Here is a 72089-nt window from a genome sequence, read left to right as displayed (position 1 = left end):
CCAAAAGAAAGTTGGGGTGGCAGTCCTTATATCAGACAAATTAGATTTTAAAACAAAGACTGTAATAAGAGATGAGGAAGGACACCATCTCCTACATAGAGGGTCTATCCAACAAGAAGATCTAACAATTGTAAATATCTATGCCACGAACATGGGAGCAGCCAAATATATAAGTCAATTAATAACTAAAGCAAAGAAACACATTGACAACAATACAATTATAGTGGGGGACTTTAACACCCCCCTGACTGAAATGGACAGATCATCTAAGCAAAAGATCGACAAGGAAATAAAGACTTTAAATGACACACTGGACCAAATGGACTTCACAGACATATTCAGAACATTCAATCCCAAAGAAACGGAATACACATTCTTCTCTAGTGCCCATGGAACATTCTCCAGAATGGATCACATCCTAGGTCACAAATCAGGTCTCAACTGGTACCAAAAGATTGGGATTATTCCCTGCATATTTTCAGACCACAATGCTTTGAAACTAGTACTCAATCACAAGAGGAAAGGTCGGAAAGAACTCAAATACATGGAGGCTAAAGAGCAGCCTACTAAAGAATGAATGGGTCAACCAGGAAATTAAAGAAGAAATAAAAAAATTCATGGAAAACAATGAAAATGAAAACACAACTGTTCAAAATCTTTGGGATGCAGCAAAGGCAGTCCTGAAAGGAAAGTATATAGTAATACAAGCCTTTCTCAAGAAACAAGAAAGGTCTCAAATACACAACCTATTCCTACACCTAAAGGAGCTAGAGTAAAAACAGCAAATAAAGCTTAAACCCAGCAGGAGAAGAGAAATAATAATCAGAGCAGAAATCAATGAAATAGAAACCAAAAGAACAGTCTAACAGATCAACGAAACTAGGAGCTGGTTCTTTGAAAGAATTAACAAGATTGATAAACCCCTGGCCAGACTTATCAAAAATAAAAGAGAAATGACCCAAATCAACAAAATCATGAATGAAAGAAGAGAAATCACAACCAACACCAAAGAAATACAAACAAGTATAAGAACATATTATGAGCAACTCTATGCCAGCAAGTTAGATAACCTGGAAGAAATGGATGCATTCCTAGAGATGTATCAATTACCAAAATTGAACCAAGAAGAAATAGAAAACCTGAACAGACCTATAATGACTAAGGAAATTGAAGCAGTCATCAAAAATCTCCCAAGAAACAAAAGCCCAGGGCCAGATGGCTTCCCAGCGGCATTCTACCAAACATTTAAAGACGAATGAATACCTATTCTCCTGAAACTGTTCCAACAAAAAGAAATGGAAGGAAAACATCCAAACTCATTTTATGAGGCGACCATTACCTTGATCCCAAAACCAGACAAAGACCCCATCAAGGAGTATTACAGACCAAAATCCTTGATGAACATGGATGCAAAAATTCTCACCAAAATACTAGCCAACAGGATCCAACAGTACATTAAAAGGATTATTCACCATGATCAAGTGGGATTTATCCCTGGGCTGCAAGGTTTGTTCAACATCCGAAAATCAATCAACTGGTACAATACATTAACAAAAGAAAGAACAAGAATCATATGATCCTCTCAATAGATGCAGAAAATCACTTGACAAAGTACAGCATCTTTTCTTGATCAAAACTCTTCAGAGTGTAGGGATAGAGGCTATATACCTCAATATCATAAAAGCCATCTATGAAAAACCTACAATGAATATCACTCTTAGTGGGGTAAACCTGAGAGCTTTCCCCCTAAGGTCAGGAACACGGCAGGGATGTCCACTATCACCACTGCGATTCAACATACTATTAGAAGTCCTATCCACAGCAATCAGAGAACACACACACACAAAAAAAATCAAAGGCATCCAAATCGGCAAGGAGGAAGTCAAACCCTCACTCTTTGCAGATGATGTGATACTTTATGTGGAAAACACAAAAGACTCCACCCCAAAACTGCTAGAATTCATACAGGAATTCAGTCAAGTGGCAGGATATAAAATCAATGCACATAAATCAGTGGCATTCCTATACACCAACAACAAGACAGAAGAGAGAAATTAAGGAGTCAATCCCATTTACAATTGCACCCAAAACCATAAGATACCTAGGAATAAATTTAACCAAAGAGGCAAAGGATCTGTACTCAGAATAATATAAAATACTCATGAAAGAAATGAGGAAGACACAAAGAAATGGAAAAACATTCCATGCTCATGGATTAGAAGAACAAACATTGTGAAGATGTCAATGCTATCTAGAGCCATCTACACATTCAATGCAATCCCCATCAAAATACCATCCACTTTTTTCAAAGCAATGGAACAAATAATCCTAAAATTTGTATGGAACCAGAAGAGACCCCGAATAGCCAGAGGAATGTTAAAAAAGAAAAGCAAAGCTGGCGGCATCACAATTCCGGACTTCCAGCTCTATTACAAAGCTGTCATCATCAAGACAGTATGGTACTGGCACAAAAAAAGACACATAGATCAATGGAACAGAATAGAGAGCCCAGAAATGAACCCTCAACTCTATGGTCAACTAATCTTTGAGAAAGCAGGAAAGAAAGTCCAATGGAAAAAAGCCAGTCTCTTCAATAAATGGTGTTGAAAAAATTGGACAGCCACATGTAGAAGAATGAAACTGGACCATTTCCTTACACCACACACAAAAATAGACTCCAAATGTTTGAAAGACCTCAATGTGAGACGGGAGTCCATCAAAATCCTAAAGAAGAACATAGGCAGGAACCTTTTCAACCTCAGCTGGAACAACTTCTTCCTAGAAACATCACCAAAGTTAAGGGAAGTAAGGGTAAAAATAAACTATTGGGATTTCATCAAGAGAAAAAGCTTTTGCACAGCAAAAGAAACAGTCCACACAACCAAAAGACAACCAACAAAATGGGAGAACATATTTGCAAATGACATATCAGATAAAGGGCTAGTATCCAAATTCTTTAAAGAACTTATCAATCTCAACACCCAGAGAACAAATAACCCAATCAAGAAATGGGCAGAATACATGAACAGACATTTTTCCAAAGAAGACATCCAAATGGCCAACAGACACATGAAAAAGTGCTCAACATCGCTCGGCATCAGGGAAATCCAAATCAAAACCTCAATGAGATACCACCTCACACCCGTCAGAATGGCTAAAATTAACAAGTCAGGAAATGACATATGTTGGCAAGGATGCAGAGAAAGCAGAACCCTCTTACACTGTTGGTGGGAATGCAAGCTGGCGCAACCACTCTGGAAAACAGTATGGAGGTTCCTCAAACTGTTGAAAATATAGCTACCATACGATCCAGCAATTGCACTACTGGGTATTTACCAGAAAGATACAAATGTAGGGATCCAAATGGTTACGTGTACCCCAATGTTTATAGCAGCAATGTCCACAATAGCCAAACTGTGGAATGAGCCAAGATGTCCATAGACAGATGAATGGATAAAGACGATGTGGTATATATACACAATGGAATATTATGCAGCCATCAAAAGGAATGAGATCTTGCCATTTGCAACGAAATGGATGGAACTGGTGGGTATTATGCTAAGTGAAATAAGTCAATCAGAGAAAGACATGTATCATATGACCTCACTGATATGAGGAATTCTTAATCTCAGGAAACAAACTGAGGCTTGCTGGAGTGGTGGCAGGGTGAGAGGGATGGGTTGGCTGGGTGATAGACGTTGGGGAGGGTATGGGCCATGATGAGCTCTGTGAATTGTGCACGACTGTTGAATCACAGATCTGTACCTCTGAAACAAATAATGCAATATATGTTAAGAAGAAAAAAAAAGAAAAAAGAAGATAGCAGGAAGGGAAGAATGAAGGGGAGTAAATCTGAGGGGAAGATGAACCATGAGAGATGATGGACTCTGAAAAACAAACTGAGGGTTCTAGAGGGGAGGGTGGTGGGGGGATGGGTTGGCCTTGGGATGGGTATAAAAGAGGGCACGTTCTGCGTGGAGCACTGGGTGTTATGCACAATCAATGAATCATGGACCACTACATCAAAACCTAATGATGTAGTGTATGGTGATAAACATAACAATAAAAAAATTTAAAGTAAAAAAAAAGAAGCACACATGCCTTCAGTACACTTAGTTGTGAAAAAGAATGAAAATTGGCTTGATAGAAACATACAAGTGTGTTGAATACATTTCTACATCACAACAATTTCCATAAAGGTGCAGACCCAAAAATAGAGCAATGTCTTGGAAGAGGTGGGATATCAGGTTTCTACTGCATTAATTTTGAATTATATCTAATCTTTTGTAAAAACAAAGAAAATGAAATTTTGAAATATTTCTTCCTCAGCACTGTGACTGCATGTAGGCTATGTAATAAAAATTTTGGTCATTGTTATATATCTTCAAGGGCAGGAGCAGGAGTTCCTCCCACAAGGGTAAGTGGAAAGGATTGAGTATTTCTCTAGAGTTCCAGGAATGTTTGTCTGAAACATTAATTAGAGCAGTGATAGGCAATTCACATGGGAACAATAAAAGTAATCACTGAATGGTGTTACCAAGCAACCAAGAAAGATGGAAGGTCCTTCAGCCAGTGTCTGGGAGCTGTAGATCCACACATAACTCAGTGAAGTTTCTTGGAGCATGAAACATGAGGTATGGAGCACAATTCTATTATTAAAGTTAATCAGAGATTGACCCCTAAAGAGTCTATGTGAAATCCCTGAAAGAGAGAGAGAGGAAATAGCCTGTTTACATCTATTGAAAACATCTGGTGTATCGTAGGCCCTGTAGGGTGAAACAAAATCAAAATAAAACAAAAACAAATAGGAAAACCTCTGCTTCAAGCATCCTTAATCTAATGTAAACAAAAATATTGTACAATGGGTAAGTTCTGCAAAAAATAGTATGCAAAAGGTCCTTTTCTGAACACAAAAAGCACATTATATACACTAACTATACCTTGTTTGTGTACTTAATATATTTTGAAGTTCACTTCAAATCTGTGTCAGTGTTCCTTTTTATTTTATTTCATAGTTTATTTAGCCAGTTTGTTACATAGGTTAGTCAACCCTATTATTGGATTTTGGGGATTTTTTTAAAGATTTTATTTATTTATTCATGAGAGACAGAGAGAGAAAGAGAGAGGGAGGGAAGCAGAGGCAGAGGTGGAGGCAGAGGGAGAAGCAGGCTCCCTACAGAGCAGGGAGCCCAATGTGGGGCTCAATCCCAGAACCCTGGGATCATGACCTGAGCTGAAGGCAGACACTTAACCGACTGAGCCACCCAGTTGCCCTTCAGTTATTTTTTATGCTATAATGCTATAATGAATAACCATAGAAATATGTTGTTTTGTATTTGTTGATGTGAATCCTCAAGTGAGAGTCCCAAAAGTGAGATAGCTGGATAGAAAGGTAAATGCATCTGCAATTTTGTAAGGTTTTGCCAAATTCCCTTCCATTTAGTGCATGATTCTCCATAGCCCTGCCAATAATAGATTGGGTTGTTAACTTTCAGATTTGTGCCAACCTGGTGGGTGAGTAATGGGTATCTCATCCAGTTTCAATGTGCATTACTTTTATTGTGTGTATCTTTGCATGTCCATGTGTTTTGCCCATAGCTTGTGCTAATTTTTTGGTCTTTTCTCAGTTCTTACTTTTTTTATATGTTAAGAAAATAAGTCTCTTTGTCTATGATATGAATTTCAAGTATTTTCTCCAAGATTATTTGTCTTTTGATTATTTCCTTATGATATTTTTGGTCATGCTTTTCTTAATGTAGATAAATTACCAGTCTTCTCAAATCTGAGTTATATTTAAAAGACTTTTCCATTTCTAAATTATACAGGCATGCATCCATGCCTTCTTCTAGTATTTGAATACTTTCACTTTTAGATTTGGATTTCTAATTCATTTGGATTTTATTTTGGTGCATAACATTAGATAAAAAGATGCAGTTATTATTTTCCAAATGGCTATCCAATTTTAACAGTACCTCCGATATCTTCCATTGCTTCCATATTTTATTAATCTGTAAGTGTCTAAGAAACAAACTCCTCTGTTTCTAAAGTATTTTCCTCTCCCCAAGAATCTGTCCCTTCCTGTGATGGCTCCATCTGGAACACCACACTTTCCAGGTCCTTCTGCACTTCCCTCACTGAATCACCTTGTAGAAACTGTTAGTAGAGATCTGGATACAGCTGGTGAAGATTCAGAAGGTAGTAAACAGGGGTGCCTGGGTGGCTCAGTTGGCTAAACATCTGCCTTTGGCTCAGGTCATGATCCCAGGTCCTGGGATCCAGCCCCATGGGAGCCCGCTTCTCGCTCTCCCTCTGCCTGCCACTCCACCTGCTTGTGCTCCCTCTCTCTGTCAAATAAATAAATAAAATCTTAAAAAAGAAGAAGAACAAGGTAGTGAACAATGCATTATTGGAAACTGGAGGAAGGGAAATCCTTGTTATGTAGTGGCAGAAATATTAGCAAAATTTCCATGATGTGGAAAGCAGAATGTATAACTGATGAGCTTGGTTGTAGAGCTTGGTTGTGTTGAATTGCCCCCTGGAGTGAAAGACAATAACCCTTGTGAGCTTGGATTTGTCCTCAACTGTGGGAGAACAGAATGTAGACTGTAGAACACACCTAAAAAATCTGCTTTCAAATAAATCTCTCGTGTTTGTTTGTTTGCCTTCTCCAAATCAATTATCTTGAATCACTTGCACCTGCCAATGCTGAATTTGGCAGGCAGAACCAATATCATCAAATTTTTGTCAGCACTGCAGCTCATATGGGGTAGGAGGGCAAGGTAGAGTGGGGAGGAGTGGACTGTAGTCAGCAATCACATTATTAATACTTTCCCAGAGCACTATTGTTTGACAGCTTTGTGAACAGTGATTCTTTTTCTTTCTTTCTTTCTTTCTTTCTTTCTTTCTTTCTTTCTTTCTTTTCAATTAAATGCAGTCAGCTTTTTATTTCTGGCTTACATCTACATTGTGAAGTTTAACTCCAGAAAATTCACGCAGGATTTTCATTTGTATTTTCTAATAGGTATTTGCCATTCCTGAGCAAATTGCATCAGAGATGGAGATGGCTGAGACCCTCTCCTCTAACTAAATTCCTCAGAGGCCCTAAAATATTTTCTCAGCAGTTTTGAAATATCTAGCCAAGAAAACTTATTCTACATGAGAATTTTTTTAAAGATAAATTCTCAGTAATTGTAAGAAGGGAGAGAGGAAGGGAGGAAAAGAAGGAAGGAAAGGAAAGAAGAGAAGGAAGAAAAATTTCCCAGTGCTTATGTTCCCTGATGTAAGAAGGAATGTTAGGGTTCAAAGTGATGGCCAAGAAAGAATTCTTGAGATTTCTTTGGTGCAAAAAGGTGATTTTATTAAAGCATAGGGGCAGGACCCATGGGCAGAAAGAGCTGCATTGGGGTCACGAGGAGTGGCCCATTATATACTTTCAAGTTGGGAGGGGGTCAGGGTTAACGTAAGTCTCTCTCTAAGGAATCCTGGAAGCAAGGTGTTCAGGACCTTGAGGGGGCTAGGCCTTGTTGGGAAAAGGTCATTTATTACTGTCTAATAAAACCTTAGTCATAAGCCCCTTCAGATGTATATTGATGGGCCATATGCTTGGGGGTAGATTGCCGACATGTTTCTTGGGGGGTGGTTAGGGATAAAGGAAATTTCTAAGGGAATTTTTATATGTTAAAGTAGACTACAGGATCCTGGGTACAGGGAGCAGGGGAGGGGGGGAGGCTAGGATTGCCTTTTGCCCTTAGCAAAATATTAACATCGAGGCAGCTGAGTCCCTAGAGAAATGTTACTCTGCCTGTTTCAAGGACTTGTCAATGGGCTGTAGGTAGAAGGAAATATAATAATTTTTCTTCTGCCTTTGTTTCCCACATCATTCTCAATGAGAATAATTCCCAGTGGAAAGATGTGTGCAAGAAATTTCATATTTCCTGAGAGATGGTAGTTTCTCCAGAGGCAGAGTAATAATCTGGACACTGGTGGGCAATAACAAGAAATGCACTTGAAGATGAGCAATCAGACTTGACTAATTCAAATCTCAGCTCTCTCCTTTTCTAGCTGAAAAATTTTCCTAAGCTTTCTAAATGTTAAGTTTCTCATCTGTAAATCTGGAACAATACCTACTTTAAACATATTAACATTAATTGAATCCTCACACAAGCCAGATTCTGCTCTGAGCACTTCGTTTGCATTTCATGCGTTCCCCTGACAACTAGGTAGCATCACTACCTCCTTTCACACCAAGTTGCTTTGTCTCTTGGTCTTTCCTGATGCCCATTTCAGGGCACTGGTTCTTCCTGTTGATGGGACCAACATATGTCTCAGCTCCAGGCTTCAAATTTCCTTTGCTTTGTTCGTGTAAATATACAAAGATATGAGTTCTCAGGTGATTTAATTTCATATTTTGTTTTTCTTTTCTTTTTTTAAAGATTTTATTTTATTTATCTGACAGAGAGAGAGGGAACACAAGCAGGGGGAGTGGGAGAGGGAGAAGCAAGCCTCCCACAGAGCAGGGAACCTGATGCGGGGCTGGATCCCAGGGCCCTGGGATCACGACCTGAGCCAAAGGCAGATCCTTAATGACTGAGCCACCCAGCACCCCAATATTTTTTTTTCTTTATGAATCTAACATTTTTGAGATATTTTGGTGTTTGGTGTTGAAAAGAATTATCTGTTTAACAAATAGCACCGAGACAAATGGATATCTACATGCAAAAGATTAAAGTTGGACCCCTACCTCTCGGCGGGCACAAAAGTTAATATCCAAAACTATATAATACTCTTAGAAGAAAACACAGAACCACATCTTCACGATCTTGGGCTAGGCCGTGATTTCTTACATAGGACATCAGAAGCACAAGTAATAAAGAGAAGGTTGATATTTGGACTTCATCAAAATTTAGCACTTTTGTGCTAAATTCATGAAGGGAAAAGACAACTGTCAGAATGGAAGAAAATATTTGCAAGTAATACATTTGTCTCCCCTTTCCTACCTCTTTTTTTCCATTTTATTGAGATATAATTGTCATACATCACTGTAGAAGTTCAAGGTACATAGCATAATGATATGACTTATGTATTATGACATGATCACCACAACAAATTTAGTTAGCATCCATCATTTTCATATTATACAAAAAAAGGAAAAGAGAAAATGTTTTTTCCCTTGTGATGGAAACTTCTAGGATCTACCCTCTTAGCAGCTGTCCTGTATGTCATACAGCAGTGTTAGTTACATTCATCATGTGGTATGTGACATCGCCAGTACTTATTTATCTTAGAACAGGATCTTTGTACCTTTTAACCACTTTTATCCAATTCTTTACTACCTCTTTTTGTCATAACCAGACATTCTCTAGAGTACCATTTTAAGACCTCTAATTATGTTTGTATTAAATTTTTTGTGTTACATTCTTAGTGATTATTGTAGGGCTTACCATACACATACATAATTTATCAGAATCTACATTAAATTTATACTAATTAATTATAATAATAAAAACTTTATTTCTGTAAGCTCCATTTACTCCCTTTTTGTGCTATTATTTTATTATTATGACACAAATTACACCCATATACATTACAAACCCAATAATAAATTATTATAATTATTGCTTTATAGAATCTTATGTCCTTTAAAGAAACTAAGAGAACATTTATAGAATTTATTTTATTTTTTTAAAGATTTTATTTGTTTATTTATTTATATTTATTTTTAGAGAGAGAGAGTGTGGGGAGGGTGGGGCACAGAGGGAGAAGGAAAGAGAGAATCCCAGGCAGACTCCATGCTAAGCATGGAGCTTGAGGTGGGGCTTGATCCCACAGCCCTGAGATCATAACCCAAGCTGAAACCAATAGTTGGGCACTTAACCAACTGAGCCACCTAGGTGTCCCAATAGAATTTAAATATATATATATGTATATATATATATATAGTATAATATATGAAGTAAGAGTTATATATTTTTATATAAGTATTTAGCTTCTTACTATTTTTAGTTTGCTTCATTTCTTTCTTGTGGATTCAAGTTACCTTCTGCTGTCATTTAGATACTACAATATAGCTTCATTCCCACCCTATCTCTTATATTGTCATTGTCAAATATATTACATTTTTATATAAGTAAAACAACACAGTTAATGAATGAGGTTTTATGCAATTGATTTTTAAATCAATTAGGGAAGAAAGAAAAAATACATAATTATAGTGTATTTTATTACTACCCACATTAATTATCTTTACCAACACTCTTTGCCTTTTCATGTGCATTTCAAATTATTTTCTGGTGTCACTTTCTTTTAGTCTGAAGAACTTCCTTTAGTATATCTTTTAAGACAGACCTGCTAGCAATGATTTCGCTCAGTTTTTGTTAATGTCTTTATGTCACCTGCATTTTTGAAAGATAGATCTTTTTTTTCCTTCCAACACTTTGTATATTTCCTCCCATTGCCCTCTATCATCCATGGCTTCTGATGAGGAGTCTGTGTTAGTCCTATTGTGGTTCTTTTGTTTATGATGAGTCATGTACATGAATCTTGTACCTAAAGTCATATACATGAGTACCTGCTTTAGGTTTTCTCTTCATCTTTACTTTCAACATTTTGATTCTTATGTGTCTGGGTCAGGATCTCTTTGTTTTTAAAAATAAAATTTCAAACTTGGAGTTCATTCAGCTTCTTGTATGTGTTGACTAGTGTTTTTCATCAAATCCAGAGGGTTTTCAGCCATTATTTCTTTAAATATTTTTTTCTGCTCCTTTCTCTCTCATCTCCTGGTATTTGCCTTACTTTTATGTTGATGTATGTATACTGTCCCACTTTTGTCTAAGGCTCTGTTCATTTTTCCTTTTTTATGTGTTCTTCAATCTACACAATTTCTATTGCTCTAGCTTCAAGTTTGCTGATTCTTCTGCCAACTCAAATCACCAACTGAGCCTCTTTAGTGATTGTTTTCATTTCATTTATTGTATTATTTTTACTCCAACATTTTCACTTGTTTTTCTAAAAATAATTTCTCTCTATTGATATTCTCTATTTGATGAGTTGTTGTTTTGTGTCTGTCTTTAGTCCTTTAAACATGGTTTCCTTTAGTTCTGTCAACATACTTGTAATAACTACTTTTAAATCTTTGTCTGCTAGGTTCAAAATAAGGCCCAGTACTTTCTAATAATCAGTAGCTTACAACCACCCCAGGAGCCTTTAAGGAGACAGTGAGGGCCCAGTGGCCATGACTGAGAAATGTGGGGCAGATGGTGGGCAGAGAGCTCTGAATCAAGGATTCCATTTTTCCTTCAGGATGGTTAAATTCCACACCACAGAAGGGTCTATAGTGGACTCAGAACTCAGGCTTGCAAAGAGAAACTCAAGGGTAAGTGAATAGCTCTGGGGAAATAAAAAGTCAGGAAAATCCCAGAACCTTTGGAACCCATGGCAAGTCTCTCTAAGAGGATTTGTTTAAAGAAGGAAATAAACATGAGGCTAAAAGGAGAATCAGCAGAACAAGCAGTCCCCATCTCAAGCTGCACCAAAAGGGCTGCCTCTCTTCCCCTACCCAGGTGGGGGTGCCCTTGGCTCAGGAGATGATCTCTGTCTTTCCTCTGGTGATCCCTCACTCTGTGCTGCTCCTTTTCCGACTCCTGCAGCAAGCAACCAGCATACTGGAGAGAGTGTGAACATCAGATGGCAGAGCAAGACAGAGAGCTTAAACAATGCTGCCGATCTGCTCTTGGCGCTCTGTTAGCAAACCAGTTTTGCAAGTTGGTAACTTGTTTCAGTATGGGATCATTTAAACAGCATCTTTCTATTGGTTGCTTTGTGGAGAGAAATAGTCATGACCAGGTCCCAGAAAAGAATGACTGGAGACCAGCAGTATTTGGGGAGAAGGTGATCAGACCTGGGAAATGCCTGGTTATGAATGCGTGTGTTGATATGGTTTATTTTTGATTTTTCAAAAATAAAATCCAATTCAAAAAACAGTTTTATCTATTTCTTTTTTGTATACGATTTTAAAATTACCTGTAGGCAGGGATTATATTTTCTTCTGACCCTTTTCCTTCCTTTGTGGATTCCACACCCTCTCAGTCCCTTGAGAAATCCATCAGTAGATAGATTTGTATTATTTGTCATGCACCCTAACATTTTTCTTTATGTCTATATAGTCCCTTCACCTTCACTTATTCTGCAACACTGAACAACACTCAGCACCCTTTGTTAACCAGATGCTTTCTCCCAAACACCATCCTGGGGAACTGGGGAGCCAAAGCAGAATAAAGTCTACCTTTAACTCTAAGTGGGGATGAGCCCAAGGAAGACATCCCACGTATGCAGGACTACAGATGTTAGGTGAAATGCATGTTTGCTGGTTTTGTATCTAAAATATAAGAAACAGAGACTCCACTGTCAGCATCTTTATAAATGACAAGGAACACAGCAACCAGGACTTCAGGAGAAAAAATTGCTGGTCAACACTAGTTCAAGGGTGCTGACAGCCCTGCTTCTCATCGGTGGCACAGTTCATGTCTAACTGATGTGGGGGAAGGAGAATGGACTCTATGAAGCCCTTGGATATATTTGTTACTAGACCAGTTTTCCTCTCCTCCCCCTTTAATTATGAGTTCACTTCTGATAAGCTGGATCAATTGTTTTAGTTTGTTACTTTTGAAAGGGAAAAATAGCCTTTTCCAGTAGCAGCAGTCATGCATTTTATGTATAGCTGAGTGCCCCACAGTATTTTGTAGCAGCTCTATAGAACTGATTTTAAAAAGGGAGGGGAGGGCGCCTGGGTGGCTCAGTCATTAAGTGTCTGCCTTCGGCTCAGGTCATGATCCCAGGGTCCTGGGATCGAGTCCCACATTGGGCTTCCTGCTCAGCGGGAGGCCTGCTTCCCCCCTCTCCCACTCCCCCTGCTTGTGTTCCTGCTCTCGCTATCTCCCTCTCTATCAAATAAATAAATAAAATCTTAAAAAATAAAAAAAATAAAAAATAAAAAGGGAGGGAAGGAGAGTAGATAAATGGCTGAAGAGACCTGGGTTCTCCAGAGCAGATTAGGCCTATTTCAGGTACCAAGGAGTAATGTGATTGTAGTTGGCTTTGTGTTATATCTTCTATGCCCACATGTCAATCGCTTCTCTTATCTCCATTACACTGGACAAGGACCCAATTTGGGAGGCTCAATATTGATTATCCAGCAAGATACAAATGTAGGAAGAACAAGTCAGGAGAAGTTTGTTTGTGGAATTCATTTTCCTGTGTTCTAAGACATGGAAACATCAAAAAGGAGGAAAACAATCATTTAAAAAGAATTTTCCCTAGATAAATTAGTTAACAGGTCAGCTAAAATACAAAGTGGGAAATATCTCTATGTTAGATGCTTGGGAGTTCAGAACGATCTGAATATTAAGAATATTACAATATATAGATTGTAAAGATGCTATTTGTATAATTACAGCCACTATCAAGTGTTACATTGTCTCATTATCTTGTTACGGATAAGGGTTAAAGACTTAAATCATATCAAAAATAAATAAAAATTAAAAATGAAGAGAATTTCCATTGACAAGTCCTCTCTGCTTCTCTAGTATCTTCATAAGCTTGAAACGGAGTAACTTGGGTCCCAGTCCCAACATGGCTCATGGACTGCTCACTATCATCTCTACAAAGCAGAAGTTAACCCTGCTCCTCTTGAAGATTTGCTGTGAAAAAGCAAAAGAGTTCAGGAAGTGAGAGATTCCTGGCATGTAGGCCCATATTCTATGCGGATTATCTCCTCTCTTTTTTATAATTTCCAACACTTTCTAATTCCATGAGCTTGCAGTTAGACCCAGTGTCTGACAGACCAAAATCTTATTTAAAATTGCTACTAGTTATAAAAGTATAATTATAGTATTTCCTTTTGTTTTACCATGCTTGAGTGGGTGACCAGGCCCTGGGGTGGGGACTTGTGTGTGTCTCCATAATTTCTCAAATCCATCTGCCCCTGCTGCTTCAGGTCTTGGGCACCAGGTACTCCTCTCAGCCCTTCTTTCTCTATGGCCTCCAATTTAGAGAAATAAAACAGGATCCTGTTTTGTGTGAAATGATGTGAGGGATCTGACAATAGCAGTTTGTTTTAAAGGCGAAGAATAATTTAACAAGGATGAAAATTATCCCTAAACATGTGCATTAGTCCTTTCCACACTTGGCAACTGAAACACAAGAGTCGTTCAGGAAAGATGAGGGGTATTTGGCAAAGCTGACTGGAAGTAGGCAGGTAGTATTAATGTAATCTTAGAGCAAAGAAACTCAATAAAAATTTTAAAGACTCAAAGAGATTGGTGGTTGCCAGGGCTAGGGGCTGAGGGTGTGTTTGACAACAAAGGGGTAGCATGAGGGGGTTTTCTGGAGGTGATGGACCAGTTCTGTGCTCTGATTATGGTACTGGTTACAGGAATTGACACACGGGCTAAAACTCAGAACTGTACACCCACAAAAACATCCATTTTACTCTATGTAAATTTAAACGTAATCATAATTTTAAAAAACCCTCAAAGATTAAATGTTGAAGGATTCATTTGCACCATCACTAGCCCATGGTGGCAGGTGCCATATATTTGGCATCTTTAACCAGGATGGCAGATTACAGGCCTGAGAGTCAGGAAAACCAGACAGCTTTGCTTCTACCCAGTGCTGGGGCCACAGCTGACCGATTGAGCCCCTCAGGACCTCAGCTTCTTATCTCTCAAAACAGTTGTCCTGGGCAGCACAAGGTCTTTGGACTTTGTCTGTCTTTATTTAATGCAGGCTGTCTTTTCCAGTCCTGCCCAGGGTAAGGTCTCGATCAAAGACTGCAGCCAAAAGAGCCAAGAGCACTTGGTGATTAATATATAAACAGGCCCTTGGTGAGACTGTGTTTCAGGACTTTTCTGTGAATAAGTAATCTGAACATAGAATCAATAATCACAAGGGTTTTCTATTGGTAAGTTGAAAGCATGGAATGAGGGATTTCTTTTTTTTCTTTTTCTTTTAGATAGAAAAGGCTGTGAAGGCTGTTTTCATTAACTGCTCCAATATTCATGCTTACTAGCTTCCAGTATATCAATTTGTACCTAAATGGCTTTTAAACATATCCTTATAAGTGAGGCATTTGCCAGATGTAACCTATACTCTTTGCTTCTTGGAATTCTGAAAACTTTTGTGTGCTGAAATTAAAATGTGCCTCTCAGCTGCATATGAATGAAGAAAAGAGAAAAATTAATTTCAGAATTTGACATATCTGTTTTCCAAAAGCAAAAAATTGAACATTGATTCTGTTCCTGTTACCAGTTGGTAACTGATATATTTAACAATGAGGAAGGAAGCAGCAGAAGCTTTTTACTTTTTTTTTTTTTTTTTTAGATTTTAGTGGAAAATTTCAAACACATATGAAACCAGACTGCACAGAACAATGAACCATCCCACCAGGAACCCATGACACAGCTCCAACAACCATTTCCATTCTGTTCTTCTTATGTTTAGTTTTGCTATTTCATCTTTGATTCTATGTTCTACCACTTTTTCTGGGCAAGGGAAGTGTATTTTAAAAGAAACCCCATTTAATTCCCCTTGTAAATATTTTAGTAGGTGTCTTTATGGGACAACATTTTTTCTTTGTTTAACATAAGCACAACATCATGATCACAACTGACAATATTAACATTAATTCCTCCTTTATCATCTAATACCCAACCCCTGATTGTCTCAACAAAAGGACTTTTAACAATTGATTTAAAAGAGGCAGGCATATTGCCTACACATTGCCTGGGTCTCTTTTCCTCTAGAACATCCCCTCACCACTTTCTGTACCATGTGTTTGCTAAAGAAATTGCATCAGTGGCCCCGAGATTTTTTTCTGGCACTTTGGATTTGACTTATTGCTTCTTCTTCATTTTCTTAAATGAGGTCCCCTACCCCTGCATATTCTGAAACTGATGGTTAGATATACAGAGAAGCCTCCTTAGACTAAAGTTCAGCTTTTTGGTAAAAAAACAACAAAAACAGCAACAAAAAACTTTATAAGTGATGTGAGTGCTTCCTAATGTACCATATCAGAGGCAGGTTGCACCAGCTCATCCCTTGTTCACTAATATTAAGAGTAAGCAACAGGGTTAGTTGGTGTTAGCTTATTTCATCCATCATCAAGTTCTCTCAACCTTTTACTTATCAGCTGTTGATGTTGCCTCGTTCCATTATTTCACTAGAAATTGCAAAATGCGATTTAAGAAACACTATCTTTCCTTCTACTTTTATTAGCTGTCATTCTTTTATAAAGAATAACATTTTCTCATCAAATATAGTCTGCTCAAGACTTTATTTTCTCCCAGTATTTATAAATTTTCAGAAATAATGAACTTGCGCCCTGGCCTCCTCCATGGCAAAGCGAATACTTTGCTTAAGAGTACCATTATTAACTCATGGATTTTATGTATTGGATATATATTTGATATATTTATGTATTTGACTTATTATAGTCATTTATATTTTTATTCTTTGGTGAAGACATCTTTTTTCTTTTGCTTTGTTTTGATTTGCTTTACTTAGAAAATTCTATTATGAAAAATTCCAAACAAAAAGTGGAGGGAATGCTGTAAAGAAGTCCATTTATTCATTGCTTGGCTTTAACAGATATCACCCATGACCAATTTTGATTCACCTATACTCCTCCCTTCTCCATTGCATATTATTCTGATGCAAATTCCAAACATCACAAAATTTTATCTGTAAATATTCATGCCTAAAAATGATGAATGGTAATTCTTTATTATCTTCAAATAGCAGTGTCCACATACCTGATTGTCTCCTTTTTTTATACTTTTTTTTAACAATTGAAAAAAATCTTGTCATTTTTGATGTGTGTTTTAAGTCTCTTTCAATCAATGGGATCCACTTCCTCTGTTCTTCTTTGCAATTTTTTATTGAAGATGAATTTACTTGTCTTGCAGGGTTTCCTATTCTCTGGATCTGTTAGCTCTTTAAAAGTGTTTCTTTCTTCTCCATGTTTCATGGAAATAGGTAGTTAGATCCACAGACTTGATGAGATTCACATTTGACTTTCTTTTCTTTTTTGTCAAAACGACTTCATGAATGGTGGTGTCCTACCAGCTTTAAAGATAATTAGGTGGCTCCATAGCATCTTCCAGATTAGGTATTGTTGTTACGTTGGTGGTCAGAATTGCTAATGTATTAGTATGCACTGATGGGTTTATACAGAGTGGATGCCTTTCAGTCCATTTCCAGTATTATCTCTATCGATGCTCAAATTGTTCCATATTTGGCTTTGAGAGACTCTACATGAAATAGATTTCTATGTTCCAGATTCATATTAGCCATTCCTGTCTGCTGGAATCTGCCATTTCTCCTAGGAGCATCAGTATCCTTTACTGGGAAATGTTACTCAAAGGTCAGAATTTGGATGCCAGAGAGAAATATCACTATTGAGTTGGTCTTTGTTTTTAGACTTTTCAGTGGGCAGAGGTAGGAAATACATATACATTTTTTATTAGTTCATGAAATATTTTGTCTTACAATTCAAATTCAGGCTATACATAATTTATTTTGCACATCTTCATCTTCTTTCTTTCCTGCTAAAAAGCCATGTTCTCAAATACTACAAATAAATTACCCATTTGCTTCATGTCACAACATACAGTCACCACCTCAGAGTAACTACACAAACACAATCAGCAACAACATTATTACTGAAAACATTTTACATTGCTTTACAGTTTCTTCTTCTTTTTTTTTATCCTTGAGAATATTCCCCACATGAACATATAGTCAAATAACTGTATTTTGAAGTCTCTGGTAGTTATGTCACCAATGAGACACAAGTTCATTTATTTCCTTTTGTTTTCAGTGTATAGGCACTGCTTTGTAAATTTGATTTTGATTTCTGTTTAAATATTTTTATGATTACAAAGTTAAATATATAAAATAAAATATAGCATAAGAAGTCTGGTTTGTATCCTTACATCCTTCCCCCATAGCCTTCCTTCTCTTACATGTAATCACTTAAAATATTTTTTTGTTTTTCCTTTCCACTGTTTTCTATATGTATTCTTGTTTCCTTTTCTTAGATAAATGGTAGCACATTATGCTATCATCCTTTTTTTTCTCCATCTTGCTTTTTTTTTTCTTTTTAACTTAATTCTACGTCATGGGTTTGCAAGCTACATGTGGCCTGCAGGCCAAGTCTGGCTTATTGCTTATTTTTATAAATAAAGTTTTATTGGAACACAACTATGCCCATTAATTTACTTATTGTTGACGGCTACAATAGCAGAGTTGAGTCAATGCAACAGAGACTATGTGGCATACAAAGACAAAAATTTAACTATCCGGCCATTTACAGAAAAAGTTTGTCAATATCTGTTTGTATACTGGATAACCAATCAACAGCAGTGTGATCCTCATTTCTGGTTACAACTGTTTATTAATTTCCTGTGGCTGTTGTATCACATTAGAATACACTTGATGGCTTAACACTAGAGAAATTTATTCTCTTGCAATTCTAGAGGCCAAAATTCAGCAATCAGTATCATTGGACCAAAATCAAAATATCATCAGGGCTGCATTCACTCCAGAGGCCCTGGGGGAAGAATCTGTTCCTTTCCTCTTCCAGGTGTTGGTGGCTGTCAGCTTCCTTAACTTGTGGTCACATCATTCCACTCTTCAAATCCTTCTCTCTTCCACCTTCTCATTGCTTTCTCTGCTGTGCCTGTGAAATGCCCGCAGACAACATTCTTATAAGATAACATTCACAGGTTCCAGGGATTAAGATGTGGATGTTGTTTTCTTTCACTCTTTCTCCCTTTCTTTCTTTCCTTTTGTTTTAAGAGGTGATGATTTTCAGGCTTCCATAAACAGTGGTATATACTCCACTATATGAGTATGTCATAGTTTATTCAACCAGTTTCCTTTTGGTGAACATTTTATTATTTCCAGTCTTCAACTTCGTAAATAATGTTGCAGTGAATAGCCTTACACAAAAATCTTTTCATATATTTTTGCCAGTGTATCTTTGAGATAGACTTCTGGAGGTGGGATTGCTAAATTACCTCAAAATGTCCATGGAATTTTTCCAGATATTGGGAAACTCTATTTGCATTCACTAGAGAATCTTGGTGCTCAGATTGTCTCATCTTTGACTGGCATTGGCTCTGCTTCTGTTATCATAGAAATCTATAGTAGTATTTATGTGCTAAACTTCTCTATCTGAATGTTCCGTGAATATACTATTGACACCATCTAGTAATAGATTCATCATATTATTTGGAGGAGATAACCTTGTCCTGATTACACTAATAATTATCAATGCAGTAGAATATCAAATGAACTTGAGTGAGGAGAGGAGCATGCCTATCTAAGAAAGATCAAGCATGCAAGTCTATATTCTACTGACCACTTTTCATAGTCATCTAAAATTGCACCAGCTGGTCCCAACTCCAGCATTAAGTCAGTAGAGAAAAAGACTGGCTGTTACCTGTTATCTGGTATTCAGTTCAAAACACATCTAGATTGCTGTTTCCTAACTCTGAAACTGGCTTCCGAAAACCAAATCTTCCTAAGACTTCTAAGGTGGAATTTTTGAAGTAAATATAGGTCAATGTAGTTCTGCTTTATTTGGGCATAAATATACTTTGTTTTCTAATTCAGGCTTCTTGCATGTTCATACCTATTTCAGCAAAAAGACCACTATAACTGTTTCAACCTTGTCATATGGGGAATAAGTTCTAATTAACTCATTCTGTGGGAATGGGAAAGCTCAGAGAGGTCAGGATTCTGGAAATTTCTGCATTCATTTAATATCTCATTGAGAGGAAACTCCCTAAACTTTTGACAGTGTGAAGAAGGTTTTATGGGTGAATACAGACCACAGATTTCCTTTCTTTTAGTAGGATCACAGTTCCTAGTCCCAATATTCTTCAGGGAAAATGTCACTGTTGAGATTTTCCAGTGCAAAATAAAGTGTCTCTCAACAGGCTGTCATTTGCCTCTCCCAGCCTTCAGCAACTGGGCATCAACTGGCTTAAAAATGGCTGTGCACTTGGTTGCCTCCTGCCCAGTTCCTGGATTCTGCAGTTTTTGAAATGTCATTACTACCTTTCAAATGACTTATTTTTTGCAAAGAATTTCTCCCAGGCCTCCCATTTTTAAGATGACATATTTTCCATTGTTTAGAATTAGTTTATTTGAACCCAATGATGGCAGAGCATACTAGCTGCCCAGTGTCATAACTGGCAGAGGTAAATCTACAGCAGGTCATTTTCTAACAACCCTAACTCTTTATAACAAAATTATTTTTAGTGATATTCATGAAATGAACTACCTGATAATAATGGCCAAAAAGGAAATGCAGACAGTGAAAATGTTTTAATGTTGAATCTTATGTATATAATCTTGTCAGTAAACAAATAAAATTTTTATGTGGGCATCTGGCTGGGTCAGTTGTTAGAGCATGTGACTTTTGATCTCAGAGTCTTGAGTTCAAGCTCTACACTGGGCATAGAACTTACTTAAAAAAAATAAAAAATGCATCTTAATTACATTAGTATATTTTTGAACAAAAGAAAAATATTATCAGGATTTAACAGTAATAAATAAAACATTAGACTTTAATAATAGATAAAAATAACAATGAAAGGTACTAATATTTTTTTATTTTAAGTTATTTAAATTCTAGTTTTTATTTCTTTGCTGTGCAAAAGCTTTTTATTTTGATGTAGTCCCCAAATTAATTTTTGCTTCTGTTTCCCTTGCCTCAGGGGACCTATCTAGAAAAGAGTTGTTATGACCCGTATCAGAGAAATTACTGCCTGTGCTTTCTTCAAGGGCTTTTATGGTTTCAGGTCTCACATTTAGGTCTTTAATCCATTTTGAGTTTATTTTTGTGTATGGGGAAAGAGAATGGTTCACTTTCATTCTTATGCATTTTGCTGTTCAGTTTTACCAACATTTGTTGAAGAAACAGTCTTTTTCCCACTGGATATTCTTTTCTGCTTTTTTGAAGATTAATTGACATATAATTATGGATTCATTTCTAGATTTTCTATTATGTTCTATTGATCTATGTGCCAATACCATACTGTTTTGATTACTACAGCTTTGTAATATAACCTGAAGTCCAGAATTGTGATGCCTCCAGCTTTGCTTTTCCTTTTCAAGATTGCTTTGTCTATTGAGGGTCTTTTGAGGTTCCATACAAATTTTAGGATTATTTGATCTAGCTCTGTGAAAAAAATACTGTTATTATTTTGATAGGGATTACATTAAATGTGTAGATTACTTTGGGTTGTATAGATATTTTAACAGTATTTGTTCTTCCAATCCATGAGCATGGAATGTCTTTCCTTTTCTTTGTGTCATCTTTAATTTCTTTCATCAATGTTTCATAGTTTTCAGAGTACAGGTCTTTTATTTCTTTGGTTAGGTTTATTCTTAGGTATCATCTTATTTTGGGTGCAATTGTGAATGGGATTGTTTTCTTAATTTCCCTTTCTGCTTCTTCATTACTGGTGTATAGAAATGCAAGAGATTTCTGTACACTGATTTTGTGTCCTGCAACTTTACTGAATTCATTTATCAGGTGTATCAGGTTTTTTGGTGGAGTCTTTTGGGTTTTCTACATAATAAATTTCAATTTTAAATTTATTATACAAAATCAATAAAATGTTTCACACATGATATAAAATTTGCACTTAAATGAAATTTGTTTCCTTAAAGTTTTAACTTTCTATCATGAAGAATTATAGAATTGAAATAGCTCAAATTCTGTCTTTTCATCTTATATTCACTGTGCTCTTATTTGTTTTTCCCCCGTCTCATTTATTTATTTACTGGGGGGAGGGGCAGAGGGAGAGGAATAGAGAATCCCAAGTAGGCTCCATGTTCAGCACATGAGCCTGACTCAGAGCTTTATCTCACACAACCCTGAGATCATGACCTGAGCTGAAATCAATAGTCAGGCACTTAACTGACTGAACCACCCAGGATTCCCTCATAACACTTATTTTTGAATCTATTTTTGAAAGCAGGAGTGTGTAGTCCATAGCGGTTGGAGCCAAAGCAAGCTCAAATTATTCTGAATCATTCAAATTTAATTTCAAAAGGGATGCATGTTAAGGCCATGTGTTTGGGCCAACAGCATCATTGGGAGTTTTCCAAATTTACTTCCACAGAAAATATAATGCTCATTGAAGGATAAATTATTCAAATGTGCTAACTTGAATATTTTATAGATAGTATTACAATTCAGCAGTAACTGTAGCAAGTGTTTAGACCATTAGTTCTTCACAGAGTGCAATTTTGGCCCTCAGTGAAGTTTTGGTAACATCTAGACATATATCTGTTGCCACAGTGGAGTGAGGGTTGGTCTCCTGAGAGCGAGTGAGTGGATCCTAGACATCCTACAATGCAGGGGACAGCTGTCCTCCCCTGAAAAGAAAGAATCATCCAGTTCAAAATATCAGTAGTTCCAAGGTTGCGAAACCCTGGTTTAGACAATACATCATCAAAAGATATTTTCAGAGAGGAGTATGTTACTACTGGCATTGTTTAGATTTACTGGCATATGGTTAATAAAAACAAACTTTTAGTCAATTTTATTATTGTTTTCAAGTTATTGCCTGAAGTAGGGATGCTCTTTCCCACTGGCCTGCATCTGACATATCACTGTAGTTGCCTATCCTAATATCCTTAGTAATAAAACTCATCTCTGTAAAGGCACCAGGTAAAAACTACCTCGCCTGGCCCTCCTTGCTTTGTGCCATAGCCAGTAGGCAGCTCTGTGATTGAATTTAGTGATTTAGTTGTATGAGGAAAGGTTGTGTGGCAGCTTCCAAGAAAGCTCCTTAACAGCATCTGGTGAGTACACTTTGCCCCCAGTATTCTGTATATCCCATTTCACAATCTGCTGTGTGGAATACATATGTGATGTCTGGAGCATGATTCACTATTTTGGAGAACTGAAGATGATAGCTTTGCCCAGAGGATAGTGAAACAGTGAGTTAAAAGGAATCTGGGACTCTAATACTATGTATGTCCAGGATTGCTGACCCCAGTTACATTCACATGAAGGAGAAATAGCTTTTTTTTCTTTAATCCAAAATTAATTAGGAGGACTTTTTTTTTTTTACCTGAATCCAGTCTAATCAGATACCATATATAACTATCTCCAACTGCAGAATTTGTTCCATTGCCTTGTTGGAATGGATGTTTGGATCTATTGATCAATTTTTAACTGTCTCTCTAGTTATGGTTCAATATCATCCCTAGAGAAAATTTGCAGCCAGATTCAGTACCTACCAGTCAATACTAATTTCAGCAAACTCCCATAGTCAGGCATTCCATGCAAATAAAACAGTTTATCAGAATTATTTAAGTATCTGCCATAGGAATAGCATAAAATATGGTAACAGATAAATTCTGACTGCTGAGCACTTATGAATCCAGCTGAACTTTTATTCCAAACTTGGAATAAATTGTAAAACCTACCTTTTTAGCTTCCCAAATACCTGGGTTCTTTTATTATTATTATTTATTTAAAACACTCTCAGCTATCTATATATCTATGGTCAATTGATTTTCAACAAGAGTGCCAAAAGGGAAAGAATAGTTTTTCAACAAATGGTGCTGGAAAAACTGGCTAATAAGCAAAGAATGAAGTTGGACCCTTACCTCACACCATATTTAAAGTTGATTGAAAATGAGTTAATGACCAAAATATAAGCGATAAGCTATAAAGCTCTTAATGACTCAGCCACCCAGGCACCCCAGTTATAAAGCTCTTAAAAGAAAATGGGGATAAATCTTTATGACCTTGTTACCTGGCAATTAATTCTTAAATGTACATCAAAAGCACAAAGAACAAAAGAAAAAAATAAATAAACAGGACTTCATCAAAATAGAAGATTTTATGCATCAGAGAACATGATAAAGTAAAGAGACAACCCACAGAAAGGGAGATGGTATTGCAAACCACACATCTGATGAGGTACTTACATTTAGAATATATAAAGAATTCTTATGCCTCAGCAATATAAAGAAAAATAACCCAATTAAAAAGTGAGAAAAAGATCTGAAGAGACATTTCTCCAAGAATGGTATATAAATGGCAAATACACAGATAAAAAAGATGTTTAACATGATTAGTTATCAAAGAAATGCAATGTGATATTACAGTGAGATACCACTCCACACCGACTGGGATGGCTAGGATTTAAAAGTCATATAATAACAAGTGTTGTTGAAGATGTGGAAAAATTTTAACCCTTCTATACTGAGAGTAGGAATGTAAAATGGTAGAGTCACTTTGAAAAATAGTCTAGAAGGGTATGATATTACTCAGCAATTCCATTTCTACATAACCAAGAGAAATGAAAAGATGTTCACATAGAAACTTGTACATGAATGTTTATAGCCTCATTATGTATAAAAGCCAGAAAGTGAAAACAATCCAAATGTCTATTAACTGATGAATAAATAAACAAAAATGGCATATTAATAGCGTGGAGTAATATTCAGGCACAGAAAGGAATGAAGTACTGATACATAGTACAAGTATGGGCCTTGAAATTGTTATCCTCAGTGAAAGAAATAGTCACAAAAGACCACATATTACATGATTGCATTCTTATCAATAGAGAAATCTATAGAAACAGGATGTAGATTAGTGGTTGCTTAGGGCTGAGAGTGGGATTCAGGGGTAGAGACGATTGACAGGTAATAGGCAAAAAATATGGGGTTTCTTCCTGAAGTGATGAAAATGTTCTAAAGTTGACTGTGGTGATGGTTGCACTAAAAACATTGAATTGTACACTTTAAATAGGTGAATTGTATGGTATAAGAATTATAATAATGCTGTTTAAAATATGTGGATGGCAAATAAGTCCATAAAAAGATGCTTACCATCATTAGTCATTAGAGAAATGGAAATTAAAACTACAGTGAGATACCACTGCCCACCAATAAAATATCTAAAACTTGAAAGCCTGATGGCCCAGTGTTGATGAAGATATGAAGGAACTGGAATTCTTATGCACTAACTAACTAAATGAGCAAGAAACATATTGTTCTTGGGCTCTTAGATTACTCTTAAACATTTTTAAAGATATTTATTTATTTATTTATTTATTTATTTATTTATTTATTTATTTGAGATTGAGAGGGAGAGGGAGAGAGGGGGAGCATGAGCAGGGGGAGAAGCAAAGGGAGAGGGACAAGTAGACTCTGCACTGAGTGCAGAGCCCTACACAGGGCTCTATCTCATGACCCTGAGATCACGACCTGAGCCAAAATCCAAAGTTGGATGTTCAACCAGCTGAGCCACCCAGGCGCCCCCTTTTAAACATTTTTTATTCCTGAATTTAATTTTCTTAAGAAAATAGTTTGACAGTGTCTTGACATGTTAAACATACACTTGCCATGTATCCCAGGCATTCCACTCCAGATATTTACCCAAGGGAAAGTGAAGAATATGGCTATGTAAAGACTTGGACACAGATGTTTATAGAAACATTATTTTCAAGCCCCCAAGATGGAAACAACCCAAATATCCACTAACAGGTGAATGGATAAACTGTGATATACAATAAAATACTGCGCATCAATAACAGGTATGCATCACAACATGGATGAATCTTATAGTGGCTACTATACTGAGTGAAAGAAACCAGACAAGAAAGACCACAAAGATTTGATTCCATTTACACAAAATTTTAGAAAGTACAAACTAATTTCTAGTGACAGAAAGCAATTTTCCGGGGACTAGAGGCTTGGGAAAGTCAGATGACGTGTGGTAGGTAGAAAGATTTACAAACGGGAACAAAGATATTTTTGGGCCCAATAAATATATTCACCCTTTTGATTGAGCTGATCATTTTACAGGTATATGCATGTTAAAACTTAAGAAATTTTAAGCTTTAAATAAGTAAAATTTACTGTATGCTATTTATGCCTCAATAAAATTGTTAATTTAAAAAAACAAAAATTACCATAAGCTGATTTTCCTTTTGTATATTCTCCCTCTTCTGGAACGAAATCATGAGATTCTGCTGCAAAGCGAGCTCCCAAGTTCTTTTTTCTCAGCTTGTTGAAGATATTGGCCTTAACTCAAAGCATAAGGTGCCTTTTAAAAAGGCTTATCTGAATCAAGTGATTTCTACTGTTCAACTTAGATATTGTTTGAACACATACACAAAGAAGAAAATGATTAAACAGTTGGACACTGGATTTCTATTTGTCACTACTTTTCATTAAAGTTAACTCATATTGCAATAGGGATTGTTGTATAATAAAGAGCATGCCCTTGTGAGCTGCAGCATAGCATACTGGAAAAATCACAGGGAGAGAAATGAGAAGACTAGATTTCTGGTTAGCACTCCCAGCTTTGAAAACTTGAATAAGACATTAAACCTATTTGCCTCAGCTTCTTCTTTTGTAAAAAGGGGATAAATTATTCTTGTTCTGTTTATCATTTTTGATCAGTTGGAATATCATTTCAACAGAATGAACTATTGTTTTTCCTATATTAATTAATAGATAAGATCTTTAGGGGTTATGCATTAATTATCATGAAATAGGTACAAATACTAACTTTTTAAATATAAACTGGAGCAAATATTCCAACACTAGAATGGTTTCAATTATTCAATTAATATTTAAGGAATTCAGTGTGTGCCATATCTACATTAATTTTTCTTTCTAACTAATCATACTTTCTAACTAATCATATAAGCTTTGTTTCTCCTCCTCTTGAACCTTTCTTTAGCTGTGCAATGTTCCTTTATGCAGTTCTAACAATCATCAGCCAAAGATCTTAAAATAGAACCCAGCTTCAGCACTTTTATCGTTTCCCCTGAAGTGCCATGCAAAGAATTCACTGAATAATTGTTTCAGCACTTGGCACCATGTCACCAGTGGTTATGAATATGCAACTAAATCTTTGCAAAGCTGCAATTAAAAAAACCCTCAAAATCTTACACAGTACATTCAGTACCATTTTATTTTACAAATGGAATAATAAAATTTAAGAGAAAAATAATGCAATTATTGTAGTGTTATATATATAACATGTTATGATTTGTATAGAAGCTTGTATCTCAAAATGTACATAATTACATTTCAGTGCAATATACATATCAATAACACAATTTTTACATGACAATTATCTACTTCTTAAAGTTATTAAAATCTGGAAGGCATTCTTTTATAATTAAGAAAATTAAGCAAATTCTCTCTGGTCTTTAGATAATCACAATTAAAGGGAAGAAAATGTACCAAAAAGGAAGATAAGAATTTTGACAAGGAAGAACATAAATATTGCATTTAACATCAGAGCCCCTCTAGCAACAAGGCTGTTTAATGCTAGGTGTTTAGGGAGGTCTTTTCTGTGTATGATGTCAAGTCCTGCAAAGCTGTGCAGATGTGCTAACCTCAACATGTTGCTGCCCTGAATGACACTTTCCACAGACACACCGATAAGGAAAGACAATAGTCTAAACCTTGTTTCTGTTTTTGCCACGATCATCATGTCAGTCTATGGGCCTGGTGGTATAAAGATGGATTTCAAAGGAGCTTGGTGTACATCTTAATCCCATGTAATGGGCCAGTTCCACACTAGGCCAGATGATTCCCAGGAGTCACTAGATAATATTTTCAGAATTTGGTCATCAAGATTTTCTGTTCTTCAGCTTTCTTTTTCTTCACTCTTCAGATCACACCCATCAGTCACCTTCTCTTCTTGGGAAATCTAATCCAGCATTCTGAGCAGCAGGGTCCATGTGTGAGGAATTGTGGTCAGTAGAATAATGCTCCCCACCTAAGGTGTTCATGTTCTAATCTCCTAAACCTGTAACTATGTAGCTTTTCATGGCAAAAGGGACCTTGCTTGTGCGATTAAGTTAAGGATCTTAAGATGGAGAAATAACCATGGGGGGCCCAATTTAATCACATGAGTTCTCCTTCTCCTTCTCCTCCTTCTCCCCCTCCCTCTTCTTCTTCTTCTTTGTCTTCTTCTTCTTTTTTCTAATAGTTATTTATTTATTTCTTATTTCTTATTTATTTATTTATTTATATTTTACTTGGTTGACATACAGCGCAGTATTGGTTTCTGGAGTAGAATTCGGTGATTCATCACTTACATACAGCACCCAGTGCTCATCACAACAGGTGGCCTCCTTAATATCTATCACCCATCTAGCCCATTCCCCCACCCACCTCCCTCCAACAACCTTCAGTTTGTTCTCTATCATTAAAAGTCTCTTATAGTTTTTTTTTCCTCTCTCCTTTCTCCCCCTCTTCCCATGTGTTCATCTGTTTTCTTTCTTAAATTACACATATGAATGAGATCATATGGCATTTGTCTTTCTCTAGCTGACTTATTTCACTTAGCATAATACACTTTGGCTCCATCCACCTCATTGCTAATGGCAAGATTTCATTCTTTCTGATGGCTGAGTAATATTCCACTATATATATATATATATATATATATATATATATATATATATATATATGTATCTTCTTCATCCATTCATCAGTCAATGGACATTTGGGTTCTCTGCTTACTTTGGCTATTATTGATAATGTTGCTATAAATATCAGGGTGCATGTACCCCCTTCAAATCTGTATTTTTGTATCCTTTGGGTAAATACCAAGTACTGCAATTGCTAGGTCATAGGGTAGCTCTATTTTTAACTTTCCGAGGAAACACCATACTGTTTTCCAGAGTGGCTGCACCAGTTTGCATTCCCACCAGCAGAAATCACATGAGTTCTTAAAAGTAAAGAACTTTTCCTGGCTAGTCAGAGATGAGACAGTGGAAGAAGAGTTGGAAAGATGCTATGTTGCTGGTTTTGTAGAGGAAGGAAGGGCCATGAGCCAAAAAATGAATGGCCTTGGGAAGTTGGAAAAGAAGGAAATCCATTTCCTCACCTTAACTTTAACTGAGACTTTGATTTTGGCCCATGTAAACCATTTGTACCTCTGACCTACAGAACTATAAGACGATAAATTTGTTTAATTACCACATTTGTGGTAATTTCTAATAGCAAAAATAGAAAACATATACAGCAGTTTTCACAGATCCATAGTATGCAAGAACCAACAGAGAAGTAACCTAAGCAATCAACAGATGAATGGATAAAGAAGATATGGTACACACACACACACACACACACACACACACACACACACACTGGAATATTACTCAGCCATAAAAGGAATGAGATCTTGCCATTTGTGACATTGATGGACCTAAAGTGTATTACACTAAGTGAAATAAGCTAGACAGAGGAAGATAAATACCGAATCATTTCATTTATATGTGGAATATAAACACAAAACAAATGAACAAACAAAACATAACTGAAACAGATGCATAGATACAGAAAACAAACTGTTGGATACTGTGGACAGTTGACGGTGGACAGGTGAAATAGAAGAAGAGGACTAAAAAGTGCAAACTTCCAGTTATAGAAACATAGGTCATGGGGTTGTCATGTACAGCATGGGGATTATAGTTAATAATAGTGTTATGGATACAGATGGTTACTAGATTTATTATGGGGATTTCTTCATAATGTTTAAAAATGTCAAATCACTATGATGCATCCCCAAACTAATAGAACAGTGTATGTCAATTACACTTCAATTAAAACAATAGAAGACTGGGGAACAACAAGAAAAGTACAGAGTGCCTCCCCATACTCTAAACTTATTTTCTGTACGTGTTTGTGCATAAATATTATAACAGTAATAAATTGAATGGTTTAATTGTAACTTTTTAAAAAATACCTTCACTTGGCAAAGTAGAAAGCTGATGGTCCAATAACTTTATATTTCTGTGGAAGCTACATTACTGTATACATTTTTTAGAGGAGGGGGAGGGGGAGAAGGAGAGCCATGCTCATAACGACAGATGGCCTCCTTAATACCCATCACCCAACTAACCCATTCCCCCACCCACCTCCCTCCATGCTGGGCATGGAGCCTGATGCAGGGCTTGATCTCACGACCCTGAGATCATGCCCTCAGCCAAAATCAAGAGGCAGACACTTAACCGACTGAGCCACCCAGGCACTCCTAGTGGATACATTTTAGAAGTTTGTAACCCTTGGTATCCTGTTTTAGTCCATAAGACTCAATATTAATTTTTCAATTTTTAATAAGTAATCCTGTCACTTTGCAAATACATATCAATGCTTTGCTTAGCTCTACCTGCACTACTAGGTTGAGACTCCATGGCAGTGTCCTCAAAGGGTTTGTTCTGACAGGGACACAATAGGTAAACCTGTAATTATGCATTTCTTGGAAAAGAAAAATGTAGTGATTCTGCTGGTGAAATGTGGAAAATGCTGACTATGGCCTAGGCAGTCAGGTGACAGGATCAATGGTGACCTGGCTTAGGAGGCCCAAGTCTGCTTGACATGGCCAGTTTTGAGTACCCTCCTGTCTCCTTCAGTTCATGCACTGAACAATGAAGAGGCAGTCCCATTAAGTACAGCAAATGGATGGTGGGAGGAAAATTAAGTAATTAGGAACACAGAAAATAGAACATCTGGTGAATAATATTACAGCAGTGTTCAAGATCTTTCCTTCAGTTAAGATGAAAAAGAACACATACTTGTCTTGATTTCCTTCTTGCCCTGCGTTCTTTCAGATTGTTTAAATTCTAAGCATTTTGACAGCCATTTTTTAGGGTATGCCTGAAAAAACATTTGACTGGGGCACCTGGGTGGCTCAATCAGCTGAGTGTCAAGACTCTTGCTTTTGGCTCAGGCCATGATCTCAGGGTCGTGGGACCAAGCCCGGTGTTGGGCTCTGTGCTCAGCACAGAATCTGCTTGGAATTCTGTCTCCCTCTTCCTCTGCCCAACCCCCTGCTCGTGCATGCACGCTCTCTCTCTCGCAAATAAATAAATAAAATCTTTAAAAAACTTATTCGATTATAATGTGTAAACCCTCATAAATCAAAAAAACTAGCACATATTTTTTAAGAACAGTATCATATCAATTTGTTACTTATGACAATGTGGCAAACCCCTCATAACTTAGATTTTTTTTTTAACCTGGCCGTGATCATAATTATAAGATTTAGGCAACACCTTGCCTCTCTTTCTCTGGGTATAAAAAGAGGAACTGCTAACCAAAGTGAATAAATATAAACCTGCTTTGCAATTCAGTATCAGTAAAAAATATAGTATTTTCTAGTATGATTTCAGTTTGTAGTGCTCCCCGCTACCTACCTACAGGAGTATTTAAGAAACAACAAAAAACAAACTTAGTCTTTAATCTGGACACAAAGTTGCTGCATCTCAGGAAAAAACAGCAAATTTAGAGTCTCCAGTATTCCCAGAATTTGTCAGAGGGCTGATAGAGACATTATCTGATCAGGCCTTTTGGTCCCTCCCCGATTGGCCATCTGGAGTGCGAGTGGAGATCAGTAAATCAAGAGAAAAGTCTCAACAGCCTAGTAAAACACAGTCACTGATCTCCAAAGGTGGTAACAACAACTGTGAAAGAAGATCTCAAAATTAAATTACAGTTAATGCCTGCATTACTGCGGGGATACCGCCGCTGCTCCTTTCAAAAAGAATGCTATTTCTGGAACATGGTCACTTGCATTTCCTAACTCAGAAGAAAATCTGAGGTTGTGTCATGTCCGAAGAGTTCAGCTTTTATGACGCTTTTTGGATTTGTTAGAGTTGTAGAAGAAAACTTGTTTCCTCTGCTCACAACACTTCTGACACCAAACGTGTGTGTGGGGGTGGGGAGGGTCTTCCCATACCCACCAATTCTCCAACTCTCTGGATACCATCTGGGTGTCTTACAACTCAGTTCTGACACTAACTACCTGGAGTTGGTGCAGACCCCACGAGTTAAGAGCTCAGTTTCACCAGACTGTTCCCACTTTAGACTGCAGTCACAAATCTCCTGTGTTTCTGACCAACTGGCTATAAATTGGAGGTTTCCACAACCCCCTCCCCAGGTTTGCTAATTTGTTACAATTGCTTACAAAACTCCAGGGAACATGTACTCATGTTTACTGGTTTATTATAAAGAATGGATGACCAGACAGATGAAGAGGTACACAAAGTGAGGTCCTGATAGATCCCTCATATAGGATCTTCTGTTCCCATGGAGTTGGGGTGGGCCATCCTCCCAGCACACAGATATATTCACCAACCTGAAAGCTCCCCAAATTCTGTAGTAGAGGGATTTTGGGGGGCCTTTATCACATAGACAAAGTCAATTGTTAACTCAGTCTCCAGCCCTTCTCCCCTCTCCAGAGGATGGTGGGGTGGGACTGAATTTTCAAAGCTCCTACTAATCATGGCTTAGTCTTTCTGGTGACCAGCCCTATCTTGAAGCTATCCAGGAGCTCACCTAGAGTCACCTCATTAAAATAAGTATGCTTCTATCTCCCAGGAAATTCTAAGGGATTTTTACATCTTTGTAAGTTGTTGCTATCACCTACCCTCCCCACCCATCACACAGGAAATTACAAGGATTTTAGGAGCTCTGTATCAGGAACTGGGGATAGAGACCAAATATTTATTTCTTATTATGTCACAAGATGTGTATAGTCATTCTCTTTCAATATTTTGCTTTTATGAAGGTATAGTGTGATACTAAAAATAAGGATCCTACTTTTCATATCCTTACAGAGTAAGACATATTCTTTTCTTTCTAAGCTGCCTGGGGTAGACCCTGGCAGACTATCAGGAGACAAAAGGAGATACAAGATCAAGCCAGAGAAGACTGCTTTCCAGTTGCAAACTCTGGACCTCATATTTTACTCTTGATTCTCACTCTACGACTCTGTATAATGACTCTTGATGCCTGTTTCCTCTGTCTTGACATTGAGTTTCCACAGATAGATTTATACACAGAAAATCCAAAATAGACAACCTGATGGGTTCCCTGGGCATATTGCTCTAACAGAAATTCCACTGGAGATGAATCTATGAAATCTCTCTTTTAGGGGGTGATCCTATGTAAGAAATCACCTCTCTGACTCCAACCAGCCTGTGATGGGCCAAGTCTTACCCTGCCTAAGACTTCAGTCTTTCCTTTTTCAATTGGATGAAGTTGAGCTCTCATATTCATTCAGCATAGAAAGACAAACTCATCTTGAACAGAAGCTTTGATGTCCCTAGGTAAAAACTGCTGCTCATTTCCTAGATATTATTATTTTCAAAAGTTGACTCTGTAAATTAAATGCTGACCTTATAAGATGTTTTAATAAATGACAACTGTCCCTGTTTTAAAAGCCAAATAGCCACTTAAGAATATGGTAAAGCAAATATTTTTGTATTGTCCTGAGAAATAGCTGTGTCAGGAAAATAAAAGCTTCCTTTATGTAAAATCAGCACAATTTATTTTTCATTTTTGAAAATGTACCCAACACTGTATTTGCTTAGTTACATCCTGAAATTGCCAAAAATCACCAGTGTATCTATACCTCAGGTTTCACTTCACCAGCTGAGAAAGGAAAATTTTCCACCTCCCTATAATCACATACATTTTTCTTTACTTTTATGTGTGGTTTTATTGAATACATCTCAATTAAAAAAACAACACACACAACAACTTGGAGCAATTACTGGATGAGATGACTATGTGTGTGATTTAAAATATAAAGGCTGCGGTCTCTGTCCTTAAATTACATGTAGTTTAGAGGAGCTGAAGGTCATTTACCTAAGTGAGTCTCATCCATGATAAGCTAGTGGTGTGTTGAGGTAATAAGCAACTCCCAAATCTAGTTGCCTAACCACAAAGTTTTGTTTCTTGCAAATGCTCGCCATCCATCACAGTTGGCAGGGAACTCAGGTGTTTGGTTACTCAGGCCCTCTCTCTCTTAGAGCAACCACCATTGCAAATGCTGCTCAGTGCTGTGCACAGAGTCCTAGAGCATCTCACGTGGGAAATTAAATCTCCCAATCTTTAAGGGATGAAGGAAAAACAATTGTAATCATGGGTCCAAACAGTAGAAAGCTGGAAATGTTTGAACACACATGTTCATGATACTCATGTAACAGGAAGAGTAAAATGAGCAGCGTGTATACTGACCGATGTGGGGCTGTGGGGTGAGGACAGGAGAAGTCCATGTGGGAAGATGATGGCAGTGGCATGGAGGAGGTGCATCTCAGGTGAGTCCTTAGGTGAGAAGACTGTTAAGGGCACTGGCAGTACTCCCAGGAAGAGAGTAACCAGAAAGGAAGATACAAATTATAGGATTAGAGATATATGTTTGGGAGTAATTAACAGTTGAGGGATATTTGAACCTTCATACAAATGAGATTTGTTGAAATATCTTAGGATGAAAGGGTAGAGATTGAGAAATCAGAACTGGAAAGGTTTGGCAAGAAAAAAAATCTAAATAAGGTCAGTAGTAGGTACCCACCATATGGACAATGGGACAATGGATCATGAGGCTGTCACCCTTTACTCCATTAGGCAAAAGCAAGGGTGTCAGGGGGCTCTGTGAACTGTTCACAGCATCCCTCTGGTTGTGAGAATACATTCTTTCTTATTAAATGTGTTCTTAATGTGGGCTATTCTACACATTTGTTTGATTCCGTGATATTTCACATTTAGCTGTATCTCAAAGCAGGCTGCCTATAATGTGGGCTACATAAAAATAGCCTACCAGGAAATAAATGATATTATGAGATGAAAATCAGAATTGTGGCCGGGCTCATAAAGACGGCAAATATTACAAAGGGAAATACCCTGACCTTAAAAATAGGAAATGTTGAGAAGCACTGATGCACTCATCTACACTGAGGTAATTGATTAAAATATCCCTCCCCAACTTCATGCTGCTTAGAGAAACATTCAGGGCACAGTAGAACCATGATGTGAAACAAGGCTCAATGTAATACAGTTTCCTCTGGACCTTGGTTTCTATGCTTGTCAAAACTGATTGATACAATGTAGGAGGTTAACTGGCTTTACTGATATTAATCCCATTTTAAAAAGAGCCAAAGGGAAAAAAAATTACCTCTCTAGCTTCCCTAAAAGGATTATTTTAATGATGCCATGTAATTTTATAAGGTCTATTCTTAATATTTGGTGAGCCAAAAAAAAAAAATTGTATTTCAATTACCCAGAGGAAATAACATTCACAAAAATTTCAGCACACTTTCTTTTTTGTTTACCAGAAGGGGGAACAGACACAAGCCTTGAAACATGGGCACTAGGAAGAAGTTTCATTGCTGCAAGAGTCCCAAGGTAGTAGGAATGCCTTCACTCATTTTATGTACTATGTTCTGGGCACTGTGTTGATCACAAAGTTTAAGATGTGTTAAAGATGAAGAAGAAATGTGGTTGCTGCCCTCATAAAGCTTAAGCAGAATGCAAATAGTAATTACAAACTGGGAGAAATGTACAAATGGAACTAATGGCTAATACACTAAATACAAAGAGGTGAGAGCCTCCTTTTAGATGGGGGGACAGAGAAGGGTTTTAAGCCAAGACTTGAAAGATGACTCAAGGGATACCTGGGTGGCTCAGCTGGTTAAGCGTCTGCCTTTGACTCAGGTCATGATCCAGGGTCCTGGGATCTAGTCCCCCTGAGCAGGGAGCCTGCTTCTCCCTCTACCTGCCACTACCCCTGCTTGTGCTTGCTTGTTCCCTCTGACCAATAAATAAATAAAGTTTTCTAAAAATTAAAAAGGAAAAAAGAAAGATGACTCAATATCAGCCAGTTAAGAGAGGATGGGAGGACAAAATCCTCCAGACCAAGATAATGGGGTAGGTAAAGGCCTTTTCTGGAAAATAACACAAATCAGAAAGAATATAACCTAAGGAATAGGTCACATGGTTTTGGAGGATGGAGAAAGTGAACCAGGCATGCTGAGGAGACACAGAGTCAGTAGCTGCATGGAGAAAGGAGGCAGGTGGGGAGGAGGAAGGGGACAGGTTGGAATGATCCAAACTTGAGCCTACAGAACTGAGGCCAGATCTCCAAGGACAGCACTGCCGGTGGTGCTGATTCCAGGGCCTCTGACTGGACACCTTGAAGCTAGTTCTGGAAGCACCAGAACAGCTAGAGGCTGGCTCTACTGCTGCAAATGGGATGAAGGGCCTTCACCCAGGCAACATTAAAGGAACAGAAAGTAGGGGAGTAGCAGACCCCCACTCTAGCCCTGCCACCCGGCACCCCTACAGTGAGCCTCCAGGAGCAGCCGGAGGCAGAGATGTGACTTGGGGCTCAAGGTCAGCACTGAGAGCAGTGTGGAGAGTCACTGACTGGCACAGAGACATGAAAGCAGGGACCCTGTGGCTACAATGCAGATGAGACATGAGATTAGAGGAGAGAGGGACCACACAGGACCTCACAGCCCCAGCAGGAGTTTGACTTTAATAAAGCACAAGAGAAAATTGTTGAGGGGCTTTCAGCTGAGTAACATCGGTACTAATAGTGGTTAATGCATCAGCAGCACTATTTACTGTGACCTTGCAATGTGCAGGCCCTATTCTAAGAGTTTTTCATTTAATTCCCATAACAATCCTATGGGGCAGAAATTCTTAGCTCCGTTTTACATCGAAGAGAACAGAGCCTCAGAGAAGTTGAATAACTTGCTCAAGGTCACACAGGAAGAAGCAGAAAAGATATTGAAGAGATTTGCACACATGTAACTTGTGGCCAGACTATGATTTACTAAGTAAATAAATCACTCTGGCTGCTGTGTGGAAAATGCATCGAGGAAGACAGGCAGGATAAAAATTAGTGCTGACAATAAAAATCATAAGTACCACTAGGCTTTGTCATAAAGAGTAGTCACACTGTGGAAGTAATGAGCAAGTTGAAATAAAGATTCAGCTTCCCTGAAATAGACTATCTTCTCTTATATTCCAAGTTTTCAAAGCTTGCCAGCAATTCAGGGTACTCATTAACTTGGGAAGCAGGGACAGTGACCATGCAGGGAAATACAGAATCATGCTTTGCAGGACATCCAGTGTCAGAGAACAGTCCCTCCCCTGGAGGATGTTTTCTTTCATACCAAGGGATAGCTATCATCACTTTTTATACCTAAAGAATGTAAACCAAAGTTACAGGTGTCACATAGAGAAACCGGCCATTAAAGCAGTAGATTTTCTCGTATATACTTGTCCTTCTTTTCACCCAAGAAGCGATCATAATGTCAGATGGTCCATGCATCCTATAGAGACTTGCTCGAGTGCTACAGAAGGCTAGAGAGGCACCTGATGAGCTCAGCCCAATTTGGAGCAAGGGACTTGGGTCAAAGAAAACACAACTCAAGATTTGGGCCTCAAAGGGAGATTAGAAGTAACATTAGAACTGATTTCATTGGTCTAGGAATCAACTATAAGGGCATGTGCCTCCAACTGTGTGTGTGTGTGTGTGTGCACGTGTGTGTGTGTGCATGCATGACTAAAGACTGGTCTTAACCATTCAGAGTGAGCCTAGGAGACTGGGGCTTGGAATGGAAGTGAATTTATAAAACTTTACAAAATAGATTATTATTGAATTACTTACTATTTCTGGATTGACCTGCAAAGGAAATGAAATAAAAACAATATTTGCAAACTTGCAAGAAAAATATTTTAATCTAATTCTGTAATAAGACCTAGTGTGGTTGGGAAGTTTTGATTAAATATGATAAGCATATAAACTGGACTTACAAGTCCTTTGCAGTTTGCTTCCTTCTAATTAAAAACATAATTCTTGAATAGTCACAGTAACATGCTTTTCTGTTAAGTCAACATATGCCATAGGACTGGGGGGGGAGGGAAGACAACTTAAATGTTTGCATTTATTAAATCACTAGAGGATGGTGCATTTAGAGTTTGCTAAGTAGTGATAAAATATATTTGGAAAATGTAAATGAATGCTATTTTAATCACTGACCAGCGATATTTCTGGTTATGGGAAGTAGGCTATATTTTTCAGTAATTATTAAGTGGATTTTAAAAATTTGTTTGAATAAAATTAATGGGGGAAATGAAGATGACTTTTACCAAATAAATGTTTTGAACCCTAGGATCAGATCATATAAAGAAATGTTAGACTGAATGTGTTATCTGGTACTACTTGAATTGCAGACCTGGTTTTTAAGAAGGCATAGAGTTTTCTGATTTCAATTCAGAGATGCAGAGAGCTGGGAAGAGTATTTATCCCACCCATGTATCAAGAAAAGCCTGTAAAACTTCAAATTAATGACTTTTTAAAAAACCTATTAGAAAGATGAAATTATAAACAGCACAAAATCTAAAGAGGAACAGGAACCAGCAGGGAGAAACAGATCTTGGGTATTTGCTTACCTGGACAGACACCATTAAATACCAGTGAACATCTGGTAAGAAGAGTAAGCATTTTTAAAAAATTGTTGAAGGCTGAATGTGGGCTAATGAGAATGTGTGAAGCCCCTATGGGCTGCAGACTTGAGGAGGTTATAACATCTTGGAGGCTTTCCCTCCAGGAGTCCACCAAGTGTCCACAGGGGAAATGGGAGGAGTCAAGAAAGCCCAGTGATGATGCTGGCTGGGGTTGGGGAAACTGTAGCCACTTAAGGGCTCCTGTGGAATCTCACTGCAGGTGAGAGTGGAACAGAGATCCATCTCTCCTAAGGAACAAAGACTTCCCTGCAGGGGGAAGGCACCAAAACCATAGCCTAAGGGCACTGCTGGCCACCCACTGAAACTGCAGGAGGGAACAGAGGTAAAAGAGAAGCTCAAACACTGGGGAAAGGGCAAGAATATGTGTGAAGACAACGTTTCATCTGGAGATGGGGCAGGAGTACTTGGGAAGTCCACACTTTCAAGGTCAGGTTCACAGTGCCTCCTCAGGGCTGAGGATCAACCAGAAAGAACATCAGAGGGAACACCCCTCTTCCACCCCTTACCACCAGGTAAGGTAAGGAAGAAAAAATCAGTAGTTAAAACATCTGACAGATCTGTAAGAGACAGATGTATCCGTGGGGAAGCATAAAGGGAAGACCCAAAGCTAAGCAGGGAGACATAGGTACTACAGGAATTTGAAGCTGCAATGGTGCACTAATGGTAACCATAGCAACAACAAACTACAAACCCAGCCCAATTCCTAAGGAGGCTAACGTAACATGCCATGCTAAAGACCTAGCAGAAGGAAAATCATGCTCATTTCTAAGCATAAAATATATATACCCCAGTATCTACTTCCTATATAAAACAGCCTTCAACAAAGAATTACAAAACATGCACACTGTTGATGGGAATGCAAAATGGTGCAGCTGTCATGGAAAACAGGTTCCTCAAAATATTAAAAACAGAACTACCATATGATCTAACAATCCCATTTCCAAAAGAATTAAAATCAGGATCTTAATAATAAAAACAGCATGATACTGGCACAAAAATAGATGCATAGATCAATGAAACAGAATACAGCCCAGAAATTAACCCCTGCGTATATGGTCAACTAATCTATGACAAAGGAGACAAGAATGTACAATGGGAAAAAGTTTCTTCAACAAAAGATGCTGGGAAAATTGGACAGCTACATGTAAAAAAAATGAAACTGGACACTTTCTTATACATTACACAAAAATAAACCCAAAACAGATTAAAGACCTAACTATAAGACCTGAAGCCATGATAATCCTAGAAGAGAACACAGGTAGTAATTTCTCTGATATTGGCCATAGATATAGTTTTTTAGCTATATCTCCTAAGGCAAGGGAAACAGAAACAAAAATAAACTATTGGGGCTACATCAAAATAAAAAGTTTTTGCACAGCTAAAGAAACCACCAACAAAACAAAAAGGCAACCAACTGAACGGGAGAAGATATTTGCAAATGATATATCTGATGGTTAATATTAAAAATATATAAAGAACTTACATAACTCAACATTTAAAAAAAAAACATCCAATTAAAAAATGGGCAGAGGATCTGAATAGATATTTTTCCAAAGAAGGCATAATAGATGGCCAACAGGCACATGAAAAGGTGCTCAACATCACTAATCATCAGAGAAGTACAAATCAAAACCACCTCACACCTATCAGAAGGACTAAAATCAAAAAGATAAGAAATAACAATTGTTGGTGATGATGTGGAGGAGAAGGAACCCTGGTACACTGTTGGTGGGAAGGTACCAATTTACATTCAGCACCGCAACTGTGGGAAACAGTATGGAGGGTCCACAAAAACTTAAAAATATAAATACCATATGATCCAATGATTCCACTACTGGGTATTTACCCAAAGCAAACAAAAACACAAATTCAGAAAGATAAATGGACCCCTATGTTTACTGCACCATTATTTACAACAGCCAAGATACAGAAGCAACCTGTCCATCAATAGATGAATGGATAAGGAAAATGTGGTATATGTCTACAATGGTCTTTTACACAGCCATAAAAAAGAATGGGATCCTGCCATTTGCAACAACATGGGTGGACCTAGAGTATATTATGCTAAGTGAAATAAGTTAGACTGAGAAAAACAAATACCATATGATTTCACACATATGTGGAATTTAAAAAAAAAGGATATGTGAATATTCCTTTAATAAAAGAATGAACAAACAAAATGAATAAACAAAAAGCATAACCAGACATAAATACAGAAAAGAACCTAATGGTTGCTGGAGGCGGGGGGAGGATGGACAAAATGGGTGAAGGGGAGTGGGAGATACAGAGTTCCAGCTAAGGAATGAATAAATATGGGAACAAAGGCACAGCATAGGGAGTATACTCAATGATATTGTAGCACTGTATCATGACAGATGGTAACTACCTTTGTGGTGAGCACAGTATAATGTATAAACTTGTTGAATCACTATGTTGTACACCTGAAACTAATTTAACATTGTATGTCAACAGTACTCAAATAAAAAAAATTTAAAAAAAGAAAAAAGAAATCAGGATCTTAAAGAGGTATTAGCACTCATGTGTTAATCTCAGTACTATTCGCAATAGCCAAGATATGGAAACAACCCAAGTGTCATGAATGAATGAAGAAAATGTGGTATATACATAAGTGGAATATTATTCAACCTTAAAAAAGGTAATTCTTTCATATTTAACAATACAGATGAACCTTGAGGGAGAACATTATGCTAAGTGAAAAGAGTCAATCACAGAAAACCAAATACTACATGATTACACTTATATGTGGGTCTAAAAGTGTCAAATCCATAGAATCAAAATGTGGAAGAGTTGTTGCCAGGGGCTAAGGGGGAAATGGGTAGTTACAAATCAACAGGAGTAAAGTTTCAGTCAAGCAAGGTGAATAAGCTCTAGAGATCTGCTGTATAACATTGTATCTATAGTCAACATTAATATATTGTGCACTTAAAAATTTGTTAAGTTGATGCTTAGTGTTCTCTTTTAAATGAAAAAAATATATATATAACTGAAGGAAAGGGCAATTTAAACCAAAATCTAAGATGGAAAAAGAGAGAAAAAAAATTATCACAGGTTTTATTGTCATTATCTTTTATATTTCGTAAATTCTGGGTGTATTTATATGCAAAAATGGAAGTCTTTTGGATGGTATCTTGAATGTAGTAAGTATATTTTAGTAAAACAAATGTTCTTTATTCTTCACTTTGCATAAACAGTCATTCTATTTAATGCAAATATGTATATTCACATTCAGAATTTTTAATTCTGATATAATATTCCTGAAACTTTATTAAAGGAGCTTATCTATACACAGTGCTGTATCCCAAACTAAATTTTTATTTAAATTTTTAAAAATTAGTTTAAACTAGTTCTAATTTAGAACCTTTTCCCTGATTTTGCCCCACATTTATTTTATACTCACACTGAAGTAGCATATTCAGAGAAAATTTTTAAGTGATAGCTCTAATAAAAGAATGGGTCTTCACTTAAACAATAACACTTAACTTAAACCGTGACATTTAAACTATATCATTTAAACTATCTTATAATTTGTATGCTACAGACACACAATTTTTAATCTCAGTTATTTAATTGCTCCTTCTTTCATATGAATAGTAACAAGGTTGAGGCAGGAATTTCTTAAGGTGAACCTGTTACTAGTTTATTATTTCCCAGCATATGTCCATACATTTTAGTTCCACAAGATTTAAAGGCCTGATTGGCACTGGGCATTACATGATGTAGGTGGAGGATTCTAAATACAGATCTCAGAGCCTTTCAGTGTGCAGTTTAACTCTTTAAGGGAACAAAAACTCTCAGTGTTTCTCAAATATATTTCTTTACAGAATTCATTACGAGGATCTTGTGTATGACTAACATTCTACAGAACAAATTAAACACCATACTAGGGCATGGGTAACCTAGGGCAGATGACCAGGAGCCTTACATAAGGGAAGGACAGGCAACAACACACCTCAATGCAGATAATGGAGCCTCGGGCTTCAGGAGTGCAGACCAAGTGATTGCAAGCCTCTGTACCTGATGAAGGGGATTAACCAAAAGCCAGCGGCTACACAAGCAGGGAAGTTGTAGTGAACACTATGAGCTGAAACAAACAAATTGGTACTCAAATCTGGAGATCATGAATATAACTGGAGCCAAAATAGGAGGATTTTGTCTTCTTTCTAAAACCCAAGGACACTAACTCCCAAGCAGATAGGTGAAACTCAGCCCCTCCTAGCTCTGACACCCGACTTCAGCTCCTTGCTCCCTGTGCCCTTAAAGCTCATAGGAGAGGCAGCTGCAGAAGCCCAACAGCAGGGGGTCCTCACAAACAGACTATGGAAGTGCCAGTCCACATGCCATTAGCACAGTACACAGCACATGTTAGGACTCCTGGTCCAGGTGTGTTAAAGCAGTGTGTCTCAAACTCTAACACACAGCAAATTGGCCAGCGATCTTGTTCTAGTGCAGATTCTGATGAAGTACATCTGGAGTGAGGTCTGAGATCCTGCATTTCGATTAAGCTCCAAGGTGATGCCATTGTTGCTGGTCTGTGGACCAGACTTTGAGGAGCAAGGTTTTAGAGTATCATAAAGGACCATTTTACCCCAAACTTTTTACAGTTCACTTCTATCCAGGAAGGGTCCATGCCCATCTTTGTATACTAGACTTCTTGGTCATGGCTATTGTTTCAAACATCAATTTGACTTCTACATTGCTAAATCCAATGCCGATTAGCAAAGGCCAATTAGTAATGGCCAGTTTTCAGTCCATCATACTTGACCTATCAGCAGTGTTTTACCTAAACAGTAGCAACATCCTCCTAGAAATCTAATTCTTTTAACTTGGTTTCCAGGATGCCACATGTACCTCATTTTTCTCTTTCTATGGTTTGTACCCACGTCTCCAATCTCTCAAAATTGAAATACCTCCAGGCTTGGTCCTTGGACCACTTCTGTGTCTCTTTTGATGATTCCATCTGGTTTCATGGCTTTAGGCAGTATTTATACCCTGTTGACCATATTTCACCCTCAAAAGTATGACTTCAGCTGGGATCTCCCACACACCTCCTTTGTCAACTTCACTTTTAGAGCTCCAGCAGCCTATGTAACTTTTACAGATGGATGTAAAATCTACCTTAACATGCTCTTCCTTCATAAACTTGCTCCAACCAAACTCTTTCTCATCTCAGTTAATGAAAGTTTCTGAAGTCAAAAACCTTAGAAGCATTCTTAGTTTTTTATTTTCTTTTGCACTTCACCTCAAATTCATAGAAAGGTCCCTGTGACCTCTACTTTACAAATATATACAGCATCTGATCATTCACCAGCTCCATCTCTCACCCTGATTATTGTTGTGATCTCCTAACTGGTCTTTGTGTTTTCTCTCATGCCTCCCCACAGTTGATTCTCAATACAGCAGCCAATGTAATCCTATAAATAAATAAGACAAATTATGACACTTCATTGCCCAAAATTTTCCAATGGTTTCCCATATTACTCAGGGTCAATATTCCTACAATGCCTTACAAGGATCTATAGACAGTATCTTTCCCTTTATCTGCCTAATCTCCTGTCTTCTGCTTCCCCTACCCATTCTAACTCTGTTCCAGTACACGGTCTTTCTAGCCCCTTTTTGAGTACTGAACACATGCCCATCACAGGGCCTTTGCACCTGCCACCCCTGTTGCCCCTGGTGCTTAGAAGTATCTTCCCCCAATAACTGCATGATTGGCTTCCTTACCACTTTCTTGTCTTTCCTCAGATATTACCTTTTCAAAGAGACTTTCCCCAACCTTCCTACTTAAAATTAATCCCCAGCATACACTTCCTATTTCCCTTTTCTTTTGTATGTTTCTTTGTACATCATTTCATTATCTTACATACTTAACATCTGACTTATTTATTGTGTCTATTGTCAGGGTCCTGCCAACCCTACCACTAGAATATGGCCTTCTTGAAAGAGGAGCTTTGGAATGCTTTGTTCACTGCTGTATTCTCAGCACCTAGAGTTGTTCTGGGCACCTAGTCCTCAGCAGAAATTCATTAAATATTTGTTAAATGAATGAACACATGAATGACAATGAATAAATTGACATCAGCAATATAGTGTTATCTAGTGATTTCTGTATAAGGGTTTGTGAAGGTCTCCAGTGAGGTTGCCAGAATGGCATGACCCTGGGGTATAATTATTGTCATCTCATCATCTCTTCCTTTTCCTCTTCTTCCTTCTTCACCTAATCCCCTGAATTCACTAACTCTATCAGCAGAAAGACCAGTGTCCCTCAAAACTCTCCATTTCTTCCTATTCCTGTTTACTGAAAGCTAAGGATCTCCTTAAAAACAAAAAGCTTAGCCTCATCCACAAATCTGAAGAGAGAGAACTGGCACCACACAAGGTCCATCACAGCCTGCTCTTGTCTCCTGTTGTGTATGTCATTATTAAACAATATTTTAGGACTCTGACAGGTGGCAATTGTCTACTGCTTCTAAATTACCCTTTCCTGTCTCATTCTTAACTGGAGCCAGAGGAGTGGTCCTCATTAGGTACCACAATTATGACCCTGCACTAAAAACTCTTAACAGTGCTCCTGGAAGCTCAATCACTGTGTTCCAGCTGGATCCCAGCCTGAGCCTCTTTCATCCTGAGCAGAGGTCAGGTCAGCCCTCAGCTCTGAAGAAACCATGGGTTCTTATGCTGGCTGATGCAGCAGCCTGTTTCCCATAAGGTCACTGAATTTCAATGTCTTTATTTCTCTTTCTGCCATCGAGCTTTGGAATGGAAAACCTTAGTCTATTTTGATAGTCCCCAAATCTCCAAATTTTTGGAGAAATGGTGTGGAGTTCCACACGATCCTTTTTACCCAAAAGACTTTTGCCTCCTTATGGAATCCACATCCTCTCCCATTGACCAATTCTACATAAGAACAGGGATTCAACTTTATCTAAGTCACAAAAGCAAAAATGTTTATAAGAGTCATACCCACAGTGGGTTAATTCTCATGTTCATTCACAGAACTTTCTTCATAGCATCTGCCTCATGGTGACATTGTTACCTTACAGCAAAACACTTGTCAACATTGAAATAGCATGTTATTGTCATTATTTTTGGAAACATTTAAGATAACCAGACATTACTTAAAAAGATTTTGAATTTTATTCTAAATGTACTGAGAACCATACAACAGTTTGAAACATGGTAAGGGCATAATCTGATTTCCATTTTAAGAAAATAACACAGGATTTGCAAAGAATGTACTACAGAAGAGCCAGGGTAAACATAGAAAGTAGTGCAGATAAGAAATGATAAGAGCTTTGGCTAGGTTGGTAGTAGTGTCCACAGAGTGGACACAGTGGACACAGAAGCAAAAAAAAAGTCAAAATATGTTTTGGAGAATAACAAGAATGTTGGTTTGATGTGAAGGTGGAGAGGTACAAAGGATGAAGGATGGTCCCAGGCTTCTTACATGAGCAATTGTCTGGGTAGTACCATTTACTTATATAATATATTATTATACATATATATATAATTTATATATATTTATATATGAAATATATTTTATATATTACATATATTTTAAAGATTTGTAGGCATGTCATATTTGGTTGGAAAACATAATCATAAATGCAGTTTGAACCTACTTATGCTGAAAATTCTGTGAGACATTCAAGAGGAGATATCAAATTAAATTCTTGGGTATGCAGGTCTGGAATTCAGGAGCAAGATTTAAGCTAAAGAAATGTTTGTGAATTATTGACATAGAGAAGATGACTTAGTCTAAGGAAAAATTATTAAGCAAGAGAAGGAAAGGATTCAGCATGTGGGTCCAAGAAACTCTAATATATGAATGAAAGAATACACAGCAGGTGTGATCAGGAAACCAATGCTGTCTTCATTAGGGTGAGTTTTGTGATGAATTTCAGGGTTGCAAGAAAGTTACAGAAGGTCTTGGGTCTAAGGAAAGTGTCAAGAAGAACATTTACATCCCTTACTTCTGTAAGTATAGTCCATGGACCAGCATTGACATCACCTCAGAGCTTGTTTGAAATGTGTATTCTCAGCCCCTAGACCTTCTGAATCAAAACCTGAATTTTAACAGGAATCTTTTGTAATTTATGAGAATGTTAATGCACTTGAAGCAGCACTACAAATCCTTGTTTCTCCACCTTGGCTATACATTATATTCACCAGAGAATATTTTAAAACTTCAAATATCCACACCATACTTGGGAGAAATTCATCACAATCTCTGTGGGGGTATGTGGGAGGAGGTGAGACTCAGGGATCGGTAGTGTTTTAAGTTTCCTATAAATCCAGTATGCAAATAAATTTGAGAACTACTGGTCTAAATGTAAGCAAAATTAATCTGGGAAAAAATGAGAGTACTACTGAGGGAATAAATTTACCCTGCAATGTTCAGGTGCAAGAAACAATACACTGCTCTGTTCTTTTCTAATTCAAAGAACGCTGATACATCTCCAATGCAGTCAAGTTGGCAGGCAATCCTGTCCCAGTCCTACATGGGAACTTTTCTGTATGTATGTCTGTATCTGTATCTATATCATCTATACCATACCAAGATATCAGATATTGTATGACTCCACTTAATTAGATTCCAGAACAGGCTAAAGTATTCTATGATGACAAAAATCAGAAAATAGTTCTGTCTTGTAGGTGCGAATCAGGAATTAACTGAAAAGGGTCACAAGGATACTTTTTGAGATGATGGAAATATTTTATATCTTCCCAGAATTGAATATTTGGTCTGTGTATTTTACTGTAGGTAAGCTATACCTCATGAAAAAATACAACTATTGGGGAAAAAAACAACCAGATAGCCAAATGAAGGATGCCATACACCAGGATAGAGTTCAAGTGAATTTAAGAACTTAAAGAAAATAAAACTATAAAATGGCTAATAGAAAACATAGCAAAATCCATGACAACTTTAGAGCAGGGAAGGTCTTTCTAACAATGAATCACATCTACAAGCCCAAAAGAAAAAGACAAAAACAATCATATATCCTTGGGGAGTTTCTTGCTCTGTCTAGAGTTTCAAGTTGTGCTTTCTCATCCCAGCATGTTTAGCTTGCCTCAAAGTCTGGCTGATTGTGAATTAGAAACACGTCACTATACTTAACAGTGAGCTAAGATGGTGAAATGATGGATTTAGACAAATGTGGGTTGGGAATGGGCCTTAAAAAAATGACAGCTGAAAACATGCTGCTGATCATTCTCAAGGACTGAAAACTCGATACCTCATGTGAGGCATGGTGAGATTCAAGACTGTTGAGATAAGCACCGTAGAACTTGTAGATAGAACATCACCAAGGGACCCTGGCTGAGATGGAAGAGTAAAAAGAGGGCAGACAGAATGCCCCCTCAAAGCACTGCATTCTCACCGAAGGAGTGGGGAAGCCTGAAAACTCTTGATTGTTTTCAACCTTCATAGTGATCTAGGGCATTTTAATTTGAAGAAAATGATTTTTTCCAATGTATTCAATTTATCAAATTATCAAAGTGGAAAAAAAAAGACAATCTCTGTGGTGATGAGGTAAAGATAAATAAATGTTTTATATATGTGCATGTTTGGTATAAGAGTATAAACTGATGCCACCATCCTGAAGGATTGACAAATTGACAAATAATGTTGGTAATCTCTGTTAAATCTAAAAAATTTGCTTATGCTTTGACCCAACAATTTTACTCCTAGAAACTTAGTGTAAGCTTTTTTATAAGGACAAGTGCCAGATTTAGTAAGAAGGATATATTTCAGCATTGATTATAATATCAAAAAAATTGAAAACAACTTGATAGATTAAATAAAACATGCTATCTCCATATAACAAAATGCTAAGAGATATTAATGTACCATATGTGATTATTTATTGACATCAATTTATTTATGATAAATCAAAACAAAGAATCTATATCAGTATATACAGCATGACCTCATGTATGTGTTTATGCATACATTTATACATACATATATGCACATCCAGAAGTCTACATTGCAATGCATTTTGGTTGGCTGTCTTGGGTGCTGAGACACCCAGATTTATGGGTAATTCTTATTTGTTTATTTCTACAGTATTTTACAAGAACCATGTGTATATATATATATATATATGTATATATATATATATATATATATTTTTTTTTTTTTTTGCAAAATAAAGGTTAACACCATAAAAAATTAAAACTCTGGACCAGGGTATTTCAAGCATATAGATGTGAATTAACTATCAAGAAGAAATACAACATAAAGATACAAATGTAGGGATCCAAAGGGGTACATGCACCCCAATGTTTATAGCAGCAATGTCCACAATAGCCAAACTGCGGAAAGAGCCAAGATGTCCATTGACAGATGAATGGATAAAGAAGATGTGGTATATATACACAATGGAATATTATGCCGCCATCAAAAGGAATGAGATCTTGCCATTTGCAATGACATGGATGGAACTGGAGGGTGTTATGCTGAGTGAAATAAGTCAATCAGAGAAAGACATGTATCATATGACCTCACTGATATGAGGAATTCTTAATCTCAGGAAACAAACTGAGTGTTGCTGGAGTGGTGGGGGTTGGGAGGGATGGGGTGGCTGGGTGATAGACATTGGGGAGGGTATGTGCTGTGGTGAGCGCTGTGAATTGTACAAGACTGTCGAATCACAGATCTGTACCTCTGAAACAAATAATGCAATATATGTTCAGAAAAAAGAAAAAGAAGAAGATAGCAGGAGGGGAAGAATGAAGGGGAGTAAGTCGGATGGGGAGACGAACCATGAGAGACGATGGACTCTGAAAAACAAACTGAGGGTTCTAGAGGGAAGGGGGGTGGGGGGATGTGTTAGCCTGGTGATGGGCATTAAAGAGGGCACGTTCTGCGTGGAGCACTGGGTGTTATGCACAAACAATGAATCATGGAACACTACATCAAAAACTAATGATGTAATGTATGGTGATTAACATAACAATAAAAAATTTTAAAAAAAAGAACATGTAGGGAGAAAAAGGGAGAAATAAACGTGTCAACCATTATAAAAAAAAAAAAGCAAACTTCAGGGATGCCTGGCTGACTCAGTCAGTAAAGCGAGTGACTCCTGATCTTGGGGTTGTGAGTTCTAGCCCCATCTTGGGTGTAGAGATTACTTAAAAATAAAATCTAAAAAAAAAAGAAGAAATACTACTTTTGTTATAACTGAATCATGTTTGGCTCTGAGCTCCCTAGCAGCCAAATCATAAAGGGAAACACTCAACTTTTAAATTTTCATTCCCATGAATATTAAACTACATCATCTCCAAGGGAAGGAAAACTGTGAATAGAATTTTTTACCTGAGGCACTTGTCATATGTTTTATATCCTTACTCTTTGGTTCCACTAGCTTTTTCTATCTTTTAAGTAAGAGCAATATGATTGTGAACTTTCATTGTTTCAATTTTTTAAAAAAACATGGGGACAATATCTAACTTTTAAAAATCACATGTGATATAACAAATTGTCAACATTCAGAGATTTTCATGTATATTTGTCAGAAGATTTACTATTTCTAACTTTAGCAGGTTTTTTATCCTCAACAACCAGAAAAATACGTTATTCTTAACATATTTTGTTTTTACTTTTCCAGTCCTTTGCTTCTTACCTCTCCTATTGTTTTCTCTTTTCCTCTTTTTTTATTATTATGTTATGTTAATCACCATACATTACATCATTAGTTTTTTTTGGAATAGCACATGTACATTTATACGTGCATTTTTTATTATGATGTTATGTTAATCACCATATATTACATCATTAGTTTTTGATGTAGTGTTCCATGATTCATTGTTTGCGTATAACACCCAGTGCTCCATGCAGAACTCACCTAATACTCTTTTCCTCTTTTAATGACACTGGCAGTATGAACTAATAACAGCCTCTTTAAAAGTTTTTAAAAAAATAGAAGATAGTAGGAAGGGAAAAATGAAGGGGGGAAATCAGAGGGGGAGACAAACCATGAGAGACTATGGACTCTGAGAAAGAAACTGAGGGTTCTAGAGGGGAGGGGCATGGGGGGATGGGTTACCCTGGTGATGGGTATTAAAGAGGGCACGTATTGAATGGAGCATTGGGTGTTATACACAAACAATGAATCATGGAACACTGCATCAAAAACTAATGATGTAATGTATGGTGATTAACATAACATAATAAAATAAAATTAAAAAAAGAGTCAATAAAAAATTAATGATGTACTGTATGGTGACTAACATAACATAATAAAATAAAATTTAAAAAAGTTATTTGAAGGGTTGGGTAAATAAATCCATTTCCTACTTTTAATAAGCAGATTCTATCTGAATGGCAATCTTTTTAGCATCTGCTTTTGTTATTTCTGGTTCAACTTGCAACTCCATAAAATGTTAAAAATATTCTGATTTAGGTTTCTTCTAGGGTGATAGATTTTTTTTTTAATTTTATTTATTTATTTGACAGAGAGAGAGAGACAGCGAGAGAGGGAACACAAGCAGGGGGAGCGGGAGAGGGAAAAGCAGGCTTCCCGCAGCGCAGGGAGCCCGATGCGGCGCTCGATCCCAGGACTCTGGGATCATGACCTGAGCCGAGGGCAGACGCTTAACGACTGAGCCACCCAGGCACCCCAGGGTGGTAGGGAATTTTAACTGATTTTGTAATCAGAGCAAATAGCAATTTACTCCAGATTTCTCCTCTTGCCATCCCATTTAAAATATCTCAGCATCTGAGTTTTGAAAGACCAGTATCAGTTTGTGTCCCATTTTCAACCATCCCCATGTGTTTTTTTTCCTCAAAATGCAGTCATATAAAGAGTGCCTCATTAAAAGCAAGCAGCACCTGCTCTGCCTGGCACAACATTCAAAACGTGACAAACCAACCTCACCTGAATTTCCTCCTGTCACTCTGTGAATCTTCCATGTTTATTCAGGATTCTAAATCATGTCTGTGTCTTTAAAACAACAGTGATTTTTAAAGGAGGCCTTGCAATGAGGTAATTCTAGCAGCAAAATGGGACCTATGCTCCCATCTCTAAGTCAGCTCTTCCTGGCTTAATTTTTCTTCCTGGTCACCTTATAAGATGCTATGAGAATAAAATGAAATGAATCATCCTAATATTCGTGATTGTAAACATGCTCTGTAGATAGGTGTGCCTATCTATAAGATGTTTAATGAAGGCTTTAAAAATCATACACTTAAATATACACATTTTTACATGGGCAAACTCTTTATGGTTTTACTGTGAAGAACAATAGTTTCTAGGCAAAGAAAACATAAAATCAAGTTGAAAAGCAAAATTACTCCCCCAGACACTGAGCTTCTTGCTGCTAATCAAGACACAAGGAACTAGAAGCCCCCCTCTAGCTTTTGCTTTCCTGCTCAAGCTCCATGCCAGAAGGTGTAGGCTAAGAACTTTTGGTCCACATTTCTTAAGAAAAAGACTGGGAAGGAGGGGGAGTCCATGAAAAAGGTATACTGATACAAACGTGGCTCTGGAAGGAGTCAGTAAGACCGAGAGAGGCCAAGTAATGGAAGCACAGACTGATGGGGCCAAGCTAAGATAGAGGACAAAGGGAGAGACTCTAACAAGTGTCAATCAGATCCTAAACTGGAAGATGTTAAAGATGGATACTAGGCTGGAACAAGAGGGAGAGCACAGACGGAGGCCATGGCCAAAGAAAACAGGAAAACCACAAGGGTGTTGACTGGACTTGAGACTGAAACTGAGGCACAGTTTTAGAAAGTGGGACTCTAGATCCTTTGACCCTTTTACTCCATCTGTTGCACTTTTATGGGGCAAGCAAAATAGCTTACGGGGGTACGAGTCTGCTAGGGTTGCCATGGCAAAATACCACTGACTGGGTGACTTAAACTAAAGACATTTATTTTCTCACAGTTATGGAGGCTGGAAGTCTGAGATCTAGGTGCCAGCAGGGTTGGTTTCTCTCTCCTGAGATCGCTCTCCTTGGCTTATAGACGGCTATCTGCTCATTGTATCTTCACACGGTCTTCCCTCTGTGCCCATGTCCTAATCTCCTCTTCTTCTAGGGACACCAGTCAGATTGGATAAGACCCACCCTAATGATCTCATTTTACCTCAATTACCTCTTTAAAGACCCTGTCTTCAAGTATAGTCACATTCTGAGGTGCTGGAGTTAGGACTTCAATGTATGAATTTGGGGGGGGATACAATTCAGCTCATAGCACAAGGGAAGCCCTTGACAAATATAAATAAGACAAAATGTAAGGAAAGTCCATACATTCCAAGATGTTCTCTATGGACTGCATCCTGTAGGCAGCAATGGAGAAAAGTTCACAAATTGTTCCTCTGAGAGAATGGAGGCAGCATGCAATTCTAATGACTAAGTACCCAGTTGTTTGGGCCATGTTTATTTGCATGACAGAAAAAGCATGCACCGATATGAAAAGAGGGTCTTTAGCTAGCCTGTACAACTACCCTGATTTTGCATAAATTTCTAGACATTGCCTTACTTTAATACCAAATGACTTTTCTAGAGACAAGTATAAGTTCTCCTCTTCTAAAGTACTCAGAGCTGAAGCTAACTGGTCAACCCTTGGGACAGCTTAGCACATACTGTCTGCAGTGCAACATAGCACCCTGACTTAATTCTGTTAGTCTCAGCTACTCCTCCTCAACTACAGACAGCTTTGTTTTCTCACTACACATTGGACCTCGGGTGGGTCTATATTCAATGGCAATCTGGTTCACTGAGAAAGCTAATATCTTGCTCATCTAATGACTGTTTTGCCAAGTATTTGAAATTGCAGAAACCATTTATAAATATGGTAGAATCTGGCCAAAGTTTCTTGATAGAAACATTAATGTTTATGATATTAATGTACCATGGGGAGGGTCTATTTAAAGTCCTGCAGGCAGGGTCACTATTCAGGTCATCTGTGAAAGTGTGTCCATAGCAACTGTTAAAATATTCAAAAATATCCCTATTTGCTGGTTAGTTCCTTGTTCCCCCACTGCCTCAGTTCCCATCCCCCTCCCCTGGGTCCTCTTCACTAGCCCTAGATGGTGGTTAGTGCCTGATAAAACAGGAAAGCCCCAGGACCAGCTCAGACCTATGCCATCAACAAAGCCCACTCCGATGGTTGAGGCCAGATCCCTGCTGGCTAGCTGTTTTGAAAATCACTCTTCCCTATAAGCACTTGGTACAGTGGATATTTATTCCTTGGTAAAGGAAATGGAAGAAAACTGTCACAAAGGCACACATTAAATTTAACAAATGTTTACAGATCACCTACTAGAGGCAGTGTGCTACTAGGTAATTTGGGAAGCTCTAAAATGAATAAAGCCTAGTCTTTGAACTCAAAGAGGTTACAGTCTATATAAACTGTGGTTGTTAAAGCTAACAGAGTTGAGATTTCATAAACATATTTGCTTTCTTAGATTATTCTGATTATGATCTTCTTAGATTGATCTATTTAGGTTTATGAACCTATTTCATCTGTCTATTCTCTGCATGATCCTCTCTTTCTCCCCAACTCTTTCTGCCCAAAAATGCAGTGAAAAGTAAATGGACTGATGGTGGCTTTTTCTAATCTTATCAGAGCACACCCAAAAGGGGACACGGAGTTCTGTCATGCCTGCCCTGCCAGGCTTTCAGCAAGCACAACATGCTGTTGTGTAACATTTAGTTTCAGTCTATCAATTCCCTGTAAACACTGGCGAGTCAAGGTCTGCATGAGCTCCGCAAGTAGTATCCATGACAACAGTACCTACAGCAGGGTACTTAGCATATGGGAAACAAGAGATATCACCCCACTCCTTTTTTTTTTGGAGATCATATGATGAATAATTGAATATTAAGCAAATGAAAACACTCATTTTATGCTAACCAATACTACGTCCATGTTACTTTTTAACCTGTAGTTAATTCATGCTGTTATTCAAAAATAAGATTTTAAAAAAAGGGGGGGGGGAGGAAAAAAGACACATGGCTTGGCTTTGATTTAAAACATTTCCAGTGATATTTTTCTGAAAGAAAAACGCAATAAAGATGGTCTTGTGAATTTATGGCAACTTCAGCTCATAGAACAAGTCAGTGGAAAATCTTAAACGTTTTCAATAAATATCAAGCGATAATAGTCTCATGATGACACATAACTGGATTGCTTTACACACCCCTGCTACTCACATGAACATCCAGCCATGGCAAAACACTTTGCATACAAACATAAGAAAGAAAGCAGGAAGGATAAGAGGCAGAAGTGACTCCCATATTACACCAATTAAATTAATCATCAAATTTTAGTGTTACAGAAATGGTTGTAGTCTATCATATCATCTCTTTGTGCCTAAAAGGGATAAGGATATTACTCTGGAATAGCTGGAAGTTTCATCCAGCCTTTACTCAGTTCTTACCCTCCTGAGTAATATGTCTTTTTTAGACGTGCTGCCCCAATCTCCTGAGATGGCATCACAACTTTTTTTAAGGGCAAAAATTTTGATTTCCCCTATATCCTTTTACATCTACAGCCCATCTTCCTGTCAGAGTTGAATAAAGTTCAGAAGATGATTAGTTTACCCAAAAAAGGCAATGCCTACAGAGATTCAAAGGGGATTTTATTAACATTGACAGTAGATCCGTCAGGATCTTTTCTTAGCTGCATCACAGACATTTTGTTGTTGCTTCTAATTGATGTTCACTATGAAAATTAATACCACATTTTGGCAAGTGATTTTTGCAGCCAAAGGAAGAACTTCTATGCTGTATGTGTTAAGTGCATCTCCTGTCATCAAATAATAAATGTCTGGTATGTAGCAGGATGTGCAAATATAGCACAAATATAGCAAATATAGACATTAATAAGAAAAATACATGAGAACATTTTGTTTCATGAATAAGTACAGTTCTAAAATTTTAAATGAGGGACACCTGGGTAGCTCAGTCATTAGGAGTCTGCCTTCAGCTCAGGTTATGATTCCAGGGTCCTGGGATCGAGTCCTGAATCGGGCTCCTTGCCTGCCGGGGAGCCTGCTTCTCCCTTTACTGCTCTGCCTGCTGCTCCTCCTGCTTATGCTCTCTCTCTCTCTGACAAATAAATAAATAAAATCTTTAAAAATATTTTAATGAGTCTGCAATGTATTTAGATACTTATAGTCTTGTCATATATTTGGAATTCTTTATCACTAAATGGAATCTAGTATTATAGTCTGCATTTCCTGCTAATATACAAAGATTTTTTTTCATAACTCATGTTTTTGCAAAAGACTACTCATCATTATTCCCTAGAGTCAGGGTAAAACTATTAAAATGTTTTAATCTTTATTTTTCTCCTCCTTAATATACTAGGGTATATAGTACAGAAAGAGTGGTGTTGATCATAATATGTTAAAACCATTTAAAAGACAATATGGATCACATGGAGGCTTTGTACAGCATTTCAGAAGAGTGACATATCACCCTTGGGTGAAATAGACTATAAAATGTATAGTTGTGTTAAAACTGGTTGCATCAAAACAATAAAATAGGCTGGCTTAAGAACGTTTTTGCCCTATTTGGGGATATCTTCTTGATAGCGTGAATTTTCTGATTGACTACCTCAGAAATTGTTAAGATAGGTGAGAACAATTATTCCAAAACTTACTGGAATTGGCAACCATGTTTAAATTCAATCCTACATATATCTAGTGAAACATGTTTTTCACTAATCTAAGCTCATTTTGTTCTTCAGCCACAAGCTAGGAAACTAGTTTTCTGAAACTATAAAAATGAAAGGTTAAGCCTGAGGAAGAGAGTTTCTGGCAAATGTGTCTGACATTGATTGAGATGTTATGGGTTGGAGAATGTGGCTGTGGGTCTGAACACAAGACTGAGGCAGCACAGTTTTTACAGAGCAGATGATTATGACGACAGGTAGGGCAGAAGATGATGATTAATGTGCTAAGGAAATGAAAAGCCTAGCTAAACAACTATAAATGTGTAATGGTATTACTAACTCTGCACATTTCCATTCATTATCTTTCTTGTTCTTTTTATTTGACATTATTGATTGCTCTTCTCTTGAAAAAGTTATATATATAATACATATAATATTCTTTTCACTTCCAGGACACTATAGCCTCAATCTCTCACCTTCTGGCCATACCTGCTCAGCCTCCTTTATATGTTTCTCTTACTCTGCTTTTCCTATATTTTGGTGTTGCCACCAGGTTCTCTTTCAAGCCCTTTTTGCTTCTGACTCTATATACATTTTCGCTTACTCTAGAGGTGTACATTAACCATGACTATAGTGACCCAGAAAGCTTTATAATCAAACCAGATTGTTCTTATGAGCTTTACACCATCTACTGGATTTCACCTTGCACATGTCCCAAGATACTCCAATCTCAAACTCAAAATCTCTTTTTACTGCTGATCTACCTGAGTTCTATATCTAAGTTGATATTACTGCCAACTCATGTGCCCAAGTCAAAAATTTGGACATGATTCCTCTTTCTCTTAGTCACCAAGACTTGACAATGTTACCACCTAAATATTCTCAATTACATCTACTTTTTTTCTATCTCCACCAACTGTACCCAAGATTAGACCTTCATTTCTCCCAATGCACCATAACAGCAGTTTGTTCCTCTCCAATTTATATTCCACATATATCTAGAGACATCTTAATAAACTATGAGTATTTCACATAATTTTCTTCCATAAACACCTGTTAACTTTTCATTACTTTTAGGATAAAGTCTTAACTCCATGAAATTGTTTTAAAAACCTGCTTTATCTCTCTATCTCTTGTAATTTAGCCCATGTACCTTACCCTTCACATATGCTCAATTCTTTCCTAAAATAGAGCACTTTAATACATAGCTTTTGTTGAGGTTGTTATTTGGACACTACCTGAAGTAATTCACTGCTATCATATGCCTCCTAACTTTCCTTCAATAAACTAACTAATATATTAACATTAATCATTTTTACTTTTCTGGGAAGACTATACTGACCAGCCTCCCCCCAAACTTGAATTAGATGACTTTCCTTAGAGTTGTCATACATTATTTTTCCTTTTATAAAAGAATTCATCAATGAATTAGAATTGTGTATTGAACTTAATCATGAAAATGGGATCATGCCAGTATTACTCATTGCTATAGCTCTAGCTGTTAGTGAAATACTTGAGTTTTAGCAGGCACACAATAAATGTATGTACTTTTAGAGTGAAGAAATACATTTCTTGGGTGCCTGGGTGGCTCAGTAGGTTAAGCCATGTGCCTTCGGCTCAGGCCATGATCCCAGGGTCCTGGGATTGAGTCCAGCTTCTGGCTCCCTGCTCAACGGGGAGTCTGCTTCTCCTTCTTCCTCTCCCCTGACTCGTTCTCTCTCTCTCTCAAATAAGTAAATAAAATCTTTAAAAAAATACACTTCTTCATAGTTTCAGATGTAAATGCTTGAGTTTAAACTAATAACAAACACTGTTTTCCTTTAGCTGGTTCTAGGTTTGTTTTTTATTCCATTTTAAACAACTTGTCTTGTGTTACTTAAAATAGGGGTAATTGATTTTATATGACACTAGTCAGGAGTTCAAAGAACATTTAGTGACACAGGTAGATAAGATGACCGGTTAAAGAGGGGGAAATGACTGGATGGTGAAACTTTGCATCTGTGACAGACTCATCTCAGGGCCTAAGATGAAGATGGACTGATTTATTGGTTAAATAAACTCATCGGTGCCTGATCTCTATTGTTTTATAAAGTTTACTTGAAAAGGACAATTATATGAAAGGAAGAAATGATGTCAAGAACTCACTTTTACACAGATAGCACATGCCAATCCATAGTCTGATCAAGCTATGCTCAGTGAACCATCAAAACAAATTGTAGTTCCTGCTTCAAAGGTTGGCATTTATCTAACAACTATTTATTCCTTCCAATTTACTATGATAGTACTGGCATTGATTCCCAAACCAGATAGCTACTGTGTGATAAACACAGACAGAAAACCACTAGCAAAGGAAAAAGGCTGGGGAGGGAGAACACTATTAGAAATATTAACCGGTCTAAAAATGGCAACTGGACCACAACAAAAATAGGTAGCATCCATTAATGGAACATAAATTGACTGTTTTAAGCACAGTGTGTTCAGACTGCGTGCAGGTACTTTTGATTATCTTTAAAAGATGGCAAAGTTTAGTTCTGTTCTACACAGTTTGGCAGCTGAAATAATAGAGCATTGGAAATTTCCCTTATTGGTATTTTCTTTTATTGCATTATAAATTGTTTTTCCTATAGTAACTCAGTAGGGAAAGAATAATAACCATGCCAAAATGTTAAAGTAAGTAATTAAAAACAACTACAATTTTAATATGTTTTGTTCTGTACATTATTTAATGCTAACTTGCAGTGAAACTGCTGAGGAAGTGTTAAGTTTATATACCCAGCAAGTGCAGGAATTCCCTTTGATGATAGAAATGCAATAAAAATAAAATCAGTGGTCATAATGTTATCTTAAATGACTTACATTGAGCCCTGAAGACATTACATCTATTTGTCCTTTTGAAGCATGCTTTAGTTTATTATTTCTGTAGTCTGTCATGACTAATAAGTATTGTCATAAATTGTGTTTTCAGAGTCTAATAAATCCTTAATATTATGCTGTTTCAATTGTTTTTATTTTCCAAAAGACTTTATTAAAAATATACTCTGGAATTTTAGAAATATTGAAATCAACACAGGTTTTCTAGATGCATCCAGGATGCATAATTATTTTACCTATGTCTTACTTGGCTTTCCCTTGAACATGGGCCAACCTGAGGGCAAATGGAAATGTACCTCAAAAGCACACTGCACTGAGGAAACTTGTCAGGTTTCTGAAATTAGCATTCAGTCCTTTCATTTGTTAATTGTCCTGGTATTAGCTGTAAAATTTAATAATTCATTGATTCCAAAAATGTTTACCATGTTCTTGTTATGTATAAAGTATATTAATAACATTCAGATAGAAAATGCATAGTTGATCCTTGCCTCCAAAGAGTTCACAGTCTGGTAGAATGGGAATATAATGTGTTAAATGCAATGGTGGAGTCATGCACATTAATTTTCACTAGCAAAAAGAAAGATTTCTAACTGGCCTTGGGGATAGAGAGGGAGCAAAGAAAACTTTCAGAAGGTGGTGATTCCGGAGTTGACTATTAAGTGAAAATTATGAGTCAGCTAGATTTGAGGGGAGCCATAAAGGAGGCAAGAAGTGGGGAGGTATTTGTCCTTCCTGTTTCTTTTCCTTTTTTCCTCCTTCTCTTCCAATAAATATCAGTTGAAATGTTGTATGTACCATGTATGCCACAGGTGAATGAGAAAAAGTCTAAAGAGAAGGTACAAAGAAGCAAAGAGATAGAGGCAAGAAAAATATGGTGTGAGTGTAGAAATATACAAAATTCAGGGGCAAGAGTGGAAAACTAGCCAGAGTTCAGGTTACATAGGATCTTTTTATTTTTTTATGCCCAGAGATGGAGTTTAGACATTATCCTATAGGTAAAAGTTATCTTGTAAAAGTAATTAATATTAATATGTTGTAAAAATAACTAATGGACTTTGAGGGCATTATACTAAATGAAATAAGTCAGACAGAGAAGGACAAATACCATATGATCTCACTTATGTGTAGAACCTTAAAATGCACACACACATAACAGCTCACAGGTATAGAAAAGAGGTTGTGGTCGGAGAGAGGTGGGGGTTGGGGCATAGGCGAAATGGGTGAAAGAAGTCAAAAAAACACAAATTTCCAGTTATAAAGTAAATAAGTTCTGGGGACCTAATATATGGCATGTTCATATAGTTAACAATACTGTATTGTATACTGGAAAGTTGCTAAGAGAGTAAATCTTAAAAGTATTCATCACAAGAAAAAAAAAAGTTTTAACTATGTCAGGTGATGAATGTTAATTAGACTTATTGTGGTGATCATTTTGCAATATATACTTATATTGAATCATTATGTTGTACAACTGAAACTAATAAAATGTATGTGCCAATTATATTTCAATAAAAATGAAAAATTAATAAATAAAAGTAATTACTAGATATGACCAAATTTGTGACTGACATTATAACTGGTAATTGTGTTGAAGATAGATCTGAAGTGGAAGGAATGGAGGTGAGGTGGGGTTAGGAGTTATTTCAGCCATCTAAGGCAGTAATCACCAAGACTTGAAAAAGGAATGTGGTCATAAGAATGGAGATGAAGGGACAGATTTGAAAATAAGTTAAGAGAGTAAATAATTTGAATTCAGAGGCTTAATGGATAGACGTGGAAATTGAAGAAGAGAGGAGAATAAGAGATGACACTCTGTATTTAGACTGGGTAATGTGGTGGTGCCGGCAAGGAAGAACAGGTATGAGTAGGATTCAGTTTTGAACATGCTGTATTTAAGACTACTACTGTACCCAGGTCCATGAGGCAGTGGTTTATGGGAGTCTGAAAGTAAGTGTAGAGTCTTGGGTGCATATTCAAATTTTAGAGTCATTGGCTTTTGGTTGATAATTGAAATAATAAAAACATATGAAATTATTGGTAAAGAATTGAAGAGAGAGAAGAAAAGTGTTCCACAAATGGTGGTGGGAGATGTTATTTTAGGGTCTGATGAAGGATGAGGAAGGAACACCTGGAAAAGTAGAAAAAAGGAAGTCAGAGGTGGGTGAGGAAAATTAGGAGTGCACTAAGAGAATGGAGAGCCTAAAAACAGGATTGGTTGACTACTAGATGGAACCTAAAGGCCGATAACATGGCACCTGAAATATGAGTGCTAGACTGGCTTGTTGGCAGTGGTTCCTGACTTCTCACAAAAGTGACATCAGTTGGGTAGAAAGGGAAGAAGCAAATTTGGGACGAGATGAAAAATAAATGGGACATGAAGTAACTGAGACTAGGGTTTATGCTGTTGTTTTAGAAGTTTGGATGTGATAAGAGGAGATAGACTTCCAGATGAGGCTGTGGGATTGTAGAAAGTCTCTTTAGGATGTGAAGGAGTGGAAACCAAAAATGATCAAAAATACCTGGGGGAGGTACCATTGGAAAGGGAGAGTTTCCAGGACCAGATCTAGTTTATAGCATTTCCTTTCGATGGTAGGCCTTAATGTGGTTAGTTTTAGATCTAGAAGGAGGAATGGTGAAGCAAGCTCCCAGAGGAGGAGAGGCAGGAGAGATCACAGGTGGAGGGGCTGACTTTGAACAAGAGTACACTTCTCTAGGAATCTTGGAGACAGGCTAAGGAGGATGAATGTGAGTGTAGAGAAGTTGCCAGCTGGTGGGGCAAGGAGGGATAGGGAGTGAGCAGGGATGAGGCTGATTGAGGAAGATAATGATTTATCTTCTTAATTTGGAGGAGGTAGTTAGGAGTGGTCCTGTGCTAAGAGTTGATGGGAGGCAGGTTGCAATCAAGTATAGGATTTCTGGGAGCAGCAAGTATTCTGTATATTTGATAAAAAGAATGAGCATGGGAGTTGAGCAAGGACTAAGGAACAGAGACAGCAACCCTGAAGCTGACTTCAGACCATGAATTCATTTTCCAGTCCCACTCTGGCTATAGAAATGAGTGAAAGCCGGTAGCAATATAGATCTTGGACTGGACTTTTGGTGGGGTGAGGTTCCTAACAGAAGGCTGGGAACAACAGGGGATTGAGAGTACCCATCAAACTGTAGTTCAGATGATCAAGCATGAGATTTATGCATCTACCCTGGGTCTGGCTCAGGGCTAGCTGAGCAAGTGCATGGCCCTGCCCTAGAGTCTCAGAACTGGTTCAATGTCCCTTCTCTGGCCATGATGACAGAGGTTGCAAGAAGAGCAAATCTCAAGGGTAGTACTGGTAGTGGAACCAGTAGAATGTTACTATGATGAAGCAAAGCACCTCCCATAAACATTTCGGGTTCATGTTAGGTATATTAAAGTGCAATAGGTCAACAAAGATGCCCTTAATATTATACTCCCCTAGAAAAATACCAAAAACCATATATGTATATGTGTATGTGTGTATGTATATGGATACATACATCTTTAAGTTTTACTAACCACATTTCTGTGATTATTTTCAAATATATGTTTTTTTAAAGATTTTTTATTTATTTATTTGAGAGAGAGAATGAGCTAGAGAGAGACAGAGCATGAGAGGGGGGAGGGTCAGAGGGAGAAGCAGACTCCCTGCTGAGCAGGGAGCCTGACATGGGACTCGATCCAGGGACTCCAGGATCATGACCTGAGCCAAAGGCAGTCGCCTAACCAACTGAGCCACCCAGGCGCCCTAAATATATGTTGAAGAGCTTCTTGAATATAGCCTTTTGAGATTGGCATCCTGAGATTTAATCATACATCCTTTGGCAAATATTTTACACTCTTGTATTCTCTATCCATATTGACTTAACTAATAATATACTGTAACCAAAGAAAATCCATATTTAATAGATTTACTGAGATATAATTTACATGCCAAAAAAATTCACTGATTTAACCTATTCAATGTTTTTTAGTATATTTATAGAGTTGTACAACCATAGTTAAGCAGCCATTACTATCATCAAATTTTAGAATATTTTCAGCAGAGCAAAGAAACCTCACATCCATTAACAGTCATTCTCTAGAGTCTCCCAGCTCTAGGTAGCTACTAATTCACTTTCCATCTCTGTAGATTTGCTTATTCTTTTTTTAAAGGCATTTCTTCTTGAGCTTTCTGAATGCTGCAATCTTGACTTGTTTCTTTTTCAAGTGGCCTGGTGCACAGCCGTCATAGAGTTGCCCTTTGTCATCATCCTTGGGATTCCCTGTTCCTTAGATTTCATTGTATTTCTCATCTTGGATTTCACTTTTCCATGGGGGGGTCATATCCCTCAATAACCTTCTGAGAGAGGATTCATAGATAATTTTTTGAAATTCTGATTACTTGAAATTGTTAAGTTTATTTTCATTAATAATTTTTATTTCATTGAACCTAGAATTTTTTATTAGAATTAGTCTTCCTGGGCGCCTGGGTGGCTCAGTTGGTTAAGCGACTGCCTTCGGCTCAGGTCATGATCCTGGAGTCCCGGGATCAAGTCCCACATTGGGCTCCCTGCTTGGCAGGGAGTCTGTTTCTCCCTCTGACCCTCTTCCCTCTCGTGCTCTCTATCTCTCATTCTCTCTCTCTCAAATAAATAAATAAAATCTTGAAAAGAAAAGAATTAGTCTTCCTTCAGAATTTTCAAGGTAATGTTCAATCATTTGTAGTGCCAAAGTGGAGAAGACTGGAGACATTTTGATTTTTAATCTTGTTTCTGCCTTGCCTTCCTCTAGAAGCTTTTAGAATCTTCTCCTTATCCCCAGTTATATTAGATAACCTAAGTCTCTTCTTTTCCTGATCATACAGAACACTTCACTTCTGACACTTCTTGTCACCAAATGTGTGGGGGCGTTTGCCCCCTGCCAAGCAATTCTGTGATACCAGCTGGGTGTCCTACAATCTAAATCAATCCTGACACTGTCTACCTGGAGTTAGCATCAGACCCCACAGATATACTTCTCCACATCTTTCCAATGTGGAGAAGGGGAAACAAGACCTAATGTATTTACAGCTCAACTGCTTACTTTTTCAATTGGACACCATGAATGATTGACTTTTTCTAGTGCTTTGAAGTTTGCATAACTCTTCCATATATTGTCTAATTTTATACTCAAACAATACGAAGTAGGTTGTCAAATACTAGGTTCACTGCTTTTCAATTCCCCAAACCCGTACTGGAATAAGAGAAAGAGCCAGAGTTAAGACAAGGTCTTCCAAGTCTAGTCCAGTGTCCTCTCTTCTACCATATGGTGCTGAGAAACCTGACTGTATTCTTTTTTCATCCTTAGGATTGACCTGTGAGTTGGTTGTGAACTAAGGTGCATAAAAGCTTTCTGTTCATCAGGGCATTTGGCCCAAACTCCTCTATAAATTCTAAGTGTCTATTTTGTTATTCTGCTTGCCTGAAGGGCCTCTACTCTGAATGTTTGTAAAATGTCCATGAACACACAAATAAAACTTCCAGGCAGTAAGTGCCAAATGAGCCACTCAGGAACAAGGCTTATCTTGATCCTGCAGTGCAGGGAGCTGGGTAGAAACTTTTTTCTGGCTAGACCACCCTTATCCAAACACAGTCTCTACCTAGTACTGTGTACTGGATTTGGAGAAAATTACTTAAATTTGCATCTGTAAGATGGAATAATGATAACAATAATAAATGGAAATGTATAGAAGTATGAAATATGAGAACCAAAGTAGTATATGTATTTAGAGTGAATCTACTGCAAAATAAGCACTCAATGAATTTTCGATCTTGCCATTTCTGTTCTCCACCATTATCAGTTCCCTACACAAAGTTTGTATTCAGTGTCTCATAAAAGGTCAAATAAGGGAATAGATGAGCAAAAGTTTGATCAAATCGTATTGCTGCAATACTTTAAAGAAAATCAGGAGATACACTTCATGCCACTTGTGTCCAAACCAGTAACTATCTGAGGGAAAGGAATTCACAGAAGGAAAGTTTACTAAGGCTCAGTCAGGAAGCAAGGATGACAAGCCCCAAAAGGGAAGGGAAGGTGGAAGATGGAGCAGGTAGAAAAAATGATATTTGAGCAACCATAAAAGCTGAACACCTGAAACATGCTTCATAGTTCTGCCTCTACTAACACATATGGGTGACACATCTGGAGGCCACGTAAACACTGGGCAGAAACGGGGTGGAGGAATTAATCCACGAGTCCTCAAATGTAAATTAAGTGATTTGGTTTAGCTTCCTTCCACAAGGCCCAGGGAAAAAAAAGTTGCCCTCTATTCTATATTTATCAGTGAGATAAGGGGAGAAAATGTACTTATGTGTTACACAAATTGGATAATCACTCCTAAAAATTCTGAGGGGTGACTATTTCTCAGTAAATAGCAATGTCATTTTTGCTTTTGATGAAGATTCCTATTTCACTCTTGGTATATTTCTACACCCAAAGCATAGCTTTGGAGAAATAGGAACCCAAATTTCCATTCAAGCTCTATCATATTTCTACTCCTTCTTATAAATACTTGACACTTCTTTAACCAGTGATGACAAAATCCATTATTCCATAGTTGAGAAAGAAAGAGACCCTGAATCTAAATGTTTTTTCAGAACATTTATCTAATCTAATTGAATCTAATCTAATCTAAATTCTAATGAAGTAATCAAGCAATATATCTAAATAGCTGTTATCAGATGCTTTCCTATTTCCATAATAGGAAGAGTATAAGCCACTTAGAAGTCTCAAGATTCTAAATATTGGGATCACTCCAATGAAGGAAAGGGACACACAATAGGAGGCTGAAAATGACAGTGGTAAATGTTTAAATTTAAACAAAATCACAGTCATCTTTGGTTATCTTTGACAGAGATTTTACAGACTTTGCCTGGGAACAGAGAAGAGGTGGCACTCAATCATAGATGTGCTCTGTGTCAGTCCTTCAGGGGTGCAGGTCATCGAGCACAGTCAGATGAGGATCGTGCTGGAGACTGAATGCATGTGTCCACCCAAAATTTGTTTGTTAAATCTTAATATTCAGTGATGGTAATTGGAAGTGAGGTCTTTGAGAACTGCTTAGGTCATGAAAGTGGAGCGCTCATGAATGGGATTTGTGCCCTTATAAAAGAGATTCCAGAAAGCTAGCTGGCTCCTTCCAACATGAGAAGTCACAATGAGAAGATGCTGTTTATGAACCAGGGAACAGGTTCTCTGCAGACACTGAATCTGTTAGTGCCTTGATCTTAGAACTCCCTGACTCCAGAACTGTGAGATGAATGTTTGCTATTTATAAGCTACTCAGTTTATGATGTCTATTATAAAAGCCTGAACGGATTGAGACAGTCCCATGGGTTTTGCTGCACCACCTTTAGGCATACTACCTCTGTTTCCCACTATCTATTATGTCCTTTAAAAAAAATGGTCATTTTTTTATATTAAGAGGAATAATTAACCAAGTATTATTATTCTTAAAACAAAAATTAATTAATTCTTTGATCAAATGATGAGTTCAGTAAACTACTTCAGTTTAGCCTATGGCACCAGAAGGAACAGCTTGTATAAATACAGTTCTCTTTGCTGAGTGGAATGAATTTCTTACTTAATTTTCCACCCTTTTAACTGGCTATTTTTCCAGAAATAATTCCCATTTTATGCTTGTTTTCAAGGTTTATGATGATATCTACTTACAAAAATACCACTCATAATTCTTCACATCATCTGTGCCCAAGTACACATATGGGCACATGAAACAAACTGAATCTAAGGGTCTGAGAAGAGAGTGTGCTTACAGAAAAATTGTTTTACAAAATCTCTTCCTTGGTTTAACAATGTATTTATTCAGGTATCAACCAAAATAACAAAGATTATGACATATTCTAATTGTAATTTGATGGGTTGATTAACATATTGATCATTTATTTTAAGAATAGACCCTAGAATTCTTCTCCACTCAGTTCAGAGGTTAAATTAGACAGAAACTCAACTGTAACAAGTCACACAGAGAAGGGATATCAGGAAATACATAATATTTTCCCCCAAGTTTCATGACCTTGAATATAAATGTCTTTCTTATTTACACTGCTGGGATTTATATTGTTAGTCACATGTCTTACAGTAATTTCAAGTCCTAAAAAAAAAAAAAAAAAAACTTTGCCTATTAAATCTTCACATGTTAGAGAATTGCATATTTTTTGTTGATTGTCAATTTGCTGGGCTATTAAATTCATTTTAGTCTGTATTTTGTGGAATGATCTAGAGAAACTGTGAAATTATCTCATGTTGTTAACAGAAGGGGCAGCTTAAATCTATAAACAACTTGTTAGCACAGGTTTTAAACCTTTAAATATTCATTTGGTATGAATCATGTTTCAAAGCCTATCTTCCATATTATTCCTAAATGTACAAAAACAGAATCAATTGCTTACTGGAGCCAGCTTCATAAACTCAGCCCTCAGTGTTTTCCTCTCTTGGTTTATCAATTTCTTCAGGCTGGGTAACAAGAATATCCCCATCCCCTATTCTTGCCCAAAAGCAAATGGAGTACTGCAGATGCATTCCAAGGTATTTGGAAACCTCATTCTAACATAAGGATCATTTCTCTTATTGGAGAGAACACTGAGGAACCACAGATGGTTCAGGAACAGGCAACTGGGCCAAGTTTTAACATTTTAGTGTTGCCACATTGGGTTTTGTTTCCTACTAATAATGCAGCCAAGTATCTTGAAACTCTTGCACCCCAGCAGGAGGCTGCTTCTCAGTGGTCCTTACTCAGGAGATCAGGATCCCATTTTTTCCTTCATTTGATGGATATTAAGTCAATGCACTGTCTAATAATATTTGACCCAAACATGTCATACCTCATTTTTAAGTTAGACAACTTATAACTCCTGGAAACATAAATAATTGAAAAGCACTTTATATTTTATCAGTTTCTCACAACACCTTTATGAAGTGGGACAGTGTTACTGAGATATCATTGCAAATGCAATGATGGGTGATGTGTTTCTTTTCACACAATGAATAGCAAAATTAAGTCATGAATGGGAAACTCTGGAATCCATTAGAATTTTTCTTTTAAAAATGATGATTATTGGGGCGCCTGGGTGGCTCAATCGTTAAGCGTCTGCCTTCGGCTCAGGTCATGATCCCAGGGTCCTTGGATCGAGCCCCGCATTGGACTCCCTGCTCCACGGGAAGCCTGCTTCTCCCTCTCCCACTCCCCCTGCTTGTGTTCCCTCTCTCGCTGTGTCTCTCTCTGTCAAATAAATTAAAAAATCTTTAAAAAAATAAAAATGATCATTATCATTTACCAGGATATAATAAATCACCTTAAATTGAATGTGGCCTGTATTTATGTCTGTGTGGTAGGTGCAGAAGAGGCTTGGGCTCCCAGTGACCCAGGTGAGGTAAGAGCCAGGAGGATGGGAAAGGAAAGTCAAATCTTCTGTGTGCATCCATATTATAGGAGGAGGAAGGAAAACCTGAATCTAATGGGATTCAAGCTCCTACTTTCTCAAGATATGTATTTTTTTAAAACATGAATTGCAAAGGGACATCTGTAGAATATCTCAGATCCTACTCAGAAGATGAGCCACAGCAGTGGAGGCCATGACTCACTGGCTAAGGTGATGTTTATCTGCTCCTTGCTGTTCCACTTTCTCATGCTCCTCTGGAGCCTTTTCTTCCAAATTGAAAGCAGGCCCTAAAAATGAGAAATCAGGTAATGGGAAAAGTCATTTCCTTAAGGACCAGATTACTATAAAAGGCTGGGTTTATGTCTCTGGCATTTCCCCTCCTACGTAGCCCTAGCCCACTGCCATTGGTGTGTGACTGTTTATTGGAGTGGGCAAAAATGCATCTTCCTTTTCAGTTGAGCTCTTTTGCATGACGGCTATGTTGTGTGCTGAGGCTTTGTCTGGCTTGGTTTTGCTAATGGTAGAGCAGCTGAATCTCATTGGAAGGACACAGCATGAAGCAGAAGTGCACATTCAAACAAGAATTCCCTGAGTGTACGCTCCAATGGTCCACCATGGCAGGTTCCCAGGGGAGAGGAGAGAAGCACAGGATGAGCTCTGACTGCCCCTTTAATTCCCAACCCCTGAGTCAGAGTAAGTAGCCAGGGCAGAGGGATGGTGAATAAGTACAAATAAATGATCTGAATTACCTCTGAACTTGTGCAAACATGTCTATACAATCCTTATATCAACACCAGTTTCCTAGTCATTTAAGTGAGTTCATTTATTGTTTCATTCTAGAAGTACATGTGGGGACTTTCCAAACATAGAGACTCTAAGCATTCTGAAAGCTAAGTCAGGATAAGTCCCAATAGGTGGCTCCTCAGTCATGGGTTTATGTGATGGTGAACTTGGTCTTTGTGACAAATTTACTGAGAAAAGCCCACCACAACTGCTCTGGTTCTATATTTGTGCTTCAGGTAGAGAGGCATTAAAATAACTCAAGATATGTGATAGCCTTTCTGCTCTAAAATATCTTTAGATGGTATATCCTCAGTTATAAATCTATTTCTTGAAAAAGAAACACCTAGGTTGGAAATTTTTCCATACATTTACATTAAGGCTTTCTTTGAAATACTGGTAATTATCTCCAATCCTAACCCTGTCTATTTTAATGACAAAGATCTGGAAAGAGAAGGATATGGAGAAAAGAGTAAGTGCAAGCTAAATTCCCAATATTCTAGAAAAAAGCATAATGAAATGAGTTGCTCTTTGATATATTAATGGATTATTATAATATTTTTTTCTAAAGAAGTTGGCAATACCTGAATCCTGTTCCAGATCAACCACCTGTACCTTCCTTATCTCCAGTGAAAGTGAACATACAGAATATATTCAGCAAATAACATGTGGATCTTTGACCCCAATCCCAATGGATTCTTTTTTTTTTTAAAGATTTTATTTATTTATTTGAGACAGAGAGAATGAGAGAGAGAGAGCACATGAGAGGGGGGAGGGTCAGAGGGAGAAGCAGACTCCCCGCTGAGCGGGGAGCCCGATGCGGGACTTGATCCAGGGACTCCAGGATCATGACCTGAGCCGAAGGCAGTCGCTTAACCAACTGAGCCACCCAGGCGCCCCCCAATGGATTCTTATAAGCTAAGCTGGCTCTTGAGGACACCACTGTACCTTAATGCTGGTAGGCTCAAGAAGTTATTATTGCCCTAATACCACACCTGAGCCTTCTGATGAGTCATTTAGTCCAAAGCCACAAGCACTGGGAGCTGATTGCCAGGTGGTGTGTACAACATTGTTGCCTTGTAGGCAAAAAAGGGAAGAACTTGGTGAGGAGGAATATAGCACTTGATACTTATAACCTTGATGTGTTTCACCAACTGGGGCTGATTCAGTAATAGCTTCAATTCCTTGGACTACCTGTGGTAAAGACAAAGTACAGCCTGTCAAAATGCATATTTATTGACTACAGATGAGGGGGAAACAGGGTTTTAATTGGCAATAACTAAAAGCAGGGGCTCCATACCTTTTGATTGGTTCATCTCCTCTTGCATTTTCCTTGAGACTGAAGCAGGGTGCTCACACATTTGGGTTCACTTCCTTACAAATCACTGCCAAAGTGGAAAGGATGTACATGTTCCCTGGTTTCCATTTTGGAATCCTAGGGGACACTTTTAATAGGGCCAACTTGCAGCAGTTATTTTGGCCAGGGAGATGAAAGATAGTGATGGCTCATGCTGATTTTGATACTTTCATATTTAGGGGTTAAGTTCTGCTATCAGTATACATATGGGCTCAGGAGATGGATGCTTACTGAGAGCAATTGTTGATGCTGCTGTGGCTGATAACTCAGACGATCAAAAATTTGTAGAAATATGGGGCAAGCTCTGGACAAATGAAAAGCCGAAGCTGCTGGGGACTGGGGATATGGGATGACCAGATGTGGGGCAAGGAACACTTTTCTGCACCAGCATTTCTTTTCAGTATTGTTTCATTTTGTAATTAAATGTATGTGTCACTCTGATACCTTTTAAATTAAAATGCAAAAGGTCAAAATAAAAAAAAATGTTGACACTGGGTTGGCATCACCTCTGTTTACAACCATTTTCCAGAGTATACTGAATTAGATTTCTATTTTTTGCATTGGGTGAATTAAGTGTAGTGAGAGAGGAAGGGAAGAATCAAAATAAATCTTGTCTCTTTTCTTTCTCCCTGCTTTCCTTCCTTTTTTTTTTAATAGGAAAAATTTACATATTTCTAATTGTCTTTGGCAGAGATTTTAAGAGCATATTTGAAGTGTGAATAGGTCTGGAAATAAGGCAGCATTGAGATTCCCTTTTAGCTCTTGGCTTTACTGGTTCTGATAGCACATCCTGAGGTTTCACTAGGATGTTTTTATCAGTACACCATGCTGTACCTTTATTTCTCCCAATGACCATAATTATAATTTGGTATTTAAAAACAAAAGTTGCTATTTGATTCCCTCTTGGTATGAACCACAGGCATCAAAACCTGAGAAGTTTTTTTGTTTGTTTGTTTGTTTCTTTCTTTACTCACTACTCAGACTTAATTAAAATTTCCATTTTAGTTAAGGACTGTTAAAGCTGGAAGGCTCAGAAATGTGTCATAGGTCACATTTAAGTGACAGTGACAGCACTAGAATCAGGATCTTCTGGCTCTCAATTCAGTATCCTGTACAGCTTTCCTGTATCATGGAGTCTTGTGTTTTATCCATGCAACGTTTAGCATTATAATTTTAAAAACCAAAAAAAAAAGGTCTATATACCAAATATTTAATGATTTGTATAATAATTTCAGTATGTGGTAAATGGACACAAAGAATAAGAAGTTTATACAGATTCTTATTATTCATAGTATTGTAATGTAGCCAAACCAAGTATTTCTAATCTCATATTAACTTCCTAGTGCTGCTGTAGCAAATTACAACAAAATTAGTGGCTTAAAACAACATGAATCTAGGCCCGGGAGCAAGATGGCAGAGGAGTAGGAGACCTGGATTTTGTCTGGTCTCAGGAATTCAGCTGAATAGGGATCAAACCATTCTGAACACCTACAAACTCAACAGGAGATCGAAGAAGAGAATGGCAACAACTCTCTGAACAGAGAAGCGACCACTTACTGGAAGGTAGGACGTGCGGAGAAGTGAATCCGAGGCAATATTCGGGAGGATAGACGGTGG

Source organism: Callorhinus ursinus, unplaced genomic scaffold (assembly GCF_003265705.2).
Source record: "Callorhinus ursinus isolate GAN/ISIS: 27379988/994484 unplaced genomic scaffold, GSC_fseal_2.0 scaffold78, whole genome shotgun sequence".
Classification (NCBI taxonomy): Eukaryota; Metazoa; Chordata; class Mammalia; order Carnivora; family Otariidae; genus Callorhinus; species Callorhinus ursinus.
Note: the sequence above shows the minus strand (reverse complement) of the source record.